The sequence below is a fragment of the Vombatus ursinus genome, unplaced genomic scaffold (assembly GCF_900497805.2).
Source record: "Vombatus ursinus unplaced genomic scaffold, bare-nosed wombat genome assembly UNPS02014778.1, whole genome shotgun sequence".
Lineage (NCBI taxonomy): Eukaryota > Metazoa > Chordata > Mammalia > Diprotodontia > Vombatidae > Vombatus > Vombatus ursinus.
The window spans coordinates 5,104,147-5,173,678 of NW_020954556.1; the positions used below are offsets into that span (position 1 = coordinate 5,104,147).

Here is a 69,532-nt window from a genome sequence, read left to right on the forward strand (position 1 = left end):
CTCATTTGGAGTTTTCTTGGGAAAGATACTGGAGTAATTTGCCATTTCCTTCTCCAGCTCATTTTAGACAGAAGACTGAGGCAAACAGGCTTAAGTGACTTGCACAGGGTCACAAAGCTATAACTATGTGAGGCCAGATTTGAACTCAGGTTCTCCTGACTCCAGGGCCAGCGCTCTATCCACTGTATCCATCTAGCTGCCCTAATAACATAAAGATATATAATTTTTGACTATGAATCATTAATGCCAAATGAGTGGTATAGACAGTGAATGCTACTTTTCTTGAGAGAAGACAGAGATTGCTTTGGGCTAGAGTGGTCAAGGAAGATTTCTCAGAAGATGAAGGACTTGAAAATAGCCCTGAGAGATGGTTAGGATTCAGATTCAGAGTGGGTAAGGGCATTTTAAAACTGAACAGTGGCATAGACGATAGAAAGTACAAGACTTTGGGCAAGTTATTGAACCTTCCTAAGCCTCAGTTTCCCCATCTCTAAAATGAGGTATTTGAACTAGATGAAATCCCTTTCAATTTGAAATCTGTGTGGTACTATGTTTGAGGGAAGTGAGTAAACCATTTTGGCTAGAGTGGCAAGTTTGTGTACAGTGGTAGAGGGATGGCAGATGGGAAAGGCAAACTGAACACGGATTACAGAGAGCCTTGAATGCTAGGGAACTTAATGAGTATGCAACATCTGACGTTAATATGTTGTTTTGTCATTTATATAAATTATCAAATTTCACGAATCACAATCACATCATCACAGATGATCAAAGTTGGAAGAGGCCTCAGAGGTCATGTGGCTCAACCCATCCATGAACTCAAATTCCCTTCTGCAACATAGGATCATGGGATTATAGGTTTAGAGATGGAAGGGATCTCAGAGGTCATTCATTCATTTTACAGATGCGGAAACTGAGGGAGGCCAGAGAGACTAAGTAACTTCCAAGATCACAGTGATAGGAAGTAGTAGCAGCAGAATTTGAACCCAGGTCCTCTGATTCCAAATCCAGCTATCTTCTACTTCATCTATGGTCATCCAAGCTTTGCTTGAACTGCTTCATTGAGGGAGAACTCAGTACTTCCTAAGATAGCCAATTATACTTGTAAAGATCTCTAATTGTGAGGAAGTTTTTCCTTACATTGAGTGAATTTATCTATTTGTGGCTTTAACTCATTGTTCTCTAAGTTATGTCCTCTAGGCAAAGCAGAAGCAACTTAATCCCTCTTCCATGAGACTCCCTCTAAATTGACTTTTTTTTTTTTATTAAACATCCCAGTTTTTCATTGATCCTTATATGACATGATCCTGGGGACCTTCACTATCCTGGTTTCTCTACTCTGGACATTTTCTAGCTTACCCATGTCCTCCCTAGAATATGGTGCCCTGCTCTGAACATGGTGGTCCAGAAGCAGTCTGGCCAAGTAAATGGATTATCCCATCACTTCTCTAGTTTTGGACACCATGCCTCTCTTACTCCAGTGTAAAATCCCATTACCTACCTTAACTGCCATATCACACTATTGATTCGTATTAGGTTCACTGAAATGCCCAGATCTTTTTCAGATCCATTGCTGTCTGGACACCTCTCCCATATGGTGTGTTTGTAAAGTTGAATTTCTGAACCCAAGTGTCAGATAAGATTTACTTATCTCTAGTAAATTTCCATCTCATTTGATTTGGTCTAGGGTTCTAGCCTGTCAAAGGTTTTTTTTTGGATGCCGACTCATCCAATGAGTTTACTACTCAACTTTGTGTAATCCACAAAGTGGAGAAATAAGGTATCTTAATCCTTTATTCAAGTCATTGATGTTTCTGACACCACCTAGCAGTAGAGGGTGTGCTGGAATAATCTACCAGGGTCCCTGTGTGCTTCTCAGGCCCTCAGAGCATCTGGTTGACACTCAGTTCCTTGGCTTTTCTCTTTTGTGAGTGGCATCAGCGTTTTCAGGTTCAATTCAGTTATAAAACATTTATTAAGCATCTCTAGTATGTGCTAAATATGGTACTGGGTGATAAGGATGCAAAGACAAAAAGCAAAAAAACCCAAAAAGTCTCTGCCTTCAAGAGGCTTACATTCTACTGAAAAAATAAATACATATACGCATAAGTAAATACAAAATCTTTATAAGATATATACAATATAACAGGGGAAGGTACTAATAACTGAGAGAATCAGGAAAGGTTTTTTTAGGAGGCAAGATTGAAGATGAGTCTTGAAGGGAGTTCTAGAAGGCCCATACAAAGAGGCAGAGCATCAAAGGCATGGGGAACAGCTTTTGCAAAGGAAGGAGATGGTAGATGGAATGTCTTATAGATGCAGCATCAAGTATATCTTTTTGGCTAAAATAGAACATCCATGAGGATAATATGTAATTGGCCTGGAAAGATAGGTTAAAGCTAAATTGTAATGGGCTTTAAATGCCAAATAAAGGGCTTTGTATTTTGTGTAAAACAATTACTACTACTAATAATGAGATAATGAGGAGTCACTGAAGCTTATTGAGGGCAGCTAGGTGGCACAGTGGATAGAGTGCTGTCCCTGGAATCAGGAGGACCTGAGTTCAAATGTGGACTCAGACACTTACTAGCTGTGTGACCCTGTGCAAGTCACTTAACCCTGTTTGCCTCAGTTTCCTCATCTGTAAAATGAGCTGGAGAAGGAAATAGCAAATCATTTTAGTATCTTTGCTAAGAAAACCCCAAATGGGGATCACAGAGAGTCAGACATGATGGAAACTATTCAACAACACAAAAACAAAGAAACTTATTAAGGAATGGAGTGACATCATTAGGTAGGGGTTGTATCTGGATCCCCTAATCAAATATCACAACTCTTATGATCCTCATCCCATTGACTCTTCCCAGTCATTATGCCCCTGACTATATACTTCACTGAGTCACCTTTCTCAAGGTCACAAATATATGAAGGGTTTAATCAAATTAGGTAAAAGTGAAAATGTCACTTACAGGTAAAATAGACTGTAGACCCAGCCCCTCCCTAAGACAGAAACCCTTTTGAGGCTGAAGGCAAACCTTCCATCTCCCATTGGTGCAAGAAGAGATAACTCAGTTACTGACAAATAATACTTACTGGACTCTAGACTTCTCAGTTATCGCACTAAGGGCTACAGCAACTGTGATCCTGACCTGTGACCTCCTCAGCTCATCAGTAAACTCCACAAGTCCCTTGCCCAAGGAGGAATGTAGGCATACTTATTGCACTGATAAAAATGTTTGATCCTCATAAGAGTTCTACAAGGTAGATAGTATGGGTATCATTATTTCTATTTTATAGATGAAGAAAATGAAACTCAGAAGGATTAAGTGATTTTCCCTAGATAACACTGTTAATAAATGTCAGAGTTGAAACTTAACCCATATCTTTTGACTTTGAGGTCCAGTGTATTTTTTCCACTACAGTATTTTTTCCTACAGCCTAAGTAATGGTTCATTGATATCTTCCTAACATGACATCATACTTTGGCAGTTACCTGACTATCAAATGTTCCCTTTAAAGTCTTTAGAGTATAGGTCCGTCACCTATGGCTAAAGGTGGGTAGTGTAGTTCGTTTTTGGTCTGATGGAATTGTGGTTTGTCATTGTATTGATCTAACTTGGTGGCATTTTGCAAAAGGAAATCATGTTGTGAGTTCTTGAGCATTAAACAGTGGCTGAACATTTCAGAAATATCAAAGAGGGGATTTCTGCATTGAGTGGGAAAGTGAATTAGATGATTAGGCTCTAACAGAGCCTAAAGTCCCTTCTAACACTAAGATTCTATAAGATATTTTCCATTCAATTGAAAAAAATTGCCCTGGTAAAACTTTAGTCCTAGCTTAGTAGCCATACAGGGGCAGAAGATGTGACCAAGAAACTTTAACTATGAAAAAAATGTCCATCATTTAAAAAAACACTGTAGGAAGATGTATTTTGAGAGAAATCTGTATGCAGCTTCCTATGAACTAACAGATTCTGGCAAGCAGACACTGAAAAAACAAACTCATCAACATACTTAACCTCCCGTCAATCAGCACCAAGATGGCGGCCATTCTCAAGATGGGATCATAAAGATCCTGCTGCTGCAGGTGTGCCCTCCCAACCTCTGAAGTCTTCAGGCAAGAGCAGGTTGTTTCAGAAGCCACTTTGGAAAATTTTACATTGATCAGTCTTTTAACCCCAAAAGCTTTATGTAATTCCTCACTTAAGTTAGCCACCGTTTCCTAAGACTATATGAGGTCTACTGTTTACTCGTGGGGCCATTTTGCTTTGAAAGCCTGTGAAATACCCCATTTCTCTTTGTTTGGGCCAATGCAGGTTGTACCACTTGTGAGTCTGAAGAACGCCTGTTTCATAAGCTGTTTTCTCGTTACAACCAGTTTATCAGACCCGTAGAAAATGTGTCTGATCCTGTCACAGTGTATTTTGAAGTGGCAATTACCCAGCTGGCCAATGTGGTAAGTGACATTCAATGAAAGAAACATTTGTTTAGAGCTTAGATCTGTTCTAGCCCCTTATCACTAAAGAGCTTAAAGTACTGGCCAGATGTTATCACAATTTATTTAAGAGGTATGACTATCAACCCTCACTCCCCTTTCTTCAGTACTTTAACGCTTTACTATAGCACCTTCCTCACAACCTTACTTGAGGTAGGAACTACAGATCTCATTTTATAGATGAAGAAATGGAACTTCAGAGAGATGAAGTGACTTAACAATCATACAGTTTGTAAATGGTGGAATTGGGATTCAAACCCAAGACCAGCGCTCACTGCACTATATCAAACTATAAAGTAATGAGACTCATTTTCTACTAGATGTACATATGAATTGCTGTCCTTCAAAGTCATCACCTTGGGACTCTGTACAACTGTTCTAATAAGGCAGCATTGTGCGGTAGAGAGAGTACTGGATTTGGAATCAGATTTAAATCTGGATTTAAATCTGGCCTTAAATACTTACTAGCTGTGTGACCATGGGCAAGTCTTTTCTCATCTATAAAATGAGCTGGAGAAGGCAATGGCAAAACACTCTTGTATCTTTACCAAGAAAACCCTAAAGGGGGTCATGAAGAGTTAGACATGACTGAACAATAACAACAAACCTGGGTTTGAATCCCACTTCTGCCACTTGTGACATAGTGTGGACCACTGTCTGTACCTCTCAAGACCTGAGGTCCCTATCTGTAAGATAAGGGAGATGAACTAGATCAGTGTTGTCATATTCAAACACAAACAGTGCCACTAGACTGTATATAAGGATCTCTAAGTCATGTTGACTTAGAAAACCACATATTAACATCATCTGTGTTCTATTGTATTTTTGTTTATTTTGTTAATTATTTCTCAATTGCATTTTAATCCAGTTCACAACACTCAGGAATGTTGTGGGCCATGCATTTGATACCTGTGGACTATATGACTTCTGAAGTCCCTTCTGGCTCTAAATATATATAATCCCATGTTGCCACACTTCAAAATATGTCTGATATTACTTCTCCTTTTGGTATTGGCTTTAGAACCATTTTCTATGCCACTCAAGAATATAGGCTCAGTCTCATTTTTTATGTATAGCCAAACCTAATTTTTTATCTAAAATGGTGTTATGCCATGTGATCACCCACTTTATTCACCAGACCTAACTATGAATAGGTGTTGGCTATTTAAAAAGAGCAAGTACAATCTTTTTTTTTTTTTTTGGTTAGGCAGTAGGGTTAAGTGACTTGCCCAGGGTCACACAGTTAGTATGTGTCAAGTGTCTGAGACGAGATTTGAACTCAGGTCCTCCTGACTCCAGGGCCAGTGCTCTATCCGCTGCACCATCTAGCTGCCCCAAGAACAAGTACACTCTTAAAGAATGAGTCTGTCAAATGTAAATGTAGTTAAAAAACAACAACAACAGCAACCAAATCTGCAAGGCTCTTTCCACCGTCTTGCAGCACTACCAATATGGTGCACATGAATGTCCTGACAGAGGCTTTAAAAAGCATCAGCTTCTCAGAGAAGCAAGCAAATGACAGGTTCTCATTAAGCCATGTTCTAAAGTAATTGTCTGGTTCTTAACCGTGATGATGAAGCACAATTACAGTGTCAAATTTGAAATCATTGGTCATCATAGAGCAGGAAAAATTTCCATGAACCCATGGGCAGATTAAAGAAGTGTGGTGTAATCAGCCCCAGAATTGATAGAAATTGATGGAAAGATCTGCAAAAGTGGCAGAATCATCTACTAGCATCCTATCAATTTGGGTTCATTGTGCTTGTAACCTCAGCTGGCATCATGGACCATAAGGAAGCAAGCCAAAAACACACAGGTAGAAAAATCCTAGGATACTCTTTTTTTTTTTTTTAAGGGGGTAATACATATACAACTAAAATGCTCCAATGGAAAAAATTAAAATTAAAAATCCTGTAAGATCTGAGAAGAAGTTCAAAAAAGATGTTCCAAGTCTGTTTTGAGCAATAAGAGAATCACTAGAATAAGCATGCAGGTTCTCCAAAGTGACTACTTTGAACAAGGCAATAGTTGTTTAGATGTAAGTTCTGTCAGGGTCACACAGCTAGTAAATGTCTGAGACCAGATTCGAACTTAGGAAGATGAGTCTTCCTGACTCCTGGTCTAGCACTCTATTCACTGTACCACCTAGCTGCCCCCCAGTTATTATTATTATTATTATTATTATTATTAGTAGTAGTAGTAGTAGTAGTAGTAGTAGTAGTAGTAGTAGTTGTCATCATCGTAGTCATAGTTGTAATATTTTGACTATGGAATTTTCAGCTTTTGCCACTAAAGTTAGTTGTTTTTTCTAGATAATTACAAAAATCTGGACCCTTTCAGGAGCAACTTGTTCCATTTTTTTTTTGTTAGCGTAGGGGAGGATGCTTACTCTTTCTATTCTGAGTCTAGTCCGCCCATGGAAAGAAGAATCTTTTCTACCTTAACTGTTTGAATCAAATACTCCACAAACATTTATGATATGTCGAATGTGTGTAACCCATTGTACTAGGTGCTACAGGGCGTACCAAGTAACATGTGACAAGGTCCCTCTCTTCAAGAAACTTACTTGGAATTGAGACATAGAACATGAAGAAGCAATTACTAATATAAGGCAGTCTATGACAAATAGTAATAATAACGGATTTTAAAATAGTACTTTACATTTTCCAAAGTGCTCTGGGCACATTATTTCATTTGATCCTCACCACAACTTTGTGAGGGAGGCAGGGCAGGTATTATCATCATCATTTGACAGATGATGAAACTGAGATACAGAAAGGTTGACGACAGCTTTAAGTTAAATGTCTTGCCCCGAGATCGCATGATTACTAAATGGGAAAACTGGAATTAGAACCCATTTTCATCCTAGTGCAACACACTCTCTATAACTCTAATAAGTAGGTAAGGTAGGTAGGTGAAGCATTTGTTAAATGCTTACTCTGTGCCAGTTACTTTGCAATATAGAGACAATAAATATTAGAGACATTCATCGAAGGGAGAGAGCCCTGTGGGCTGGGCTGGGCTGGGTTGGTCAAAGAAAGTGCCCCAGAAGATCTAGGATTTGAGCCCAGTCTACCATAATACTCCTTTCAAAGCCAGTGAGGCTAGGACCACACTTAGAGGGATGTTAGCGGGAAGGGGTCTGAGATGGTCTGACCATGTATGCGTCTTTTCTCTGTATACCAAAGCCCAATAGGAATGGCTTTTGTACCATTTTTTTAATTCGTTACTCTTCCCTACATTTTCTGTGGATAATCCAGGTTGACTGTGTATGGGTCCTAATTCTTATGCTAACATGCATCTGTGTTCGATGGCATTTCTGATAACATGGAGGTTATTGTTATTTTTCTCCTAGGATGAAGTTAATCAGATCATGGAAACCAACCTGTGGCTGCGCCATGTAGGTATCTGGGTTGCTCGTCCATCTGTTTCTCCTTGGATTAGTAATGTCTGCTCTCTGAAATCCGCTGACGCTCTCTGTTCCTGTCTTTCTACACCAACAAAATACTCTGCCCCCCAAAACTTCACCTTAAAAAAAATCCTGAATGTCGCATATGGTGATACTCGGCTTAATATGAATCAGCCCCACGCTTGCTGAAGTGGAGTATTAAAGGTCTCTGTGAGCTCTAGTTCTAGGACCCCATCCTGCATGAGTCCTTTCTTGATCCCTCCAGTTGTTAGCACTCTTTCCGACCCCTCTCCCTTCTCCAAATCACTTTGTGTATGTTTTATATTTGAGCTGCTAGGTAGTGCAGCGGGTAGAGGACTAGAGTCTAGAGTCAGGAAGACTTGAAATCAAATTTGACCTCAGACACTTGCTAGCTGTGGGACCCTGGGCAAGTCACTTAACCCTGTTTGCCTTAGTTTCCTCATTTGTAAAATGAGCTGGAGAAGGAAATGACAAACCACTCTAGTATCTCTGCCAAGAAAACCCCAAATGGGGTCAGGAAGAGCCAGAAGTGACTGAGATGACTGAACAACAACAAATGTTTTGTATTTATTTATCTATGTATCTGTTATTACTCTCCTACTCCTCAAGAGAATGTAAATGCTTTGAGGGCAGAAACTTTTTTTGTTTTTATAATCCTTCCTGCATGATCCAAGACACCAACAAGCATATGTGGTTGACCTTTTTCATTGGCCTAAATACAGGTCACTCCCAAATGTAGACTCTACCTAGATTTCTTGGAAAGGGATACATGTATATGTGTATATATATATATATATATATATTATATATATATACACACACACACACACACACTCATACACATACACATATATATGCATACATGTATTTGTATGTGTGTATGTATATACATATATATCATTTTACAAATGAGGAAACTGAGGCAGACAGGTTTTAAGTGACTTGCCCAGGGTCACACATCTACTAAGTGTTTGAGGATGGATTTGAACTCATGGAGATGAGTCTTCCTCACTCCAGGCTTGACATTCTATCCATTTTGCCACCTAGTTGCCCAAAGGTTGAATGATCACCTGTCAGGGATGTCAAGGGGATTCCTGTTCATCATATCCCCAGGTAATTGAGGTCATGGCAGTGTAATAGTGATGAACTTTCCTTCCAAGAACTCACTTGATTAGCATCCAGACCCAAATAAATACTATTTGTATTAATACTTCCAGAACACAGAGGAAGTAAAAGTGCATTTAACACTGGCAGAAAGTTCTTGAACCCCTGCTATGAAAATGACCGTTTTCTCTTTTAGATCTGGAATGATTACAAGTTGCGCTGGAATCCAGCGGAATATGATGGAATTGAATTGCTTCGGGTCCCTGCCGATAAAATTTGGAAGCCTGATATTGTTCTCTATAACAAGTAAGACATGGTTCTCTTTGCCTTTCAAAAGGCTGCTATGTACGTTAGCTTCAATCTAGTCCGAAGGCCTCGTTGTTAATGTTGCCTGATTTCATTTTCAGTGCTGTTGGGGATTTTCAAGTTGAAGGCAAGACAAAAGCCCTTCTTAAATATGATGGCATGATAAGCTGGACCCCACCAGCTATTTTCAAGAGCTCTTGTCCTATGGACATCACCTTTTTCCCTTTTGATCATCAGAATTGTTCCTTGAAGTTTGGCTCCTGGACGTATGACAAAGCGAAAATTGACCTTTTAATCATTGGCTCAAAAGTGGACATGAATGACTTTTGGGAAAATAGCGAATGGGAGATAGTTGATGCTTCCGGCTATAAGCATGACATAAAATACAATTGTTGTGAAGAGATCTACACAGATATAACCTATTCCTTTTACATTAGGAGACTACCAATGTTTTACACAATTAACTTGATAATCCCTTGTCTCTTCATTTCATTTCTGACAGTTTTAGTCTTTTACCTGCCATCTGACTGTGGAGAAAAGGTGACACTTTGCATTTCAGTTCTGCTCTCTCTGACTGTGTTTTTGCTTGTAATCACAGAAACTATCCCTTCTACCTCCCTTGTAATTCCTCTGGTGGGTGAATACCTGTTGTTCACAATGATTTTTGTGACACTGTCCATTGTTGTGACAGTGTTTGTGCTAAACATTCACTATCGGACTCCCACAACACACACCATGCCCCAGTGGGTCAAAACAGTTTTCCTCCAGATGTTGCCCAAAATCCTAATGATGAGGAGGCCTCTGGAAAAGCAAAGGGAGAAACGTTCCGATAAAAACTCTAAAGGGTTTGTCAGGAAGCCTGCTAAGATCAGATTTCCTGAATGTGAAGATCCTAAGTTATTCGAAGAACAAGAATGTTGCCATTGTAACAAGTCGAATGAGTTATCTACCAGCAAGAAGAAATTAAGTTATCAGTCTTTAAAATGGATGACAGAACATTTGGAGTATACATCTGAAGTCAAAGATGTGATTGACAGTGTCCAATTTATAGCAGAAAACATGAGGAACCAAAATGAAACAAAGGAGGTAAATGTATGACTTTCTTTTTTAAAAAATTCAGTTTTATTTTATTTTATTTTCAGGTCTGCATCCTTCACCCCCACCCCTACCCCTTTTTGAGGAAGCAAGAAAATCAACCTGTCATAAACATATAGAGTCAAGCAAAACAAATTCCTGAATCAGCCATTTGTTTCCCCCTGCCCCTCACCCCCAATGCCTCAATCTTCACTCTCAGTCTATCATCATTTCTCTGGAGTTGGGTAGTAAATGCAAGACTTTCTTAACTGATAGAGCTCCTCACTTAAAGCATCACTGTTAGGACAGCAAGAAAGTCAGTGCAGCTGAGCTATGGGAGCAAGAAGGCAGCAGTTAGGGTCATAACCTCAAGGAATGTACTAATTTCTCCTACACTGAGGCTTCCTGCAACCAGCATATATAAAACAGGGCTTCCACTGCTGGCATTTTGAAATTAGCCTTCATCACACCATGTGCAGAACAGTATAGTGCTTGGAGGAGGGAAAGAGAAGGGAGCTCATCACCGTGAAGCAGTGAGACTCTCAGGAGGTAGGTGACCCTGGGTGTCATTCCCTTTTATGTCTGTGGGATTGCTAAAAGTATTGTTCCATGGGAAGTTGTGCATGCCTGACAGTATAGTCAAATCACCCAAGGGCTAGGGCACAGAGAAATTCAGAAGCATTGGCTGTGATGAATCTGCTGACATAGATTTCCAAAGTCTAACAACATCAAAATCTAGCTATGGAGCTGTCATCTGTCCCTTAGATCATGTTGGTGTCAGAGATCAGGGACTCTGATATCACTCTTTTTTTTTTTTTTTTAAATTAGTCAGAAGAAACATTTAAGTATGGACAGGAATGGAGCCTGTCCTTCTGGAGCCCCTACACATACAAGGCCACTGAGGAAAGGCAGTAAAACAGATCCCTTTCTCTAAGTTGTCTTTAGTGAAGAAAACTCATTTTTCTTTGTTTGGATTTCAGGTGGAAGATGACTGGAAATATGTGGCCATGGTAGTAGACCGAGTGTTTCTTTGGGTGTTTATAATCGTCTGTGTATGTGGAACAGCGGGGTTATTTCTCCAACCACTTACTGGGAACACAGTAAAATCCTGACTTTATCTGCTTCCCTTTTTCTTTTGCCTTCTGAAATTTAGATTCTAGATTTGGTCAATATTACTCCACACAAGGAAAAGGAGGTGAGGCCAGCCCTCGAGCCCTGAAATTGCCCATATCATCTTCCCTTCTATATCCTCCTTTCCCTGCCTGCATTTACTAGGGAAGACTATTAGCTTGAGGGAGGGGACTGTCCTAGCTGCAAGTTCCTTTTGTGACATAGTAAATAAAACTCCTTCGTTGCAGTGGTGCCAAAAGGCCGGACTCTGACCTGCTGTGGTCTGTGCTATTTTGGATTTTTGCGGCTTCTCGTTGTTCTGTTTCAGGGACTGGATTTGACCCGTGGAATGTCTGCACCATGTCACATCAAGCTGTGTTCTTTCGGGGTTCTATCATAGGCTATTGCTGTCTGTCAATGTTGTAACACCATCTGGTGTTGAAATAACCCTTTTGCCCTTCCAGAAGATAATAAGACTTGTGAAATATTGTCAACTGTGTTGTTTTGTGCATGCCTGTACAATATGATTCAAATAACTTAATAGTATACAGTAAAATTAACAGGCAAAACCTAGGCATGGTAGATTTCTTCTTTGAGTTTATTATTCATTCATTCAACAAATATATAATTGACCACCTGATCTAGGTGAAGCACTTGTTAGGCCGTAAGAGGGATAGCAAGAGAAGTAATCAACTTACTATATGCTAGGCACTTTGCTAGGTGCTCGGGATACAAAGACAAAAACAAAATAGTCCTTGCCCTCAAGGAGCTTACATTCTATTAAGGGAGACATATATATATATATCAATAAGCATAGATAGATAGATACACATATATGCATACATATGTGTGTATGTATGTGTGTGTGTATATAAATATATATATATATATATATATATATATTTACATTCATACAGGGTAATTAGCAGGGAGCACTAACAACTTGAGGAATGGTTCCTATATGGCATCCTACCATTAGAAAGCCTTTTTATATACGTTATTTCATTTCACAATAACTTTGTGAGGCAGGTGATACAGGTATCTCCTTTTTGCAGATGGGAAGAATGAAGATGGTAGTAGTAGTTAAAGCTGCTTGCTCAAGGCAGAGACAAAACTCTCAAGTCCTGTGTTATATCCATGATTGGCATATGGTACATGCTTAATAAATACTTATTGATTGACAATTCCAATGATGCCACCCAATCCAGGCAGGTTTTGTCTCTACAGACAGGAGATGTTGTTTGGTCAACGTCACTGTACAGAAAATTCTACAGAGCCAATATGACATTATGATTCTGGGGTTGGGGGGGGGTAGGGAAGCCCCAGCAGGATAACTCCAGGTGGGATACTGCGCTTGTAGAGTGACTAGAACATTCTCCTGACCTTGGAAGTGCAGGGATTCTATTGTGCTGGATATCCCTGAAGTAACATTTGAATAAGTCAAGAGAAAGGAGTTTTGTAGCATTTCCACCTAGAAGTTTCTAATTACTTGCTGTATTTGGTCTTTAGAATAAAAGTACTTATGTAAGAAGTTATGACTTGATGCCTCTTTGGGAAAGCGGCTTCCTGAGGCCAATGCTGGGTGTCCTCACTCTGATGAACAAGTCCTGGAGCTTACAACGTGAACCACTGCTTACCAGGTGTTTCCTCTTCCCATCGTGGTGCTAACTGTGAGACATACATTTTATGACATAAGAGTTGGGGAGCAGGACTTTGTATTTTATAATGATCTTTGATAAAAATGCTTACGGTAAAATGGAATGAAAGAGACTGAGCAGTGGTATATATTATATACCACTGATTGATATATACATATATATGTATATCCATATCTATATCTCAGATTATAGATACCTGAGGCTATCTATACGTGTATGTATGCAATTCAGTCCATTCTAGTGCCAGGAGGGACCTGAGAGACCAACTGAGCCAACCCTTTCATTTTACAGATAAAGGAGAAATGAAGGCACAGAACGGCTATGTCTAGGCAGGAAGGAGGTGCAATGGAAAGAGCACGGGGCTGGGACTCTGGAAGTCCTGAATTCGAATCCAGCCTCAGAAGCTTAACTGTATCACTCTGGGCAAGTCACTTAACCCACTGCCTGCCTCGGTTTCCTTATATGTAAAATGGAGATAATAACAGTACTTATCTCGCAGAATTGTTTTTAAGGCTCAAGTGAGATCATATTTACCTTTCTTCCTTCCTTCTTTCCCTCCTTCCTTCCTTCCTTCCTTCTTTCCCTGCTTCCTTCCTTCCCCATATTCCTAGTAAAAGCTGGCTGTACTTGTTGCCTCTAATTCCACTCACCTCACTTCTCAGCCCTCTGTGTTTTGGCGTGGGGGAACTGATTTCCATTCCTGGTGATATACTCTGCCTCCCTGAGTCTCAGTTTCTTCCTTTATCAGTATAAAGGAGTTGGAATAGATTGCCTCTAAGGTCCCTTGTAACTCTGACATTTGAGGGTGCTATGCTTCTCACCTTCTGGCCGTGTGAATGCAACTCCCCCAGAAGAGAGAGGAGGGGGAGCATGAAGTCATTTACTTGGCTTCTTGTGAGGATCCCTTTCTTGGAGATGAGGAGCTCAGGGAGGTGAAGGGAGGAAAACCTTATGGAACTCCCACTAACCAGTTCACACACAAAAAAAGATGGATAGCCAGCGCCAGCAACCTCCCTTGGTGTTTTGGGGTGGCTTGTGGTGTCTCTACCTGAGGCTTCTCCCCCACCCCCACTCCATGGCAGTGACTCAGCCTGAACCTCTAGACCCCAGAAGATGGGGGAAATATTGACCCTATGCAGCTGTATGAAGGAAAGAGAGTGCCGCTGTGCAAATGGGGGAAAGGGGAGAGGGAAGAGGAGATTAGGCAGCATAGATGACACTGGCTAAAAGGAGTCTTCTCTCTGGGCCCATGGAAAAGGAGACTAGAAACCTAGCTGGAGTCACTAACTTCCTTGTGGCCCTTACTCTGGGTGGCCCCTACATCACCTCACCTCCCCGAGGGTAAGGACTCCCCCAGGAGGACAGGTGCATGCCCCAGCACTGGAAGGAACAAGGACCAAACTGTGAAGAGGAAAGTCAGAAATAAGAAAAAAGACTGAAAGGAGAAGCTAGGTGGCGCAGTACATAGAGCACCAGCCCTGGAGTCAAGTGGACCTGAGTTCAAATCCAGCCTCAGACACTTGACACTTACTAACTGGGCAAGTCACTTAACCTCAATTATCTTGCAAAAAAAAAAAAAGACTGAAAGACAAAAAGTCCAAAAGAGAAAGGCTATGCATATGCTTAACTACTAAGAAGATAAGCCATTAGTGAAATTCATAAAGCCAGAAGGAAAAATGAATATAACTTTTTAAAAAGGGTCTTCTCGGAGACTGAAGTTATGTGAAGTCACAAACCACCCTCGGCAGACCTGATTTACAGGTGGTACTGAGATAATGATTCTCATGCTCAGAGTTTGTCTTTAATTAGCAGTGTTCATGGGAGAACTATAACTTATACATCCAGCCACAGAGAGGGTGACTGAAATTTGGAACCTTTAAGCTGCTTTGCTTAAAGATGAAGAAAAGGATTAGATTTGTTACATGGAATAGAATTATTACAGAGTGGAATAAAATACAAAATACAGAATTGAATATATAATGCCAAACATCTACTTCTTTCAATGCCAGCTGAATCTCTGACCCAAGTCCTGAGACAAAGGGCCATGACTTAAGCAGTTACAGGACGAGATCAATTACTTGTGAACAGCATCAGAAAGAAAATTATGTAGGATTGATTTTAATCTTCCCAGGAAGGAAAGAAAAATTGTGAGCCAGGTATTGAACTTATTGAGGAAGGAAAGTGAATGACCTGGAGTGGGGGTGTTGTAGACAACTGCAGTAACAGGATTTTAATTGGGTGGTAGATGCAAATATCATGAACCTCAGAGGAAGAAAAATAATGAGTAATGAAAGAAGGGGGAAAACCTGTAAGTATCAATAGGGAGCAAGGACTACTCCTTCCTTGAGCAGCGAGCTGAGGAGAATGAGTAAAGGTACAGCCAGTATTAGAAAGGGTGGCCAGGGAGGTTGTGTCATCAGTAGATTTGAGATGAAGTGAAGCTTGTTGCTTATGGAACAGGCATTCCAGAGGGCACAGTGGAAGGGCTGGGTAAAACTTGGGGGTAGGAAAGTTAAGGGGGATGGGAATGAGAAATCAGGTGGTGGGGTGGGTGATGGGGTTTGGATGATGATCTATAGGAACTGAGGGTCACTGGGAAGTGAAGGATATGACCAGGGCACCACTCCTCTTCCCTCAGAGGAGGGGTGCAGCAGGAGATGGGAGACTGAAGTGGAAGGTTGCCCTTCTTTGCACATGGCTCAGTAGAAGATACCATATCTATCTAGGAGGAGACATAGTTTGAGGAAAGGAGTAAAGCCAAACACTTTTTTTTTGGAGGTGGGGCTAGGCAATGGGGTTAAGTGACTTGCCCAGGGTCACTCAGCTTGTAAGTGTCATGTGTCTGAGGTCACATTTGAACTCAGGTCCTCCTGACTCCAGGGCTGGTGCTCTATCAACTGCACCACCTAGCTGCCTCTAAACACTTTTTAAATGATGCAGAAGAAAAGTAGCATTCAGGCAGGAAACAGCTTTCATGAGTGAGACCTCTATCAGTGCAGAAGAGAACTTACTAAAGAGAGATTCTTAAAGAACCAGTCCTGGCAGTTGAGAGTCAAAATACTCCAGGAATAAGCATTTATTAAACATCTACTGTGTGCCAGGAACACTGGTGATACAAATACAATGAAAGAAACAATCCTTACTCTCAAGGAACTTAGATTTCTAGCAAAGATATAACAAATCTATGCTTCTAAAATGAGAAAAGTATGGCATTCGAGGCAGAAGAGATATTAACAATCACTTAGTACAACTCCTGCATTTTACAGAAGGGAGACTGAGGCCCAGTGAGGTTAAGTGACTTGCTGTGAAGACCCCAGGAGCCTCTCCACCCTGCTAAATGAAGAAGCTGCCAAGCTGAAGAAGCTCAAAACCCTTGGGTTACTCTGTCACAGTAAGATCTGTAGGAAAGGGCAAAGCTCCGTTTCCCTAAGGGTGGAGAGTATGTGTGGGGTGGGGGTGGGGAGGCAGAGTTTGAATATCAACTAGTCATCAAATGCCCATCAGGCCTCCCTCTCCCCACCCACCCACATAAAAATCAGCACTGGTCTCCAGGTCTAGGCTCCTCACTCCCATCTCCCACTTCCCAGTTTTAGTCGTGTCTGACTCTTTGTGACCCTTTTTGGGGTTTTCTTGGCAAAGACACTGGAGTAGTTTGCCATTTCCTTCTCCAGCTCATTTTACAGATGAGGAAACTGAGACAAACAGAGTTAAGTGACTTGCCCAAGGTCACACAGCTAGTAAGTGTCTGAGGTCAGATTTAAACTCAGGAAGATGACTCTGAGATCCTGGCACCCTATCCACTGGGCCACCTAAGAATCCTATAAAAATCCAACAGACTTTGCTGGTTTTGGGGGAAAGGGTACCCCATTCCCTTTTGGACCCCAATGGGGTGCCTGATTCTACCTGGGTTTCAGAAGGTCTGACCTGGTTCCAGCATCCTTCCTGGTTGCTCTTCATAGTGTAAGTATGTCCACTCAATAAAGCTGGCTTGTTTTACTGCCTCAGTGTGTACTTCATATTTCTTTCCCCTATACTAGACTATTGTTACGTGGAATTTTCCTAAGTCTGCATTAATGCACTTATGCAAGACCACACAAATAATTAGTGGACAAACCAAGATTAGAACCTAGGTTTCTACACTCTTACCCATATAAAAGAACTATCAAATTGATTCTATGAGGGATCCCAACACATTATTTAATGTAAATACAATTCTCTTGTAGACAATGTGCAGTTCAACTAAAATTATTAACAGACAACAAGAAAGCATTTAGTTAACAATAGTTTTATGAGGTTTTTCTAAAATAAGAATTTACAAGAGATTTGGGGGTGGGATGATTTGTATGACTCTAGTCTTATCAAGTCTATTCAGGAAAGTTTGAGTACCCTCTTTCTCACGATAAATTTCACTATAACAAAAGATATTAAAAATAATTTGATTCATTATTCTTTTCAAAAGTAGCCATTGGGAAAACTACCTATTTAAAGGCCTTAGTGAGGAATTTAGTTGTGAGGGTTTAGAGAAGGGAAACCACTGGTATCAATTTCTCCTGTTCATTTTTTTCTTTCCCGATTCTTCCTTAACAGCCTTCTTTCTTGCCCTGGACATTAATGGCAGCCTAGAATTAAAAAAAAAAAAACCTTAATGGGACAGCTTATATAAATGGAAGAGGGTCTAAGGATGCTGTACTCCTTTGTTCTGGTGTTTGGCTGACTGGATAACTTCTTCCTGCCTCCTCTATGTGGGAGCCCAGAAGAAGAAAATAGTTAATGCCTTAGAACCCCAGAAGTGAAGAATGGATGTTAATTAGGTAGCCCAGAGAGGAAAGGTCTATGTCTTCTTTTTTTTTTTGTACTGTGTGTGTGTGTGTGTGTGTGTGTGTGTGTGTGTGTGTAAAATCAAGATTAAATGACTTGCCCAGGGTCACACAGCTAGTAAGTGTCTCAGGTTGGATTTGAACTCATTTCTTCCTGACTCCGGGGTAGGTTCTTTATCCACTGCACCTATTAGCTGCCTCTCATCTATATTTTCCTTGAACAAATCAAGTAAAAGAACTCCTTTTGACAAAATAACAAAATTCAGAAAAAATTTATGGCAGCCCATTTTATTTTAATGCATAATAATAAATACACCTTAATTTTGTTTTTATGAACAAATCAAGTTCACATGTTTTTTAAATATGTTAAATTTACAGTACATGCATAGTCAAATACACATGTAGTCAAGCATAGAAGCTAACATGCATGCATGGGAACTAACACATATACAGGTAGATGAAAGCCAACACACTTACTTAAATATATACATGGGAGCTAACACAAGTCATTGGGTACAGCATATGACTTTTGCCTCTTGTGTTCAGTGGCAACAGGCCTAGTAGCTCTGTCTTGTGGACACCAAAATCAAGTTTTCTAAAGTCTCAGCTCTATTAATACAGCTGAAAAAATTACTTCGGCAGTCCCTTTATGGTTTCACATAGGGCAGCTGTCCCCTTGGCACCCCTATTATACCACCTATGTATGAGTCCTTTCACTCAAGTCTTCTTGAGGGTTTGTAGATGACCGTAGGCTTTCAAAGGAGAATACAAATTTTGGCAGGTCCTACCAAGCTGGAAAGGCTTCCAAGGTAGACCCAGAGGAAGGTAGGTTTGTCTTGCCAAGGACCAGCCTAGCTCAATTCAGAGAGGCTTATCACCCCACTAGCTGTGGATGATCTTTTTTTTTTTTTTAGTCCCAGCAACTCACAAAGACTTTTTACTAGATCATGTAGGGATTGTTGTTTTGCTCAATATTGAAGATTTTATAAAAAATTATGAATTTTTATGAATTTAAAGATAATTATGAATTATGAAGAAAAATTAAAATAACTGAAGAAAACTCTTCAAGCAAGAATTCCTATACACTATCTCCCTAGATTCCTTAGGTACCCAGGATAAAGTTTGTGTGTGTGTGAGTTTTATGTATAACAATATATAATAATAAAAGAAGAGTTTTTATGTATAACAGTTTTGAGTCTCTACTAGTATTTGAAAGATTTCTGTTACTTTCATAAGACTTGTTTTCATAGACCTAAATCTCCATATTGAGCCTATCTTTTTTTTGTGATTAAGTCAACATCATCTTCACCATCCTTTTGTCCGATCAGGGCTTTCAAGCCAACACCATAGGTAATGGGTAACCAAGCCTCTTTGAGAGCATCAATATTAACTTGAATAAAACTGTGTTTACAGGTAAATTAAAAGAGAAAAATTGTCCAGAACCACAGACTCACAGATCATATTAACATCTATTGCACAACTAATAAGTGAAGTTAATTCTTTTTTAGGGATACTGTAATGTAGATGCATTTGAGTAAACAACATCACCTTCCCTTTGGATGCTGTGTGCATGCTCTGACAGTTTCAGTTCCCCTCAAAGCATTTTTTTTAAAACTTCTGCGGGAATTCTTTTTGAGAGATTTTCATGGTACAGTGGAAAGAGCACTGGATTTAAAGAACCTCTGTGTTGTGGAGGAAATGGAAAAATTCATGTGCTATGAGTTTGGGAGAAACATCTTCTCCCCAGTAAAAGTAACTAGAGGTTAAAGAAAGGGAGTCACAGGGTAGTATAAATAGACACACCCTCATTCTGTATGTTTTTCAACAACAGAATAAGTTGGGATGAGAGATGATATCTTGAAGGGGGTCTCCACTATGTTGGAGAACTAAACATGCTGATGAGATTTAACAAAAGACCTCCAGCCCCCACTGAGGTGATCAGATAGGATTAATTATAAAGAAACATCCCCACCAGAATATACTTGATCTTTGGCAGCTCCCAAGACAAGGTTAACAAGTCACAAACTCAAGGTTAATACATTCTCTTCCCCCAACCCCAATCACCTACATCTTGTCCCTACTACTCAACCTCCCAAACAAGGAAAGAGACTGAGTAGCCTCACCTGGCAGGCTTCTTTTGTGGTCTGTAATGTTGCCCTAAGGCTGTCAAACTCAAAGGACCCAAGGTGGATCTTAGGACCTCTGGGTTGAGGAATTCCCCAACAGTCAGACCTTGGGCCTTAGTTTCCTCATCTGTAAAATGTGGGAATTGAACTAGATGGTCTCTATGGACCTTTCCAGGTCTAGATCTGTGATTCTTTAGCAAATTCAGTTTTATGGCATCTTCTCAGTGGTGGCAGATCTTCGTTATTAGATGATGGGTGTGATTTTGGAAAACAACCAAAACTTGTTTAAGGCCAAATTTCATGACTGGGGATGGGAGCAGGGGTTGGAGGAGGGGAAGGCTCACCCTAGAAACTATCACACTGGGTGAAATACAGGGTGAATTTCTTCTAATTCCCAAAGATGAGTTCCAAGAACACTTTGAGGAATGATGGTATTGTTGGAATAGATTTACCAAGGGATTTTCTTTGAGGGGCACCACTCATCTGAATGTATATGTGCTAGTATATTTCTATTTAGAGTGGAGAGATCTGGGGTCAAGTTCTAGCTTCGACATTTAGAACTTTGTACAACTTCTAGAAAATGTCTTAACTTCTCTGAGTTGCATTTTTCTGATTTGAGGGCTGGAGGGTGGAGCACTAAACTCCTCTGAAAGTTTTCCTTTAGAGAGGACAGGTATGAGACTTCCAACCCACTCCCCTCTCCACCTGTAGCTCTGTCTGACTTCAGTGCTCCTCGCCGGGACTCCGTGGCATCCCTCTCCCTTTCCAGCTCCCCACCCTATATTGTCTTCCCCCATTAGACTGTAAGCTCCTTGAGAGCGGAGACTGACTTATTTTTCTTCTTTGTATCTCCAGTGCTTAGCACAGTGTCTGGCACATAGCAGGAACTTAATAAAAGTTTATTAAATTGAATTCCTCGCTGGTAAACTATGTTGGTGTAAGGAAAGAGCTTTGCAAACTAAAAATTTATCTATAGATATGAATATGTATATATAACATATTCTATATACATATACATATCTATATATATATAGATATATATAGATAGATAGATAGATAGATATAGAGAGAGAGAGAGAAAGAGACAGAGATTCTTTTTAATCTGACCCATGAAATATCATCGGTATGGGAATCTCAGGGTAAGGAACTTTTTTTTATCAAGGCAAATCATCTATCACCTTCTCTGTAATGTATAGCCTTAGAGGGTTGGGTGGGGAAAGGAGAGGATAGGTGACATATAACTGGTATGTGTAAGAGGAAGGATTTGAACCCAGATCTTCCTGGCTTCCAGACCGGCTTTCTATTTACTACTCCAACTTGCCTCTCAGAGTAGTTTAAAAATCGATCTTATTGTGGTGTAGTCACAATTCATCTTTTTTGCCCGCAAAAGGTGAGCATCTCTTTCCCTACCAGGTGCTGGTGAAGCGAGAAGCAAAGCCCAAACCCTCAATTCTTCGACAGTTTCCTGCTCAATACTGCTAGGAAAAGCCAATAGACACAGATGCCCATAGACCTTGAGGCCTCCCCATCCTCCCTGGTGCTTCGTCAGGTGCCTACTCTTTGGGCACCTGTATTCCCAACCTGTCTTCAACACCAAACTGTCTCTGGATGAGACAAATATCTTAGAAGTGGAAGCAGAGAGATGACCAGCAGTTTTTGTGTCTGGGGCAAGCAGAACCAAACCTACTCTGATAATGCCTTCGATTCAGTTGGTAGGAGGTGACAGACAAGAGAAGACTGCTGATGTAGAAGCTGCTGGTTGAGAAGGGGGGAGCAGACAAGGTAGGGCTGAGCTAGACAAGAGTTCACCTGGGCTGCAGTCACTGTGGGGAGGAGTTTGGTCATTTGGTAGCTGCTTATTTTAATTAATTCTTCCTGGTAGCTAGGTGTTCAGCTCAGTTGTTTCTATGCTACTGAAAAACTAAAAGCGCTATTAGTACTCCTTCTAAATCTTGCCACTCTTGACCAAAGCTCTGGCCATCCCGCCTTAGTTGTAGCTTTGACTAGGAGCTTGAGGAAGCTTCCTCATTTTTGTACATACTTCACTCCAACGGGGACCCAACATTATAAAATCATTTATTGGTCAACCCATATTCAGGAAGCTTCTCTCCTGGGCAGGAATGTATTCTGAACCAGGACCATTTTGAGGATCAGGGCCATTTTCATAAGCATACTCCTTCTGCTCCTGAATATATACTAATTAAATATTGATTCTAAGAGATAGCTTCATCCTTATGGCATTATTGAAACCATCACAGAAAATTATTTTTAGTGATAACTGTTTAGCCACATCTGCAAAGCAGGAGTGAATATCAGGACAGAACCTGTTATCGATACTAGCAGAAATAGCCAAAGAAAGATGCGGTCAAGGACTTGAGCCACAAACTTCCAGTCCTGGACAACCTGCAAGAGAAAAATGACTTTTTAATGGAATAAAGACAATGAGTAACTTACCTGCCTTCACTTGAAGGATACATGATTGTAAGTTTCAGATTTATAGTGCTTCTGTTTGCAATGAGCTCCAGAGTGACATGGCAGAGAGCATGTTGGACTTGGTGTTGGTCAATAAACATGTATTAAACACCTACTGTGTGCCAGCCACTGGGCTGAGTGCTGGAGATACAAAGAAAAGCAAAGACAGTCCCTAGTCCCAAGGAGGTAAAGATCTAATGGAGAAGACAACAAGCAAACAACTATGTACTAACAAGTCGTATGCAGGATAAATTGGAGATAATCAATAGAGGGAGGGCATTAGCATTAAGGGGAATTGGGAAGGGTTTCTTGTAGAAATTGGGATTTTATCTGGGATTTGAAGGAAGTGAGTGAGGAAGAACCCCCCTGAGTTTCAGGTAACTCTCTAAAACCTTAGGTTACAGATGGATTGTAGGTGAGTTATAGGTGGGTCTGTCTTGGTAGAGAGATTTTCATCATGGTGTGTAAGTTTACCATATTGTAAGGCAGCTAAGTGGTGCAGTGGATAGAGCACTGGGTCTGGAGTCAAGAAGACCTGAGTTTAAATTTGGCCTCAGACACTTACTAGCTGTGGGACCCTGGGCAAGTCACTTAACCCCTATTTGTCTTGGTTTCTCATCTATAAAATGAGGACACATTGGAAAAGGAAATGGCAAACTACTGCATGAAAACCCCATGGACAATGTCCTTGGGGCACATAGAGTTGGACACAACGGAATGACTGAACAACATACTGTATTGTACTGGCTTAATCCAATACTACATATTCAGAGTTTATGGTATTGGATTTGTCTTTGAAAATACTCTGCATACAATTGGGAAACAAACCTACTTTGCACTAAATTCTTCCTCTAATGCCTCATCATGGGGTAGAAATGACCCTGGGTTCTCTGAGACTAGGCAGTTTAGCAAAAGCTAAAGTCTACCTGCCGGCTAGTGCTGGAATCACAAACCACAATTAAATCAACTGCCCTTTTCCAAGATGGGGCATATCACTTTACTTCCCTACAGCTGTCTCACTATCCCTTTAACTTTCTAAAACAAATTATTCCTCTCTGGTCCCCTTCTCCCTTTTTGTGTAGTATTTCCCTATTAGAATGTAAGTTCCTTGAGGGCTTTTGGAATTGTATCCCCAGTGCTTGGCACAGGGTAAGTGCTTAATAAATACCCATTAATTATTTTACTCCCCCCCCAAAAAATACTCTGCATAAAACTGCTATGGCCTATGGAACTCAGTCCATTTAGGCCAGAACTTTTCTCCTCTCTTAGTGAGGAGCTCTTCCAAATATATTAACAAAATAACGTCAATGGAATGAAAAAAATTCAAGCTGGACTCTTTTTGAGTTTTTATTTTTAAATCCTGTTGATGAAATAATCCATCATGCTGTGAAAAATGAGAAACCACCAGGGCTTTGGATAACCAACTTAACATGTAAAATTAGATTACTTAAAAATAGAATAGAGGTTAATCAGAATGAATAGTACTTTGTACTTTGTACCTTGACCTTTTCACTTTTCTTCATAGTGTTTTTCTGAACTTTTAGTCTGAAAGTTCTTGCCTCAATCCTATATTTTTTTCAGGGTTTATTTAATTAAGAAAAAAATACCATTTCAGGCAGGTAGGAAACTAGAATAGTAATAATTAGTTGACACTGCTATGGTCCTTTGAGGTTTGCAAAGTGCTTTACATATATTACCTTATTTGAACCTCAGAACAATAATCCTGTGAAATGGTGAAGTGTATAGAACACCAGACCTGGAGACTGGAAGACTCCTCTTCCTGAGTTCAAATCGGGCCTCAGACACTTACTGGCTGCGTGACCCTGGGCAAGTCACTTAACCCTCTTTGCCTCAGTTTCCTCATCTGTAAAATGAGCTGGAGAAGGAAAGGGCAAACCACTTCAGCATCTTTGTCAAGAAAACCCAAAATGGGGTCACAAAGAATTAGACATGACTGAATAACAACAAATGACGTAATGGCTCAAAGGCTGACTTTGGAGCCGGGAAGATCTGTGTTTAAGTCCTGCTTTCAGCAATTAGCTGTATGACAATTGGCAAGGCACTTAATGTTTTTCACTCCCAGGTAGCTCTCTAAGACTCTAAGTTACAGAGGAGTTGCTTTGATGCATCTGTGGAAGGAGTTTCCATACTGAGAGTTTTGTACACTGGTAAAATCACAGGTACTGATTGAATAAAACCAGTATTAGTCATTTTATAAAAAATTTTGTTTTGATTAAATAGGGTAGAGTGCTATAATGGAGAGTGAATACAGAGTCAGGCAACCTGTTCTAACATTTCCTCCAGTACTTGTGTGACAGTGTCGTTCAGTCATTTTTCAGTCATATCTGACTCTCTGTGACCCCTTTTGGGCTTTTCTTGGCAAAGATTTTGGAATGGTTTGCTATTTCCTTCCCCAGCTCATTTTACAGAGGAGAAGACTGAGGCAAACAGAGTGAAGTGACTTGGCCACAATCACACAGCCAGTAAGGGTCTGAGGCCACATTTGAACTCAGATCCTCCTGACTCCAGGCCTGGTGCTCTGCCCACTGCTCCATCTAGCTGCCACTGCTTGTGTAACATGGGGCAAGTCACTCAATCTCTCTCTGTATCTCAGTGTCTACATGGGATCTTAGCTCTGGAGCTGGAAAGGGCCTTAGAAAACTCAAGTGAGGCCTAGATAAGATAAGGGATTTGCCCAGGGTCATAGTTAGAAAGTGTTTGAGTCAGGATTCAGGTCAGAATCTCACATCTCGGCTGTAAAACCCGTGCTCTATGAGAGAGAGAGAGACAGAGAGAGGAAACGATGGGCTAGATGAGCTTAGATGCCACAATAGATAGAGTGCCAGGCCTGGAGTCAAGAAGATCTGTATCTGAATCTGGCCTCAGGCACTTACTAGCTGTGTGACCCTGGGCAAGTCACTTTACTTCTGTCTACCTCAGTTTCTTCAACTATAAAATGGAGATGATAATAATAGCACCTCCTTCCTAAGGCTGTTGTGAGGCTCAAATTAGAAGATAATTATAAAGAGCTTGGCACAGTGCCTGGCAGATAGTTAGCACTATACAAATGCTAGCTATTATTATTACTAATTATTATTGTTGTTTATTATTATCAATATTATAATCCTGGCTGACTCTGCCACGTTTTCTGAGTTCACTCACCTCATTGATGAAATGCTCTTTTTTCACATGCCTGGAGATGTACCTAATGGACTCAGCAGCCTTTTCCAAAAAGGCAACCAGTACTTTTTCTCCATCTTTCATTTGCTTCTGCTTCTGCTTTGTTGGTATTTTTGCTTTAGCCTCTGGCTGGCTTTCCACCACATCTGGGAAGGGGTAGCGATCAATGGGGCCTTTCATGCAGAGAAGTTTTGGGAGCTTTTGGAGAAACAATCTTTTTACCCAAGGGGCCATGGGGTGGTAAGTGGAAGAAGATCGGTGGTGGACATTGATAACAAAGACCGTGACAATGATGGACAGGGTGACAAAAATCATGATGAACAGCAGATATTCCCCAATCAGAGGGATGACCTTGGAAGACGATGGGATGATTTCTTCAATCACTAGGAGAAAAACGGTCAGGGAAACTAGAACCGAAGTGGAGAGTGAGAGTTTTTCTCCTTCATCAGAAGGCACATAAAAGACAAGGACCGTCAGGAAAGACAATCCAAGACAGGGGATGATGAGGAAAAGGGTATAGAACAGAGGCAGGCGCCTCAGAACGAAAGAATATGTAACATACGGGTAAGAATACAAACCCTCCTTTCTGTTTCCTTTCATGCCTTTGGCATACAATATTTCCCATTCTCCGTTATCAAAGAAGTCATTTCTGTCAACGTTCTCATCAATTAAAACAAGGTCAACCATGGTGCCATCGTAAGTCCAGGAACCAAACTTCATCGAACAGTTTTGTCGGTCAAATGGGAAAAATGTCACATCCATTGTGCATGAGCTTTTGTAACTGGATGGAGGAGTCCAAACAATGGTTCCATTGTGTCTTACTATGACCTTGGTCATTAGAGAGCCTTCGAAGCGTCCATCAGCACTGAAAGAGAGAGAGCCACTTTCACTCTGAAGAGTTGTCATGTGTGGAATGATTGGTTGTTTCTTTCAACATCATCAGAAATGTGTAATTACTCTTTTCCCACTATGAGGATAACCGACAACCTGCCTCTACTACATACTGGGTGACCTTATGTAAGTCACTTTATTTCTTTGGGTTTCATCTCTCTCTCTTATAAAATAAAGGGGACAGAGTAGGCCAAAGGATCATAAAATCTCTTGTGTCCCCTCCATCTCTAAATCCTCCTATCTTCCTCATAGAAGACTTTTCTTCTTTTCAAGATGATGAAATTTTTATTTTACTGTTATACTAATAACCGATTATTAAATTAGGATTCAGGCTTTTCTCCTTTATTTCCTCATTTCAGGCCCAGGTCCTGTAAAAGTAATCCCTGAAGGTCTTGACTGATTGACAAGATTGTCCTAGCCCTCAAGGAACACGCTCTTCAATCTTGAGTGGAAGGCCTAACTTCTGTTTAGAGTGTAAACAGAAGCCAGTCTGGCTGAGTTCTTGAGGTTACCCCAAGGAGAAGAGCCCCTGTCTTTGTATCCTTCCATTAGAGTTTAGGGTGACTCAGCTCCTGAAGGAGAAAGCCAACCAGAGTGGCCTGGATGGAGATGGATTCGGGTTACTGAGTCTCATGATCAAGACATATTCTCAGCAGAAGGAGCTGAAGATTTTTAGCCCACTTCCTCGTTAAATATCCACCAATGAGGGTTGATTTTTTTTTTTTTAAGGCAATTGGGGTTAAGTGACTTGCCCAGGATCACACAGCTAGTAAGTGTCAAGTGTTTGGTCTGAGGTCATATTTGAACTCAGGTCCTCCTGACTTCAGGGCCGGTGCTCTATCCACTGTGCCACCTGGCTGCCCCTAGGGTTGATATTCACTTGTCAAGGGAATTCCCTTTCAAGGATTATTTAAAGCTTTCAGGCTCTCCATGTCTTTTATCTTTGATTACAGAGAGAAACCACTGATAATCAATTTATTAATTGCTGGCTAGCCTAATTAATAAATTGATTATTAATTACCCAGAGACTCTATCTCAGGGTTTTTCATTCATCACAATACAACTCAAGTATCATCTCCTACAGGAAGCCCTGATCCTTCCAAATGCTAGTGCCCTCCCTCTCAAACTGCCTTGTATTTAACTAATTTATATATATTTTTATTTATTCTGTATATACTTATGCAGGGTATGCTCTTAGTACAGTTTTATGCTATTAAATCTTATGAAAACTATGAAAAATGGATATGGGCATACTCATATTTGTCTTTCTCTTGAACAATATGCTTGCGTGTTTTACATTTCATGTTACTAGAAAAGCAAACTTTCCCCTTGAGTATTGGAGTTTATTTCCTTAGCCCCTTTCCCTCTAAAATACTTACTTTTCAAAAAGAACTATATCAGGAAGCCAAAGAGATTCGGATGGAACTTTAATGAAGCTGATTCCACCATATTCATCAGGGTTCCAGCGTAATTTGTGGTCTATCCATTCCTGTAGAGAGTCAGTGAAAAAAAAAATTAGAATTTTGCACTTAATGATTGTCTATCCCTCCTCTAGAGAGCCTCCTATATTGGGGACTTTCATGGTATGGAGGAGGGCAATTTCTGATGAGAAGCATGACTGAACTCCAGGGAAACTGAGAAGCCCCTATCCTTGTCCTGAACTTTCAATGCTTTTAGAATTGTCCTATTTAACTGTTAATGCATTTAATTGTCATATTTAACTAAATGGCAAAGGGATTAGGGTATCAGCATGGGACTCAAGTCTTGTCTCTGATACATACTGTGATTGTGGACCAGTTGTATATATCACATCATATATTAAGCACTTACTATGTGTGCCAAGAATTGTAAACTTCTCAGTGCCCTAGGCAACTTTTCTAAGAACATAAGTTACAAATAAATTCCTTAAGATCAGGGACTGTTTTTGCTTTTCTTGTTATCTATAGTGTTTAGCACAGTGCCTGGTACACAGTAAACACATGATAAATGCTTGTTGATATACTGACTAACTGATCTATATCATGGGAGAGATTTTCCACATCAGGATTTCCAAATGCAGATGAAAACATAGGTCCAAATAAAAAAAATAGTCATAGCTTCAAGCAATTTTAGATGGTCAGCTTTCTGTAGCTGAGTTTTTCATTGTTCAGTCATTTTCAGTTGTGTCTGTCTCTTTGTGACTCCATTCGGGGTTTTCTTGGCAGAGATACTGGAGTGGTTTGCCATTTCCTTCTCCAGCTTATTTTTACAGAGTAGGAACTGAGGCAAACAGGATTAAGCGACTTGCCCAGGGTCACACAGCTAATAAGTGACTGAGGCTAGATTTGATCTCAGGAAGATGAGTCTTCTTGACTCCAGGTCTGGCACTCTATTCATTGTGCCATCTAGCTGCCATTTTTCTTATTAAAAATAATTATAAAGATAGGGAGAACAAACCAAATTAATTCTAGTTAGTCCAATGATATACATTTGTCCAAGACATCTAACATCAAATCCAAAAAGTATTTAATAGTTATCAGCTATGCATATTTTCCATCGCACCTAGGCTGTGATAGATAAGTAAATGTATGCCAAGATTCTTCTCCTATGCTGTCATCTGAATATCTTCTTATAAGCTCCCATTTTGATTTGAAGGTAATACTTGAGATCCGTATGCTCATATACATTTCATTATAAGAAAATAAGTTCATTAATAGTGATCTCAGAGTTCAGTGAATTCAGGGACTATAAGAAAAACGTGACAAAATCCCCAGTCCCAATGGCTCGCTTGACTGGATTGTAAAGGATGAGTAGATGGTGGATGGATATCACAATTACAGTGCATATGGATTTTAATAATGCTTTAGATACAAAATCTCATGGAATCTGACCTGAAAATTAAATTCCTCTGAATTTGTGCCTATTGTCTGGACAGTGAGCAATTATATAGTCTCTTGCAGAATGACATTACACTGAATTAAAGAGAACTGCTCCATGTGATTCTTTCAGGATCACTGTGACATGTGCTTTTATAATTGAGTCAGGAGTAAACAAATGGATGATACAACCATATGCTAAAATAGTGAAATATTCATGAAACCTTAAGACTAATTGAGTAGGACAATGCAGTCAAGTCATCATCATGATTAATATATGCTATGCTCCAACATTTGCATGGCACTGTGCTCCATCTTGGAAAAAGAAAGTTAAGTAGATGCAGTCCCTTAAGGAGCTTGTAATTGCAGACATAAAATTTGCATGACCATGGCAAAAGGCCTCCCCACATACTGACAGTTCTTTAGCACCAGCTAAGATGGCAGATTTTTCTCTGCTTCTTTGAAGTGACAGGACATGCGGGATACTTCTTTGTGATCTTTTACTAAAAGTATTTTCTCCCTCTTTTCTGTAGGAGTGAAAATACTGCAGTACAAATATCTCATTGTTGCGAATGTTCTGTCTAGTGATGCAGATTGCAAGTTATCCATGCTTACCTATCCCATCACACTTGTCTACGTCCTTCCATAAACTTACCACAAGTAGTCCCCTTGATGTGCTGGGGCCTGCCTTGCATACACTTGACATCTCACTGTTCCATGCCAATGTAGCACAAAGACTATCCATAAATTATTCTTCACAGTCTCCATGTTACTAGCCCATCCTTTCTTGTGGCCATACAAATAAAAATTCTCTCCAAAAATCCAATCTGTCTGATCTAGATCTGGGCTAGTTCCCATGGGGGCAAAAATCTCAAATATTTCTCCCGTAGTATTTTAAAGTGGGCATCTAGGTGTTGCAGTGGATAGAGTGCTGGGCCTAGAGTCAGAAAGACTGGTCTTCCTGAGTTCAAATCTGACCTCAGACATTTACTAGCTGTTTGACCCATGGCAAATCATGTAAGCCTGTTTGCCTTAATTTTCTCATCTGTAAGATGAGCCGGAGAAGGAAATGGCAAACCATTCCAGTATCTTTGCCAAGAAAATCCCAAATCGGGTCACAAAGAGTTGGACACCACTGAACAACAATAACAAAACCTAAAGAGAAACAACTTCTGTTTGGAGATTGTATGTGAGTAGTTTTTAGGGACCTTTGAAATTCTTACTCTGCTAGTTACTGTGGACCCTTTTGACACTTAGTTGCTAAGTATCTAAATCTAATTCATAACCAGGAATATTGACCCAACAATTTAAAAAAAAACCTTTTGTGTTTTTGTTTGTTTTGTTTTTGTAATTGAGTCCTCAGGGAGAAAATATATATTAGAGAAATAAAACTCGGGGGAAAAATTTAAATATAACCTTTACTCACACCTCTTTAATCACTTATCACATAGCCCATTGATTTTCAGTATTTACTACAGTCAGAATAATATCTCCCTGTCTCTTGACTCTGGTTTAATCAGTAAAATATCTATCCCAGTCCAAAATGGGCAAGTAAACATGGAATATAATGTCAAGTTGTGTGCTATACAATTGGAAGACAGATGGTTGGAATGTAGACTAGTTGGAAAGATTAGAGTGTTTATTTAATTTCCACTTGAGTAGTTCCTTAAAGGAGGTAGCATTTCAGAAAACATTTGACAGAATGTACATTTATAGAATAGTTTGATTCAATTCAATAAATGTTTTTTGAGCATTAACTAGATGTATAACATGACCTAGCAATAATGTTAGTCACATTACTCAAAGAAAAATGAAACATCCCTGACCCCAAGGAGTTTATAATCTAGTGAAAGACACAAGACATGTTCGTAAGTAAGTGTGTAGAATGAGAGAAAGAAGTTCCTTTCAGTCCCATTTATGAAATCATAGAACAGGTTACAGAAAGATGGGTTAGTAATGTGTTAAACAAAATATAAAGATATGTCTATGCCTTGTCATCCCTTTACAAAATGGGAAGGTATTCTCCCTGATGGCATCAGAGGGATAGCTTGCCATATTTGGCCAAAGATTGACTCTTAATGGTTTGCCATTTCTGAAAGATAGTTGAGGGACATTCAAAGCTTTGTGGAGTATAACTCCTGTACTCTTATCAGAGAGCAATGGAAGGGGGAGAGGGGATCTACTTTTCTTCCCCCCTTGGGCATGGTATCAAGTAGCAAAGCTATGCATCCAGTAGGAGGCACCATAACCCAGAGAGGTGGAGGGGGCTGAGTCATTGAATGGGTGAAGTTAGCTCCAAGGGATGTGACCCTCAGTAGCAGACAAAAGAGTCAGCTAAGGATTCAAGAGAGAATTAGCTCCACCAGTCATGCTGAAGATAGCAGTAGAATCAGGTAGCAACCGAGCAGCCTATGCATCCTTTATGCTGCATCCAGGGGGAGGTAGAGCAAAGACACCAAAAGAAGGGAAGAGACATGGAGGTCCTGTAGTACCAGAGGCTTAAATTGTCTTGGCCACATGGATTGCTTCCTTTTGTGCTTCACAGCCAGCGTATTCTAAGTTTGTGCTCACTCTTCTCGCTGACAGTGTATGTTTTTGAGGGAAAGTGTGTCAAAAGTTTATGGAGGAGCACTATGTAGCTACCATTCTTTGTAAATGCCTTTGCTTTGAGCTAATTATGTCTACTGGCTGACTACTAAAGGTAAGTGCACCTACAGAGACCCTGTAAAGACAACTGAACACAACCACTTACTGCCTACTTATTGCTCCTTTAGGGGCATATCTGAATCAGAGGTCGGGACAAAATAGAAGAGAAGAAGAAAATAGTTGGGGGTGGTGCTTAATAATGATTTCCATGTATTTCTGAGAAGCGTTGTCATGCGGATGGAGGCTTCAACTTTGTCTGCTTGGCCTCGGAAGGCAGAATTAGTAGCAATGGGTAGAAGTTGCAGAATGACAGATTTAGACCTAATATAAGGAAATACTCCAAACCATTAGAATTATCCAAGAGTGGAAATGTCTGTCTTGGGAGGTAGTTGGCTCCATTTCATTAGATGTTTTCAAGCAGAGACCTGTTGAGGATATGGTAGATGGATTTCCTTAAACAAGTATGAGTGGAATGAGTGACCTCTGAGTTCCCTTTCAACCCAGATTCAGCGATTTAGGGGACCTTGATTCAAAAATACTTTAGCCCATGATTTTTAGCAGGAAGTAACATCCCTGGACCATGTCACGTAGTGGATTTTCTTGCTGTCAGACTCTGTGTCCCACTATCTAAGTGTTTAATTGAACCCTGGACCAATCTAGCCAATACAAGAGTGTATTACTAAATGCCCAATACACATTTAAATGTAATTTGCATTATTAATGTTTTCTCCATCACTTTCTTAAATCTAGAGAATCAACAAAGCAATAAATCAAGCCCTGATTTGAAATGTTTGTTGATTTCCGAGGTGTAAATACTCACAATGTAAACTTAACAATTAGCTCTTGGGAGCAAAAAGCCTAAGGAATCAAAACAAAGTGACCAACACTATAAAATGAGCACAGCTCTAGGCACCTTATGGGGCCGTTCTACTGGGGTCTACAGGTGGTCAGGATGTAGTAGACGGCACTAGCCACAGAAGAAGCAAAGAGCTATGTTTATTTACAGCCAGCAACATGAGTATTTCGTTTGTCTTATTTTAAATTGTGTTAATGACCAGTTCCTGTAAAATTGATCAGATCAGCCTTGCAGCTGATTTAATTCAGTAATTAGGGTGACTGAAAACTCTAGACTGACTCCTTTTTGATTCAGAGTGTTTTGTTTTTTTTTATTGCATAGATCCAACCACTGAGTCCCTTGTCTTTGTTGATGTGAACCCTGTGATGCTCAACTAAGCACCATGGAACACATGTAGATTTTCATGGGTTCATATTTTGCTGAAAAAATCTTAGAGATTGGTTTGTGTAGTATCAATGTATCTGGATTTCAGAAAATTGTCCCGGAGAAGCTGGTGCTGCTGTTTATGAGGAGGGAGTTTTATCATCTGCCGTCTTGAATTCAGAATCAGAATCTTTTAATTATTTGAGAGTTTGAGGTCATCTAGACCAATCTGTACATGAAAAGAATTCAGAAAGATTCCTTTTCTGAACATGTTTACCGTTTCCACCCCCACTTCAAAATGCCAGAACATTCACTTAGGAGGGGGCTTAAATCTTTGAGAAGAGACAATATAAAGACAAGAGGGTCAATGAAACTGCCAGGTCTCCACCCATTTAAACCCTTGAAGAAAAACATGGCAAGATGGGTTTGGGCCAGCACTGAGTAGTTGATAGAGTGCTTGATTTGGAGTCAGGAAGACCTGGGTTCATATCCTGCCTCAGACACTTACTAGCTGTGTAACCCTGGGCAAGTCACTTAACTTCTGTTTGCCTCAGTTCCTCTTCTGTAAAATGAGTGGGCTGGCTTGGATGGCCTCTAAGGTTACCTTCCAGCTCTAAAGTTATGATGCCATGATGACAACCCATTTGGTAATGCTGTGCAAAGGAGCAACAGTGGCAGCCGGGCTGTTCCTCCTACAACCCGCTCACAACGGTGGTAAAGAGGCTTCAAAGCCACAACCCCCCGGGGCCCTGGTCTCTCAAAAACCCCAGGAAATTGTTGGCTATATCCTTGTTCCCCTGACCCTTGATCTCCTGCAGGCCTGGAACCTCAGGAGGGCTCCCCTCCCTGTCCTTCTCTCCTCCCAGAGGCAGCTTTGAAATAACATCCCATGTTTGTGCAGCCTGCTCCAGTCAAGACTCTTAAAGCCCTTTCCAAATATGAGCTCAGAGCTGTTTAACACCGGCTACTCTAGAAACAGAATAAGGGAAGAGGTGTACAGACATTAGAACCAAATATTAAAGTTAATCCACAAGAAAAAAAGAAGCCTTGATTCCAAATATATATTATAGAATCTCCTCCTTCGTTTTCCTTCCTTGCACATTTGCATAAAATAACCTTTGCCTGGTTAGATTATGATGATCTGAAACAATATTCCACTTAAACCCTACTAAATTGGATTTTTCTCCCTGTAAATAAACTAACCTTTAAAATTATTCAGTTTAAAAGTTAAATCAAATGTGGGTGAGGATTAAATATGTAATTCAGAGTCACAAGACCAATACTTTAGAGACAGATGAGACTTTAGACATCAGCTGGTCCAACACTCATTTTTCAAATGAGGAAACTGAGAACCAAATATGGGCCTGGAGACTAGAAATTATTTACCTAAGGTCATACAGATAGTAAGTAATGGAGCTAGGATTCAGATCCATCTCCTGATGCCAGAACTAATGATTCTGTCTCCCTTCTCCCCTCTACAATGAACTCTCTCATTAATTCCCAAGCCTTGTTATCTAGTAGGGTAACCCAGGTTATCTGAGGGAAGGTGCATTGTGAAATTCTCAAAATGAAATTAATTTTACTATGCTTTAATTTTAAGGTATCTGCCAAACAGCCTTTGGGCCTCAACCCATGATTCCATCCTCAGATGGGATAGATCAGCTCTCAGTTTCAGTGTGGATAAGAATCACAAATGGTGAACGAGGCAAGGAGAAGGGACAGAGCCAAAGGGAGAAGTCAAGAGACGTGTCAAGGTGGTAGCGGCTGAAAACAGAAGGGAATCTAATCCAATACGCTGAAAAAAAGCAAACCTCTAAACTTTATGGTTTGTTCTAAAAGTCAGAGGGCTTGGGTTTAAATCCCACCTTGGACAATTCGTAGAGCCTCCCTGGGCCACAATTTCCTCATCTGTAACAAGACGGGGTTGGAGCAGGTGCCTTTTGAAAGGTCACTTCCAGTTCGAGAGCTACGATGATCCAGCGATCTTAGAGGCAGATGTCCGGACTGAATGGCTCTACCTTGTTTTGTTCCTCCTTAGTAATAACAGTTGATATTTATGTGGCACTTCACCTATCTTAAGGTAGGCACTTTGGATATCATTACCTCCATTTTACAGATGAAGGAACTGTCTCAGAGAGGTCTCCCTTATTAGTTGTGTGATTTTGTCCATGGTCACCTAGCCAGTAAACATCAGACGTGGCATAACTCCGAATCAAATATCTTTCCATTATGGCACATTTCCTCCATTATATATTTTTATATCATATCATATTATACTTCGTGTGTGTTCAGTTGTTTCAGTCTAACTCTTCATGACTCCATTTGGGGTTTTCTTGGCAAAGATACTAGAGTGGTTTGACATTTCCTTCTCCAGCTCTTTCTAAGATGAGAAAACTGGGGCCAACAGGGCTAAGTGACTTCTCCGGGGGTCAAACAGCTAGTAAGTGTCTGAGGCCAGATTTGAACTCAGGAAGATGTGTCTTTCTGATTCCAAGCCCAGAGCTCTATGCACTATGGTGCCATCTAGCTGCGCACACATTATACTATACTATCCTAAATTACATATTACAGTTATCTAATATCTAATATATATTTTATTTTCCTATTAGATTATAAGCTCCATGTGAGGGCAGGGACTACGCCTTGTAAACTTGTATCAGCCCCAGCTCTGGGAATATAATAAGTGTAGTAGGAACAGGGTTTCCTCTTTCCTGCAATAGTTTTCTCTAAAAGGCGACAAAGCTATCTTTGAGCTTTAATTGGTGCCTGTTTCCCTTGACACAGCTTCCAGGTCACCTAAGTACATAAAAAGTCCCACTCATGTGTAGTCAAGGCAACCCTGATTTGGAGGAAGACCACACGATGATTATCACCACGTCCTTCACCATAACCTATCCTGATGACCAAATGCATTTTCATATGTAGAAAAGTGGTGTGTGCTCGAGTGCACCCAGTGAAGCAAAATACCACCGTATCCTTATCGCCTAGACTTGTGCCTGAGCAAAGAAATCTCTCTATCACTGCTCAGTGATGCATGAGTGCCTAATTTCATCCCAACGTCAAACCTGAACGAAGAGAATACTGGTGTTAGAGCCACCTCCAACAATAAACCCTAATAAATGTTTGTTGAATTAAATATTCTTTGTACTCTTAGTTGATTTTCAAAAAAAATTAGCTATTGGAGAAAAAACCCTGACCTGAAATACCGAGCTTGACAAACAGCTAACCAACTTTATTTTCTTTAGATGGGACAAGGTGATAAGTGACCAAAGAAAGTCTCAGTTACAGTGGTACTGAGGTTTCACAGATTCCTCAGGGATAGCTTGAAAATTCCAACACAGAGACCTTAGGGCACATAGGCTTTGCCATAATGTACAAGGTCCTTGGCTGAGACCGAGAGGATGGATGATATGGCCATGTGCCTGTGATGACAAGTAGCCCAGCTTCCCAGCTTTAACGGGATTAGATCTGGGGAAAGAAAATGATTTCCAGATTCTTATGTTTTCCCTGGTTCTTTCTTATTATTCTGGTTTATTGGCCCTGAGACTTGTTACTTTCTGTTGCTGCAGAGCAGGATCCAAAGCCCCAGATACACCACGGCTGTCTGGACCTCAGTCACTGAGGGTTATGCTGATGGGGAGAAACGCTGACGAAGCAAGAACAAGGAATGGGATTCCCAGCATTGGCAGTCAGATGGAGTTTGTGGAAAAAGTAACAGCCAAGGAGATGAAAACAAGCAGACCCGCCAGATACCCGGTGATTCTAGTCCTGTGTCTGTCTGCTCCTTCAGCATCTTTGTTTTGCTCAACAACTTCAGAACTGGCTTTACTTTCTGGCCCAGTGTGGACCTCACTTATTAGTTGTGGGACCCTAGGCTAGGTTCCTTGGCTTCAGTTTCCTCTTCTGCCAAGAGAGAATTGTCAGGGTGCTGTGATCACTGAATGCAAGCATTCTGTGACTTCTGCCAGACATTCTGAAAGACTAAGGAAGGGCTACAAGGATGCAGCTGTCTGTGACCTTGTGACACAGCCTTAATTCCCAAGCCTACCACGTATTATGGGCCAAAGACCCCTAAGCAGTTTACCTTATCAATAGGTACATGAAGACACACACACACACCACAAAGCAACATAAACACAGGGAAGGTCACAGGTAATCAGACTCCATAGAGTTGTGTTTACGTGCCAAGGTAATGTTTCAACCGTCTTTCTTGCTTCCCTTCAATCAATCAATGAACATTTATTAAGCTCCTACTATGTGCCAGGCACTGTGCAAAGCCCTCGCATTAACACACTAAGTCTACTGCTATGTCATAAGGTCCACTATAGGAACACCAGCCTAAGGATCCTACTACCTCCCTGTGATTATTTGCTGCCAACAGGTGGCCTCAGAATAAGAACAAGTCTAATTATCTTCTTAGAATACATGTTAATAATCATGATCATCATCATCATCATCATCATCATCATAATAGCTAACATTTATATAGTGCTTACTATGTGCTAGGAATTGAAACTGAAACCTAGAGGAGTCAAGTGACTCAGTCAAAGTCACATAGTTAAGTGTCTTCACTGGGAACTAAAACAGAGAAGGGCTGAGCATTACAATTATTATCTCATTTGATCTTCACAATAATCCTGGGAGGTAGGTGCTATAATTGTCCTTATTTTACATATGAGGGAAGTGAGGTGAACAGGGGGTCAAGTGACTTGCCCAGGGTTACACAGCTAGTAAGTGTCCGAGTCAAGTCTTCCTGACTTCAAGCCCAGAGCTCTATCTACTACACTACCTAGCTGCCCCCTTGTAAAGACATTGACAATGAGGACATGAATAAAGGCCTACACACACACACACACACACACACACACACACACACACACACACGCACACAGACTGGAGCTATCTTTAAAACCACAAGCCACTTGGTCCTCTGATCAACAACTACTTCTTTTCTACCTCCTCCAGCCCTGCCTCTTTAAATAATAACAACAACAATAATAATAATACCCGCCCCAATTAACTCAATTGCTATAAGACACACGAGATGTTCCATGTAGAAGTGATATATTCTACAACCATAGGCTATTATCATTCATCATCATCACTGTGGTTACAGCTTGTGGTGGTAATGTTTGGGAAGCTGTAGGCATCTGAGGAGTTACTGGCATAGTGCTTAGAGCACATTCATTTACCTTGGTGGACCCTTCTCCATTCTGCATTTTTAGCTCCTGCCTGCTGATAAATCTATGAAAACTTTCACAGGGACAGAAGAGTCATACACTTAGTACCATCTGCAATTACTGTTACCTACTGAACTGTAAATTTGGTGTCTCAGAAGATGAATTTTTTATTCTGGCTGACCCTTGTCTCCTTGAAATAAAAACTCTCTAAGGCAGCTTTCCTAGAGGTTGTTCATAAGATAGTTTCTTGAGTGGTAGCTTGGAGTAGTGGAAAGGGCATCAGACTCAAAGTAAAAACAATAACTTAGTTTGAGTCTCAAACTGTTTTGAGTGATGATACCACTTATTACAGATAGGGCACTGGGCCTGGAGTCAGAAAGACTCACCTTCCTGAATTCAAATCTGACCTCAGACACTTATTAGCTGTTACCTTGGGCAAGTCACTTAACCTTGTTTCCCTCATTTGTAAAATGAGTTGGAGAAGGAAATGGAAACCACTCCAGAATGTTGGCCAAGAAAACCCCAAAGAGGTTCAAGAAGAGTTGGGCATGGCTGAAATGACTGAACAACAACAAAATCTGTATGACATTGTTTGAATTATGTGGGAAAACTATTTTATTGTTTGAACCTAGCTCTGCATGGCTAAACAATCAGACCTGTTCCTTAGAGACTAGATTTATTTAATGCTTAGGTCAGAACCTACGTTGTGCTGACCAGAAACCTAGTCAGACCAGAAGATTAAGATAAGGAGTTTCCTCCCTCTATACATCTCAAGCAAGCCACATGTCTTATCTGGAAACAGCCTCTGTGCTGCTGGCCCATCAGCTACTGTTTCCTTGTGCCTTTATTTGAATCCTATATAATGGGTAACTTACAGATTCTCAAAGGGAATTTTTTTTCAGCTCTCCCATTTAATGGACGACTTAATAAACCTCTTTTTAAATTACTTCACAAAGAGTTAGGCATGACTGAAAAGGACTAAACAACAAAAAATAATTCAGGTCTGGGTTTTGTTTTTATTTAACCCCTTTGGGCCTCAGTTTCCTCATCTGTAAATCAATCAATAATCCTTTATTAAGTGGCTACTATGTGCCAGGCACTGTGATAAGCACGGGTAAAATAAAATGAACTGCTGAGTAAAATGAAGGGCACTCGGATTAGATGGCCTTCAGGGTGATTTCCAGCTCTAAATCTATGAGAAGGGCTAGTCTACATACGTATTCCATTTATAAAAGGAAGAGCTTGACCTCAATTTGATATAATCTATAGTTCTTTGATATGTTCTATAGTTCCTGGCAAAGGGGCCAGATCTATGTCACTGAAGGAAAAGTGGGCTCGATTTCTCCTTTGCTTCTAATAGTTTGCTTGTACTAAGGTCCTTTTAACCTTGGAGTGGAGGGTGTAGAAGTTGGGGGCCCAGGGCATTAAGTAGTTTCTCATGCTGGCTCAGTGAGTCACTATTAATAATATATTTATGGTTCATGGGTTTTGATTACTCTGTAGAGTGCAAAGGAAAGAGGAAAAATTATATGCAAAGTAAAATCAATACAAATAAAAATAGCTCCTCATAGAAATCTGCTTTGAATAATTGCTAGGCCTTCTTTGGTGGGATGAGGGAAGAATGTCTAAATATATATCAGGACAATAGCAAGGAAGGAGAATAAGATATGGGAGGCCTTGATGAGAAGAGCAAACCTTTGGGATTGTAGAACAATTCATTTTAAAAAATGGAAAAAAGGTACACTGAAGAAAACAACCCCCTCAAAAGTGCAATGGGTCAAATGGAAAAGGAGGTACAAAAGCTAACTGAAGAAAACAATCCATTAAAAATTAGAATTGGGCATTTGGAAGCCAATGACTCTATGAGACATCAAGAATCAGTAAAACAAAATCAAAAGAATGAAAAAATGGAGAGTGGATTGGAATGAAGGAAGTCATGAGTTTCAGGAGGAAAATCAGCTTTGGTGTTGCATTTAATTTTTAATAGCAATGTAGTCACACAATCAGAGGCGGCTAGGTGGAACAGCAGATACAGCACTGAGTTTGGGATCAGGAAGACTCATCTTCCTGAATTCAAATCTGGCCTCAGATACTTAGTAGCTGTGTGGCTCTGGGCAGGTCTTTTAACCCTGTTTGTCTCAGTTTCCCCATCTGTCAAATGAGCAGGAGAAGGAAATGGCAAACCACCCCAGTATCTCTACCAAGAAAACCCCAAATGGGGTCACTAAGTGTTGGACAACAAAAGTCACAGAACCACACAATCTCACCCGGAGTTTGTATTCTGGGTCTTGGGTCCCTGGGGGAAATTCCTATTCATAGAATGTTAGCACTGGGAAGAGACCTTAGAAATAATTGATTGCAAATCCCTCATTTAGGACATGAAGGAATGGAGGCTCAGAGACTCCAAGTGACTCACTTCCCTATTTGAGGTAAACATTCTGATGTGATTCGTTAATTCCTCAGGAAACTGAAACCCAGAGGAAGCAAGTGACTCAGCCAAAGTCACATAATAAGTGTCTTCACTGGGAATTGACACAGAGAAGGGCTGAGCATTACAATTATTATCTCATTTGATCCTCACAATAACCATGGAGGTAGGTGTTATTATTATCCCTATTTTTCATATGAGGAAACTGAGGCAAACAGTGGTTAAGTGACTTGCCAAGGGTCACACAGTTAGTAAGTATCTGAGGCTTGATTTGAACTCAGATCTTCCTGACTCCAGGCTCAGCGCTCTACCCACTGCACCCCCATCTCTCTTACATTAGTCAGATCTATATAATAACTCCCACGTCCAGTATTCTGTGAATTCTTCTCCACTGCTGCTGCCATGGGAAAATAACATTTAGAATGAGCTTTCCCCATAGAAATATCATCAGTGGTGACCGGGCACGGGTGAAATAACATTCATTATTAGGCCTCTTCTTAGGCAAAGGAGGAAGATGAAGGTAGGACACGATTATTATCTCTAGATATTTAAATGGTTGTAAGAAGGATTAGAATTGTACTGCTTGGCCCTGGAGGAATAATGGAAGTATATACCTCCTACAGCTTAGTCGTCATTATACTTACTTTATATATATTTTACTTTTATTACATTTATTTATTCAGGTACCTGTAAATAGTGTCTGGAACATAATTGGTACTTAATAAATGCTTGTTGATTGACTGAGTAGAAATGCTATGGCCTACTTATATGCCCACCATCTGTTTTCTCAGTGCCCTTTGGGTGACCTGCCATTTTAATTCTTCAGAGAATGTGGTATTTCATGATTTATAGTCAATATTATCATTGGATGAATACCAATACTAAAAAGATGAGTCTCTGTTTCTGGGATCATTAAAAGCGTAGGGCAGTTTCTCAAACAATCCAGCCTGCCAGCTTTCTCCTATTTAATTCTGACCCCAGTTCACTTTCCACTTCTAGTGTCCATACAAGATTCGTGTATATGGTAGACTAGCTCTTTGAATTGTACATCAATTGTATAGCTGAGACAGTAAGCATCTTTCGCTGAATTATTTTTTCCACTGAATCTTAAATATACTACCTTGGGACCTAACATATGATAGTTGAAGACTGGGATAAGATCTGTGAAGGATAGGATTGGGCCATTTAAATCAGTGGTATCAAACTCAAAGAGAAATGCGAGGCCACTGATCTGTACATAAGAATCCCTGCTGGCTGTGTATTGACTTACATTTTAAAATGTAATGTTACCTGCGTTTTATTGTAGTTTTATCTATTTTGTTAAGTGCTTCCCAATTACATTATAATCTGGTTCTGTGCTTTTAGGAATTTTGCAGATGAGGGACCTCTGATTTAAATCATATTCACACAGGCACACGTTACCAACCCTTTGTGGGACAACTTTGGTTGTAAGTAAAATAATATACAATCAATCCTTGACTATTAAGTCTTTGTACTTCTTGCCAGGGATGTATGCAAGAACTTTTTACTAATCATAGAATCTCTGAGTAGGAAAGGACCTCAGGGTTCATATAATGTAACCTGTAACTATACAGGAATTTCTTCCATAGTATACCTGATAAACTCTCTTCCAGCCTTTGCTTGAAGACTTCCAATGAGAGGGATTTATTGAATATGCCACTGACTATTTATGCCCATTATATGTTTTTCCAGTGCCCACTGGACTACTTGCAACTGAAAACAGTCCATTCCACTTAGGAAAGCTTTAACTCTTGGGAAGTTTCTCTTGACTCGATTCTAAATTTCTGTCTTTGTAACTCCCATACATGGATCCAGGAAAAGGTTTTGTCTCTCTTCTATAGGACCGTTTTTCAAAAACATGAAGACAGTTATTATGTTCCCTCTAAGTTTTCTTTCTTCCAGGCTAAAGATCCCTAGTTCTTTCAACCTATCCTCAAAATAAACATGGATTGGAGGCTCTTTGATATCATGGTTGTCATCTTCTGGGCATTCCTCAGCTTATCAGTATTCATCTTAAAATGTGCCACTCAGAACTGAACACAATGCTCCACAATGCTCTGCCCAAGGCAGAGGACAGTAGGATGATGACCTCTCTATACCTTTCTTTTTTTCTTTCTTTTTTTTTAAAGGCAATTGGAGTTAAGTGACTTGCCCAGGGTCACACAGCATCTGGTCTGAGATCACATTTGAACTCAGGTCCTCCTGACTCCAGGGCCAGTACTCTATCCACTGCGCCACCTAGCTGCCCCACTCTGTACCTTTCTTAATGCAGCCTGAAACTGTGTTAAATTTCTTGGCTGCCATATCACTGATTAGCTTACATCAAACTTTCCATTGACTAAAACCTGCAGGTCTTTTTCAGAACTTACATCTAGCCATGCCTCCCCCATCATGTACTTGCAAAAATGATTTTTTGGGTCCAAGAATAAGATTTTACATTTATTCCTACTTTCTTTAATCTTAGATTTTGTTCAAATGTTCTAGCCAGCCATGATCTTTTTTTAATGCTGATTTTTTTTAGCTATTCCTCTAAGCTTTGTCATCTGAAAATCTGACAAGCATTCCATCCATAATTTTATCCAAGTCATTGGTAAAAATGTTAAACAGCATGGTGTGCCCAGCACCATGATGTCAAGCACAGATTCCTCTACTGGAGATTTCATTCCAAGCTGTCACAGTTCTTTTAATAATTTCTCTTTGGGTCCAGCCATTCAACCAATTCCAAAGACCTCTAAGCATACTATTATTTAGTCTACATCTCTCTGTCTTGTTCATAAGAAAAGCGTAAGAGTCTCTGTCAAATTCTTTGTAAAACCCAATTAAAATATATCTACAATGTTCTCCTAATCTGCCAGTTTAGTAGCCCTGTCAAAGTAAAAAATAAGGTTAGCTGGGAATAACCTGTTCTTAGTGAAGTCATACCGGCTCTTCGTAATCACAGTTTCCTTTTTCAGAGATTCACTAACTTTCCCTTTAATAATATGTTCTAGAATTTTCCCACAAGTCAAAGTCAAGCTCGCTTGGCCCAGAATTTCAGACTCTGTTCTCTTCCATTTTTGGAGATTGAGGACAATATTTTCCTTTCTCCCCTCTGTGGTTATATCTCCAGTTCTCCACAATCTTTCAAAAATCATTGATAGAAATTATATAGGCAGATTTTTTTCTAAATATCACAGAGTATATTTCATCTGGGTCAGTAATCCTAGAAAGACAACGTGAAAAAAATGGAAAGAGAGAACAACAGTCTCTCCAGCTATATCGTTGACTAACAGAAGTATCATTCGGTAGCAGGTCAACCACCTGATTGATTATAGGATTCAGAGCTAGAAGGGATCTTGGAGATCAACTAGTCAACCTGCTTATTTTTCATATGAGAACAATACTGTTCAGAGAGTTAAAGAGGTTTGTCCAATATCACACAGCTAGTGAGTGGCAGATCTAAGATCCAAACCCACATCTTTTGACTATAAATCTTGCATGCTACAGTATACATGCCACTCTGTAGCCTGTCAGTGGAAATAATTGAGCATTATAAGGCCAGAATAACTCATTTATTTCATTAGATTTAAATGATAGACATTACACATGTGGAATAAAATTAATTTAATGCCTAAGTATTTTTTCCCTAAAAATACGTTTGTAGGTACTCTAATTAAAGAAAGAGAGATAGAGGAGAAAGGGAAACTGGTGGCAGGAGTTGGGGAGGGTGAGAATCAGCAGATAGGTTTTTTAAATTTTGAAATAATTTATGTTAATTTCAAATATTTGAATTTATTTTTAATTTTAAAAACATTTTATGGCTTGTTAGTTATTCAGAGAAGTGCCATAGGAGGATAGAGAGACTGCAGGGTGTAGTGGATAGAAAGCCAACCTGGAAGCCAGGAAGGCTTAAGTCCAACTCTGCTTCTGACACATATTTGTGTGATCCTGGGCAAGCCACTTAACTTCACAATGATCTGGGCAACTGTCTAAGACTATATATAGCTTATTTTTTTCTCTTTAAAATTTTTTTTTATTTTCAGTTCCAAATTCTCTCCTTCCTTTCACCCTCTTCCCCACTCATTGAGAAAGCAAGAATATGATTCCCATTATACATATGAAGTCTAAGATGATTTATAACTTGTAGAGAAGCTGCCACCTTGCATTGGAAGAGGAAGTTTCCATACTCTTCAGTTCCCTAAGTTAGCAAAATCACAGATCTAGACCCTATCCCTAGCTATGCATTCATTATTGGGTAAACCATGAAATTGAATTGAACTTCAAACATATGAGCGTAGTCCTTTGCTTTTCAGGGAGCCTCCACTATATTTAGATCCTGACTATTCTCCACCCTAGCTGTGAGATGCTATGTCATCTCTTCTCTGGTTGAAGTCCTACACATCATTTAAAACCCAATTCCAATGCTACCTCCTACAGGAAGTTTTCCTGATCTCCTTCTCTCTCCTGTAATACCCTTTGTTTTGCACCAGCATAATGCATTTATCATGTAATATTTATATCATTGTTGTCTGTGTTGTGTTTATATCCACAAATTCCATGAGGGTAGGACTGTGTCCTATCTCAATGTTGAATAACTCCCCTCTCCCCACAGCACCTAGCACCTATACACTGTGGGCACTTAATAAATGCTTATTGAATTGTATTGAAATGAATTAGGAGAGTGTTTAGATTTGAGGAGTGAGGCAAGTACTTAAACCAGATGGCTTCAAGTCTCCTTAGGAGCATTTCTTTCTTTATCTTAAAAAATATCTGTATTTATAAATTCTTCCATGAAATGGACTTTCTATATTTGTTACCTTTTCATTTTTAGGTTACCTGTTTAAGCCATACATTTGTTGTCATCAGCTGATTCTTTTCATCCTAGGGAAATGACAAGAGAAAGAACATGTCAATTGAAACAAAGAACATTCCATGAGGTTATTATTTGTCTAAAGATCACCTTCTATTTATTTTTATTTTATTTTATTTTTTTGCTAGGCAATGGGGTTAAGTGACTTGCCCAGGGTCACACAGGTAGTAAGTGTCAAGTCTGAGGCTAGATTTGAACTCAGGTCCTCCTTACTCCAGTGCCAGTGCTCCACCCATTGAACCACCTAACTGCTCCTCACCTTCTATTTAAATGACATCTTTAGAAGTGTTTAGAGAACTCCACAGAAATAATCATTTCATTCATTCTTAGTAATTTGCCAATTGATAAGGTGCTTGAGTTTGAGATGGTGCAGAAAGGTCATTACTCACTGAAATGGACCAGTGATTACTAGACCAAACAACTCTTACAAAGTAAAGTTGCCTCTGTCTTTACTGGTACCAATTAGGAGATAGCTACTTGGTTGACTCAAGAATCAGGATGGATGGAGTAAAGGGAAAGCATGTTTTTGCAGGCATTAGGAAGAACAGGTACAGCTAAATGGAGCATTCCAGAGGAGACAACCAGGATTTTGAAGGGCTTGGACACCACACTATGCACGGATTAGCTGAAGAAATCAGGGCTGTTTAGTCTAGAGAGTAAAAGAATTAAGGGGAAGACGTAATAACTATCCTTAAGTAATTGAAGAATTTTCATGTGTTAGACTTGTTTTGCTTTGCTCCAGAAGGCAGAACTGGGAGCAATGTATGGAAGATTTGGGCAAACAGGTGAATTTAGGCTCAATATAAGGGGCAGCTAGGTGGAGTAGTGAATAGAGTGCCTAGCCAGGAAGACCTGAGTTCAGATCTGACCTCAGAAACTTACTAGCTCTGTGACCCTGGGCAAGTCACTTAACCCTGTTTGCCTCAGTTTCCTCATCTGTAAAATGAGCTGGAGAACGAAATAGCCAACCACTCCAGTACCTTTGCCAAGAAAATCCCAAATGGGGTCAGGAAGAGCTGGACAAGACTAAAACAACTGAACAACCACAAAAGGAAAAATTTTGACAATGAGATCTGTCCAAAAGTGGAATGGATCTTAGTTCTTCCTCGACAGAGGTCTTCAAGCCAAAGATGAATGAGCTCTTGTCAGGGAAGTCATGGAGCAGATTTTTGCTCACATAAAGATTGTACTTGATGATATTTAAGGTTCCTTCCAATTCTGAGATTCAGCAATTCAGGACTTTGAAGTAAAGAAATACGGTGGCCTTAGGCTAGTAGGCAGTCAGTCAGGAGATACTCATGCAAGATGGTACAAGGATGAATCTGAGATTTGGGGAAACTAAGTAAGGAGACTTTAAGCATTTGTGAAATTAAGGATCATCAGTTTTCCTAGAGTTATCATTACAACAGAGGTGAGGAATTAGTGTGTGGACAGATTACCAAATCTCTACAGGCATTTGTTACAGAAATCCACAATAAGCATACATCCCAGAGTTAACATCAAGTTCAAGGAAAGGAAGTGTGCTTTTAACAAGATTTTTACAAAAGGAATATCCTTTGTTAGACCTTGTATCCCAATTTGGAGTTCAGAAAATATGGTCCTCGTAGTTATAGAGAAAAGTAAAGATAGGGGCAGTTAGGTGGCACGGGTGGATAGAGCTCTGGCCCTAGAGTCAGGAGGACCTGAGTTCAAATCCAGCCTCAGACACTTGACACTTACTAGCTGTATGACCCTGGGCAAATCACTTAACCCCGACTGCCTCACCAAAAAAAAAAAAAGGTTTAGGTTAATGTGTTCATCTAGTGAGATGAGTGTCTTAATTAAGAGTCTCTTGAAGATGAGCTAATAGGGCTTGGGGGTTCATTAGTAACTCTTACTTTCTAGAACAATAACCCTAGCCAAGTTGGGGCCCTCGTAACAGCTAGTACTCTCAGTATCATCTGCCCTAAAACAGGAAAAATAAAAATATCTCTTTCTCTGTTTTACCCTTCATTTTGGGCTCATCCTTAGCAAAACCAGGGAAAAAAAGAAGCTGTGTTGTGATGGGGTTTGAACTGAACACAGCAGAATTAATGACACACTGGGAAGAATAGCAATCACCAGGTCAATTCCAGTGTTCAGTTACTCTCTTCTATTCCCTGCCTCCTTCTTCAATTCCTTCAGGGAATTTGGTGCAAGTTAGTCCTAAGTCGTATACTTAGAGCTGGAAGGGATCTTACAGATCACGTTGTAGATGAGTGAAGATCACATTTTATAGCCGAGTGGGCCCAGAGAACTTAGGTGACTTGGCCACAGCCACACAAGCAATAAGGGACAGAGCCGGTTTGAACCTGGGTCCTCAGAGTCTAAGTAGAGAGTTTTTTTCATTGGGAAATTTCCAATGTCATCTCCCATGCTCAAACAACAGCTTTCAGCCGTGGTCACCCGTCTCAATCTTACTTCCACAAGGCTTCTCACTTTTTCCCGTCAAGAATTCCAGGGAGCCTTTCTCTCACAGCTTATTTTTAGCTCTTAGTCAAACATCCAGGTTAATTAATCTATTTTGGGGCTTCCCAATGAGGGTTACTTACCACATCCACTAGCTGAGATATTTTTAATCCGAAATACACTTTTATGGTGTCATTGGCATTCAGTACGGGGCGGACCCATTTCTGGTACCCTTGGAATAAGTTCCTCAGGAGGGCACCTTCAGTTTCTGCTGTGGAACCGAGCCCTAGAGAGGCTATAAGAACAAAGAAAAATTCAGAATTAATAAAGCATGATACTGAGTTTAGCTTTCAAAGCTTTTATAAGGGAAAGGAGTATGGTGGGCAAGAATTAAACGAATGGTATATTAGTAATTGCATAGTGAATCAAACTTCCTCCGATGCTACTTAGCTGTGGGGAGGTGACTAGCCTCTCAAAAGTTGAGCTCAAGCTTTAGTAACAGCTACTCAGCTAGAAAGGCCCTTTCCTGTGTCTGTCATCTGAAGACCAGCCCCCAGATGCTCATAAGCAGAGGAATAACTTCCAGGTGATGAATGCTTCTGGCCAAAGTCACTTATAATTACAATCTATTAAGGCAGGGCTCTGTTCTCAATATTTTTTTTTGTATGTTATAGACCACTTTGGCAGTCTAATGAAGTCCATAGGCCTCTTTGGAGTAACGTTTTTATTTTTTTCTTTTTAAAAATGTTTTAAATTAATTAATTTTGATTTATCAACAATCACTTCCATAAGCTTTCGAGTTTTAAACTTTTCTCCCCTCCCCTCCCCACTTCCCTCCTCAAGATGGTGCATAATCTGATATAGACTATACATATACATTCCTATTAAACATATTTTCACATTAGTGCTATTGTAACAATTAGAACCAATAGGAGGAACCACTAGAAAAAGGAAACAAAACACAACAGAAGAAAAAAATAGCAAATAGTATGCTTCGATCTGCATTCAAACTCCATAGTTCTTTCTTTGGATGTGGATAGCATTTTCTGTAAGGAGGCCTTTGGAGATGTCTTAGATCCTTGTATTGCTGAGAAGGGTTAAGTCTATCAATATTAGTCATTGCACAACGTTGCTGTTACTGGGTACAACGTTCTCCTGGTTCTGCTCACTTCACTCAGCATCAGACCATGCAAGTCTTTCCAGGTTTTTCTGAAGTCTGCCTGTTCATCATTTCTTATAGCACAAAAATATTCCATTACATTCATATACCACAACTTGTTCAGCCATTCCCCAGCTGATGGGAATTCTCTCAATTTCCAATTCTTTGCCACCACAAAAAGAGCTGCTATAAATATTTTTGTACATGTGGGTCCTTCAGAATAATGCTTTTAAATAATTGAAGAAAATGCTGAATTTCAGTTAGAAATTAATGAAAATAAAGATGCAATCCCTCTAACCCTCCTCCTCCCCTGTCTAAGTCCACAGACACCTTGAAATCTATCTGTAGACTGTGGACCAAAAGCTAAGAATACCTGTTCTAAGGTATAGTGGCCATACAAATCACCCATTTTTGAATTTTAGAAATACGAAAGTCAGTTAATAAACATTTATTAAGCATCTACTGTGTGCTAGGCACTGTGCTAATCTCTGGGGATAAAAGAGAGGCAAAAGATAGTCCTTGCTCTCAAGGAGTTCACAGTCTAATAGCTAAAAGGTCATACCACCTTAACCACTGAGTAATATCAAATAATAATCATAGCCAACTTTTACATTGTACTTTAAAGTTTGTAAGTATGTTTTTGTTGTTGTTGAGTTATTTCAGTCGTGTCTGACTCTTCATGATCCTTTTCGGGGTTTTCTTGGCAAAGATACTAGAGTTTTGCCATTTCCTTCTCCAACTTATTGTACAGATGAGGAAACTGAGGCAAACATTGTTAAGTGACTTGCCCAGGGTCACACAGCTAGTAAGTATCTGAGGTGGATTTGAAATCAGGAAGATGAGACTTCCCGACTCCAAGCCTGATACTCTATCTACTGGGTCACCTAGTAGCCCCAGTGGTAAGACCTGCTTTTTAGATAAGACCTGCATTCTCACTGAATGCAGAATAGATTGGAGTGAAGGCTATGTTTAAACTCACTCTATCCAATGAGCCACCTAGCTGCTACATATATGTATGTGTATATGTGTTATATATGTGTGTGTTACATAATTTCATGTGATCCTTACAACCTTGTGAGATAGGTGCTATTATTATCTCCTTTTATAGCTGAGGAAACAGACTCAGAGACTTAGTGGATAGAACACTATATCTGGAGTCAGGAAGATCTGAGTTCAAATCTAACTTCAGATACTTACTAACTGCGATATGTGATACCATGTGACCATGGGCAAGTTATTTAACCTCTGTTTGCCTCAGTTTCCTCATCTGTAAATTGGTGCTAATAATAGTACCTACCTCCCATACTTCTTGTGAGGGTCAAATGAGATAGTATTTTTAAAGTACTCTGCAAACTTTAAAGTGATATGTACATATCATTGTCATTCTTGTTCAGAGAGATTAAGTGATTTGTTCTGAGTTACACAGCTAAAATGTGTCTGAGGCAGGATTTAAACTCTGGCCTTCCTGACTCCAAGTAAAGTAGTCTATCCATAATGCCTTCTAGCTGCCTCCTCGAAGACAGTAAGAATATCTAAGGACCTCCCCACACTGGAGGCTTTTAGAACTCTGAGGAATTAATGATATAAAGGGGCTATTAGGACTTTTTTTTTATATATATAAAGAAATCTAATGTTTTTGTTTTGTTTATTTATTTATGTCTAGAATTTCCACATATACAAAACATAAATTGCTGAATGTTCTCTGTGACTTTTCAAGATTTGGGCTCCCTGTTTAAGTGTGGTAACCTAATTGTATAAGTATGAATGTATGTGTGTATGCAGATGTCTCTGCGCATGTGTAGGCCAGGTCTGATGAAGCTTCTTAATAAACAGATTCCTGATTAATAAAATCTATATCTATATCTATCTATATATAAACATATATATATAAACTCTCCATAAACATCCTTGAAATACTTGCAAACACCAAATAGTGTAAAAAGAAAACCAATTAAAGAGCAAAAAAAGAAAGAAAATCTTGTTTGCTATAAATAAATGAAAACAAAGTGAAGTTCTTAGAACAAAGCTGTTAACTACCTGCTTTGAGAATTTCCTTTCCTTTCACTGGTGTGAGTAGTTTCCTAATTAACAGCATTGTTACCTGTCAAGTGAGTCCTCATGGAAGTTTCTGGTCTTCCCTGAGTGCTGGAACAGCACCCTGAAGGCAAGTGGACCACGAAGTCTAAATAATTCCAATAAAGTTCCCTTTGCATAAGACTCATGGAAATATATATTCTCTGAAAACCTTCCAGTAGGGAGATTTCATAGAAACAATAAATAACTCCCTGGAGTTTTTTCTGAATAATTTATTCAGAAGATGGGCTGCAGCAATTTCTAAATTATTTATTCACTAATCAGTCATTGATCTAGTCCCTTTTGGGCCAGAAGAGACCACTTTCCTCTTCCTAAAAAGGTTTTACCTCTTTTATCCAGATATGTACCAGGTCACTATCAATTAAATGAAAGGACCAGCATCTACTGTATTCTATTATTTCTTTCCTTTCTTGATAGCTGATTTTCTTTCTCTATTTTTTTTAAGTTACAATACTTTGCTTCCATCTAAGCCAGAAAAAAATCACTCATTTCTTTTTTCCTTGATCCTTTTGTGCACTTGGAATTAGTGATTTTGGGTCATCTGGGCCACCACCAAGGCTTAGCTCACTTCTCACCCTTTCCATTTCTTTGGCTTCTTCTTGCATTTATCTCTGTCTTTTGCTTTGACTCTTTGAGAGAGACTTAAGAGCAGAGATTTTTAACAGGGGGTCTATAAACTTTAAAAACAACTTTAATAACCACATTTCTATATATTTGGTTTCCTTTGTGATCCTGTGTGTTTTATTTTATACATTTAAAAACAAGATTCAGAGAGGGGGTCCATAGGCTTCATCAGATTGCCAAAGGGGTCCATGACACACCCACCCCCAATGTTAAGAACTTCTTCTTTGTAGGGTAGAACTTCCCCAGAATTGATGACCTGTTGGATGGTGTCCATTATTCTGGCTTCAGCCATCTATTCCACATACAAAGCAAACTCCTTGATTTGGTCTGTATCTCTCTTGAAATCCATGTCAGTGTGTTTAATAGCAGTCAACTGTTCTTTAGAACCTATGTGTATCTCTTCCAAGGTGACCTTTTTAAAGAGCAGCCTTCAATAGGACAACCAGTCCTTGTTCTGGTGAAGCATATTGGACTCTTTATCCACAGTTCCTTCTATTGTGATACACAGTCCATTTCTCTTTGTCACTCAGAATAAAATAGACTTCCCTTAAGACTTGGAACTGTCCCAGACATAGCCTGGGTAGATTGCAAGGCCAGCACCTAGTACAGGTTGGCAGTGCCAAACTCCTCTCAAGGGCTCCAGGAGGCCTGTCCCAGTACCAGGGAGCAGGAAGGAGGTGGTCTTGTCCTAGCTATGGAGGGCAAGCAGGGGGGAGAGGTCCATAGAGCTACCACTCCCAGATACCCAGTGCCACCAGCATTGCAAGGGCTCACCTCTTTTCATTTCATTTGCTCCAAAGTCTTCAGCCGCATTCTATTACCTATCAAGTGCAATTTACATTTCTTTTCCTAGCATTCAAGGCCTTTCTTACCCTTTGAGTTTCATCTCATACTACTCCTCTCCCGTTTACTCCATGTTCCAGACAAACTGGATAATTCTCTGTCCTTGAATATTTAATTCATAACAATGCAACAAACATTTTTAAATTATCTGTGGATACAGAGACAAAAAAGAAATAATCCCTGGCCTCAAGGGTTTTACATTCTACTTTAGGGCTTGGGGGGGGAATAATATATAAAATGTATATATACATAAGCAGATCAATACAGGATGATTGGAGGAGGGGGTGAATATTAACAGTTGGAGGGTCAAGAAAAATCTTGTAAGGAGGAGGTCCCTAAGCTGTGCCTTGAAGGAAGCTAAGTACTGGGAGAGGTGGAAGTGAGGAGAGAAACAGTCTACATAAAGGAGTAAAGATGAGAAATGGAGAGTTTTTATAGGCAACAGCTGGTGGCACAATTTGATTTGAAAGGAAAGTATGTGAAGGGGGATAATAGGAAATATCTGGAAAGGTAAGTGGGAGCCAGATTGTGAAGGGTTTTAAATGCCAACATGTAGTTTATTCTAGTAACAATAGGAAACCCCTGAAGATATTTGTATAGAGGAATAACATGTTCAGGCCTGATCCTTGAGAATATTTTGGTAGCTATGTGGAGGCTGGAATGGAGAGAAAAGAGGCTAGAAGTAGGGAGATGGCTTAGGATGCTTATTGTGAAAGTTCAAATGAGAGGGCCTGAGCAAAGAGAAAGACTGTGTGAATAGAGAAAGAGACAGATGTAAGAGATGATGACTTAGTGTATTAAATATTATATTATTGTTATAAATGTAATTATTATTCAAAATAACAGCTAGATCTAGATTGCTCTTTAAGATGATGTTATGGAGGTAGAATTTATGAGACTTAACCACTGATTCCATAAGATAGAAGGAAGAGTCAAGGATGATTCAAAGTTACAAAACTGGTGGTGCCACCAACAGAAACAAAGAAGTTTGAAGAAGAGTGGGTTTATGTTCCATTTATTATCTATTATTATTTCCATTAAGTTCTATTTTGGACATGTTAAGTCCGAGATGTCTAGGAGACAGCCAATTAGAGATATCCAAAAGGTGATATAGGTTCCAGAGAGAGATTAGGGCCGGATATATAGGTGGGCCTGGTGTTAAGAAGACCTGAGTTCAAATCTGGCCTCAGACACTTACTAGCTGTGTGACCTTGGGCAATCTCAGTCTGCTCTCAGTTTCCTAATCTATAAAATGGGAATAACAATAGCACCTACCTCCCAGGGTTGTGGTGAGGATTCGAGATAACAATTATAAAGCACTTGGCATAGTGCCTGGCACATAGTAAGTGCTCTATAAATGTTAGCTATTATTTTTTTTTTATTATTTGCCTAGAAATGATAACTAAGCCTGTAGGAGTTGATGAGCTCACCAAGAGAGATTGTAGAGACAAAGGGAAGCAGGCCTAGGAGAGCCTTGAGGGACACCCACACCTAATGGGGGGAGAAGAAGGATGATCTGACAAAGAATTCTGAGGAGGAGCAATCAGATGAGTAGAACAGGAACTAGGGTAGAACAGAGTCACAGAGGCCCAGAAAAGTACAAAGAATAAAGATGGCATTCAACAGTATCAAACAATGCTTAGAGATCCAGGAGGATGAGGGCTGAGGAAAAGACCATTGGATTTGGCCCCTGAGATGTCTGTTAACCTTGAAGAGATGGATTTTATTTGAGTGATGGGACCAGGAGCCAGACTGTAAGAGCTGAGAAAAGAGTGGGAGGGAAGGAAGTAGAAGCAATGGCGTAAGTGGTTTTTTTCCCAGAAGTTTGACTACAAAAAAGGAAGAGATATAGGACGACAGTATCACGGGGATGGCAGCTTTTTAGCAAAGGTTTCTTAAGGCCTAGGGAGACACGGTCATGTGTGTAGAGAGCCAGGAAGAAGCCAGTGGATAAGGAGAAATAAAAGATTAGAGAGAGAAGAGAATAATTAAAGGGCTGAGCTCTTGGAAGAGGTATATGGGATGGTATTAAGAACACAACTGTCAAGAAGAAGGATCAGAGATCTGGAAGGAAGCTTAGAGGCTATCTGTTCCAACCTTTTCACTTTATAGGTTAGGAAACTGACACTTTAAATGACCTTAAAGGACCTTAAATGAAGTATCCATGCTGATAGAGATAGGGAGCTTGAGGTAGGATTTGAATTTAGCTCTGCTGACTCCCCAGACAGTGTTTTTTTTCCACTGCCTCTTTGGCCACCATTTTGTAAGCGACTGGAGAAAAGAAAGAGATAGTGGGGGAAGGTGTAGAGGGGTTTTGAGGTGTGGAGAAGAGGAAGCCCATGCCAAATGGCCTATTTTCCTGGTAAAGCCAGAGGTAAGGACTTATGCTAAGAGGGAGAGAGAGAAGATTTGAAACAGTTGCTGTGGGGAATATGATAGTTATTGTGGGAAGAATGAAAGAATTGTGTATCAGTGAGGGCCCAGTTGAGATGAAAGAATATAAATTTGTTGTGGACCCAGAACATACAGTTAAGTACATTTCCCCATTGGGATTCTGCAGCACCAAGTAGCGTTGGAGAGGGCAAATAGTTGTGTCAACTCAAAATTTGGGTTTGGAAAGGCACGAGCAATAATGAGGACAGGGTATACTTGAATTGGTCAACTACAGTGTCTGAACTGTGAAGGGAAGAATGAGACCCGAGCTGGGTGATGGACTGAAATGACAAAGAGGAATGGAGGGTCTGGGGATTGCTGTTGCTCCTCCTTCATTCCCGAAGATGACCAATGACATCACGAGGGTGATGTCTCGACTTGAGCGTAAATTAGATTTAAGTGAGGCAGAGCCATACAAAGTCATCAGCCTCACTCTGTCCTCCAGAATCAACAGAGTCCAGTGGCAAGACAAAAGCCAAGACTACTGGCAAAGGTCGAGGTTACAGTGGGTGATGTTGGCCTTTCTAAATGAAGGTCATTCTCAGGTCTCAATTTGTCTGAGGCAATGCTCATTTAGTGACTAAGGGCTGAGTAAGAATTGAGACAAGATGGCCTGCTCTACCTAGAGATTGCAATGAAAGTGAAGGATAGATTTGGGAGGAATGAGGCAGAGGGAGAGAAGGAAAGACAAGATGTTATAATGAAGAGGAAAATTTCAGAGATCAGAATCATGGAGGATAGTTCAGTTAAGAAGGTTCAATGATTTACCCAAATTCACACGGAGAGTAAGCGTCAAAGGTGGAATTTGAATCCATGTCTTTGGACTCAAAAGCTAATCCCCTAGTGAAAACCATATAAAGGCTACTAGACTATCAGCTCCATTAAAACTGCAGAAGGGCAGGAATTAAGTCTTAACTAAACTTCATGTAACACTAGACCAGTGCAGGGCTCAGGGAGCTACGAGGTACCTGGCTTCTCCCACTAAGGAACCCCCACCTCAAGCTCTAGCTCAGGCAGACTGGGTTCGGTCCTGGGGAAGCTTGACCTCTGAAAGGGAGGGATGAGGCTGTTTTCCCTCACCCTCTGTCTCTTTCCCTCCCTACTTTGGAGCCAAAGGAAAATCAATTAAAGCTTAGGTTTGCCTCATATCTGTGGTCCCCCAAAAGGAAATAACAAAAGAAATATTTAAAACATAAAAGACTAAAAAGGACACATTAACAAAGACTTATAACATCATACGATAACTCCACAAGTCTCATTATATTCTCTCAAAATATCACTATTTAAAATATCAAAATATGAAACATTTTATGGGACTGCTGAATAGTCATTTCCTCTTCGCCTCAGCTCTATGTGGTTGGAACATCTCCCTCAAGATCTATGTCTTCTGGCAGGCCAGGCCATAGCTTGGGCTCATACTTGTAGTAGCTGTTGTCAGGGGATAGTGTCAAAAACCTCCCTCTACCAGCCAGGATTCAGGAGGTGAAGGACTCAGGAGTGCCTGACTTCTCATATTTATGGTGTTGCCTTCAAGATTAGAACTGTCCATCTCAGGATCACTGTTTGGTCACCTGTGCTCAGGGAAGGAAATGTAAAACAGAAGAGGCAAACAGGAGTCCAAAGTCCTTCAGGCTCAAGCTTAGCTAGGTAGCCTGTGTGTTCATTGCCATATTTGAGTATCTACCATAGCTGTGAGGGATGGGAAAGGAGAATAAAATCCTCTCCCTACTATGGGGAGTCCAAAGGAGTTTTCAGAGTTCCCATACACTCAGAAAAGAGGAAGAAGAAATCAAGAGTAAAATTGGTCTTTCTCTTTGAGGTCCACAGAGTGAGTGGTTCAGTGACTAGTCCTCTCTGACTTACTCCCAAGTCCTATGTTCATTCTGCTATGCAATGCTGCCTTAATCAGAAGGCTAGGTATTTCAAGACCAGAGAATAATAATAGCTAATATTCATATAGAGCTTACTATGTGCAGGTACTATGCTAAATGCTTTACAATGACTATCTCATTTGATCCTCATGGCAACCCTGGGAGTTAGATGATATTATCATCCCTATTTTAGAGATAAAGAAACTGAGGCAAACTGAGGTGAAGTGACTTGTCCAGGTTCACATAGCTAGTAAATGTCTAAGGCCAGATTTGAGCTCCAGCCTTGGCACTCTATTCACTGTACCGCATAGTTGCCCCTAATTGATAATTGCCTTTTGTTCTACAGAGACCAACTGTAAGTTTGCTGGTGGGAGTATCTTTTCTACCACTAGGAAAGATGTCCTGTATAAGTGCATATGCCCTTTTCAATTAACAAAGGGTTTAATCGGGTCAACAAAAGCGAACCTAATTTGGAAAATTATCTACAGTTGACAGTGTCAGTGAGCTGTATCATGCTGATTGCTGTATTTGAATATGAAGTGTGTAAACTTGAAGTCAACCAATATTTGTATGGAAGTTAAAAGTACCATAATTTGTATTATGTTTCTTAATGTCCTTCATTTTGGTAAGAATGCTACAATAAGGCTTTTTTTTTTAAAAAAATTCTATCACTTTTTGAAAAATGGAAATAACTAAAGAATGATTATGGTTATCACTTAAAATTTTAATGCTTAAATTTAATTACAAGGTTTTATTTTTCTAAAAGTTTTTTGGGGTTGACTAGTAATTTTTTTGTTTAAAAAGGAGGTGTTGCTATATAGTTCGGAAACCACTGTCTTGGGGGTTGTTTGATTTGAGAGACTCATGAAAAAAGACATCAACTGGTAGCCAACCTTCTGGGAATGAACCTCTCTGAACTTAGATAGAGTAGTCCTCAGATGATAGACAGGCGATCTGTGTCTGGGAATGTACTCGGAGACTTTCCAGCTTAGTGCAATCTACCAGAGCTTGTGCCCTACCGGTATAGTCTTGAGAACCCAGGGTCTGCTCTACACCATGAAGAGGCATTGGAGATTCCCAGTGCCAGGTACACTGTAGATGCTTAATAAAACGCTTGATTGATTGGAGGAAACTCTGGTAGAAGTTGTCGAACGATTTTCCTTCATTTTTGGTTCAGAGGACATGATCACCATGAACATGGGAATCCCTTTGCCTAAATTTCTCCCTATCCTCTCCCTGACATGATTCCCATGCCAGAGTCATAACTAGGAATTCTTGTGCCCGGGGCAAAATCAGCTGAATGTAGTGGGAAGTCGAGCAGGGCAGAAGTGACAAGTCAGGTGCAGTAACTGGGAAACAGGACTGACCATCCCTTAGAGGGTGTGGATGTTGCCCCTGCAAGGCCTGAAGAAAAGACGGGCCCTGCGAGAGGGCACCGTGGTGATGATACCCTATGGATAGCAGCCAAAGAACAATTATGGTACTCAGAGACATTGGACAGTGAGGGCCCCAAGAGTCCAATTAGAGGTACAGATATCACCACCCAGAAAACAGTCCTAAGTCTGCCTTTGCTCTGGGCAGTCCGACACAGCTTCAGAAGACAGAATGTTTAGCTGTGAACTAAAACAATGCACCGTCTCTTGAAGAACTGGGGATATCTTGTCTCCGTTCTGTACCCTACACTCTTCCTTCTCCTCACCTGCCCCATATCCAAGCCTCATTTTGATCTATTGGCTGATTCCTTTAGGGCCCAGTCTAGTAAACCCCCAGGCAGGCAGCTCTGCTTCCCCAGAAAACAGAGCTCTCTCCTCCCTCTAGGGAGGTCACAGTCTGAGAAAGCCCTCGGACAGAGGCACCTGCTCCCTTCAGCAGGACACACCAGGGCTCAGAAGGGTTGGCTGAGCTGCTAAGGTGTTCTCTCAGCAGAATCAGAATCAGAGAATTATTTAGTACACAGCCTCAAGAGGTCATGTGATGTGGGCCAGAGTGGGTCCTGAGGGGCGTGCCCATGCTGGGTAACAGCAACCTCTACGGTTGCTATTCAGTAGGGATGCTACCAGCGTGGCTGCTGTTTTCTCCTAGCAGCCAGCTGCTTTTGAATGGCATGATGGTCGTGACTGGTTTTCCTTTTAGTTTTGATTTTGGTAACTTCTGCTACTTTAAGCAACATAGTGTGGTAGTGGATAGAGCTCAGGCCTTGGAGTCAGGAAGACTTGGATTCAAAATCTGCCTCAGAAACTTACTAGCTATGGCACTGGGCAAATCATTATACCTTACTGTGACTCAGTTTCCTTATCTAGTAAAGTGAAGGGTCTGTTCTTGATAAATTCCAAGATCTTTTCTGGCTTTAAATCTATGCTTTCTCTACTGGATCACCACCTCTACCTTCTCCTGACCTTCTCACTTACCCTTCTTTCATCTCAGACTCCACCCTGGGATCCCCTCCCCACTATAGGTCAGTTTTCACCTTATTTTTCTGGGGTCTAGTTCTCCACACCACTTTCTGTTCACTCGCCCTTCCTTTCACCCTTTCTAGTACCTCTTTATGTATTATCTTCCCCTATTAAGACATAAGCTCTTTGAGCAGCTTGATTGATTTACATGCTTATATTTGTGTCCCCAGAGTTTAAGACAGAGACTGACCATAGTAAGTGCTTAATAAATGCTTTGTCTATCTTTAGCTATCTCCCCTCCTCTGTTTTTCAGTTTCTTTACTTGTAAAATGGGAGAGGGTTGGGTGGGCTAGATTATTTCTAGGTTCCTGCATAGGGGTATGTGTGTGTTACCATGCCCATAATTCTATATAGTTCTGAAACTTTTATTACTACATGTACATAATGATGTCAGACATTACCTCAGACGTCATCTCGTCTGGGAGGTCTTTGTTGGTCCCCCTATCTAGAGGAAATCATTCCTTCTCCACCCTCTCCTGCATCTCTGATCTTACTCTGGATTTTTCTCATTCTCCTTCATATAATAGATAATGTTTACATGTCTTAGCCCCCCTATTAAATTGTAAGCACCTGAGGGTAGGAACTGTGCCATTTTTCATCTTTGTATACCCAACATGACCCCCCTCAAACATCAATGGTTTGCTGAGTTGAATGAATACAGGGACTAACCCCAGAAGGCAGTCCCTTCTCCCATCATAATGGGAGTATATATATGTATATATATATGTATAGTGCCTTAGGGTTTACAAAATTCATGCTGGAAAGGGATAATTAAGATATTTCCCTAGCTGGTTGAGGTCACTAATTACGACTCCCCATCCCTTAGATTGACCAAGTGCCTATGAACCATTTGTAATGCTCTTATGTAACACATATTGTACAGAGGCATCAACGTACAAAGAAGGTTTGTATTTTCTGCTATTGTTAGCCATGAAACAATTTTTCTCTTAAAGAAAAGACAGGAAAGAATCTGATTGTTTTACAAAAGAGATAAACACTTAGGAGCTTAGGTGAAAATTTATCAGAAATGCAAATAGCAAATTTACTGTAAAATCCACTGACTTTTTTGATTTTGAAGGGTCATTATATAGCAAAGTGAATACAGAAATTTGCCAAATTTGATGATGTATGAAACAACAGAAAAAGTAAATTAATTTTAAAACTCACAATGTTAGAATGTTAATAACAGCCTCTCCTCTTTCTCTCTTCTCCTTTTCCTTCTTTCTTGCTTTTCTGTTACTGTATGTTCCTCACCCTTTGCCCCAGTGCTCCTCTGCTTTCAATAACTATGTGTTCACATATATGTAATTACAATAATAGGAGAGGGGATTTAAATCCAAGTCTTCCTTACTCCAGGTCCATCACTTCAAATTTATCTATAGACACATGCATGTATGCATACACGTATAACACGGCACCCAAACCTACTTCAGATGTTTACACAGGTCTAAAAATAGATCCAAGAAGCCTGCTTCTATGTCCTTACATAGATGGAAACAGTTATAGTCAGTAGATGCCAACTTTTAAACATCATCAACTCTTTTATCAACTTTTAAAAACTTTTTTTTAGAAAATGTATTTATTTTTAACATTCTTTAAAATTTTTTAAAAAATTACCTTTTAGCAACTTTTTGCCCATACAATCTATCCCATTAAATTACCAGCCCCAATTTAAAGAACTATCATGATCCCAGATTTCCCAGGGCACCACTGAAGTTCTCAGAATTCTGAAATGGCTGATGACATCTTAGAAACATTTAGGTTCCATGACACTGGCAATAGGATCCACACTTAACATCTGTCATTCAAACTTCCTGGTAAATACATTCCAGGTCCCTACCAGTATATACACCAGGCTGCTGCCTGCTTCCTTCTTAAACCACTCTACCATCCCACCCTTGGTTTTTAAGTGAACATGTTGACTTTACCTGAGAGGCTCACAGCCAGGACGAGAAGTACTGTAAAAAAATCTGGTAACACCATGATGTCTGTCAGTTTTTGGAGCGCAGTCTTTTTTCCTTTTCTCAAACCATAAATTCCTTTTCTAGAAAGAATTTTAAATAGAAAGTAGAATCATTCCCAGTCAAAAGAGGAACACTTGTACCTGAACAGATGGGTAAGAGGAATTCAAACCATATCTCCCATCAGTCTGATGCATGTTGAAGTACATTTCATTGATTTCCAGGCAGCTGTCACGTCCTCTCAGTATCCCTGGGTCCTAACTCCTGACTTATTTATTTATTCCCTCCCAAGGCTTTGCTGGGAGCAGAGACAGTGTGAAGTTAGGAAGTCAGTGGTATCGTGAGAGCTGTGAGGGGAGTTAACAAAGCATCCCGGACTGTAGCATTTCTTGTTTTGGTTGCAGATGTCTGAGAAGAAGAGAAACAGCATTGTACACATCCTTCCAGGAGGCCTGGAAGAAATGTCCTAGGTTGTAGTGTTCTTACGTTAGCTTTTCTATTTGAGCTTGCATTTTAACAATAACTACTAGGGGTATGAGAATATGCCTAATACTGTTTCACAGTTGTGTGGCTCTCAAGGATTTTTACTTACAGCCCTGTCCTGAGGTTCTGCGCGGTCCCTGCCTCATCCACTGCATTCCTCTTTTCCTAAAAGGAAAGTGGGTGGTATTTCCATGGTTTTGAGAAGGGGACAGTGATGATGAGGCCTATCTGCTTCATGTATTTCCAATTCTCACCTACTGCAGTGCAGGAAAAACAGCAAATACTCAGGGAGTGGGTGCGGAATGCACAGATGGGTCTCTAAGGTGTACTGACTGGTCCAGGCCTAAAGTTGGGGCTTGGGGAGAGGACCTGCCTAAGACTGGAGGAAATCTTCCACTCCAATTCTTTACCTTAATCTCTCCTCTCACCTTCCAACAATGACTTCTCTAAACGCGGTAAGGGCAGCAGAGGTGGTGCAGTGAATAGAATGTCAAGCCTGGAGTCGGGAAGACTCATCTTCCTGGGTTCAAATCTGGCCTCAGACACTTACTTGCTGTGTGACCTTGGGCAAGTCACTTAACCCTGTTTGCCTCAGTTTCCTCATCTGTAAAAAAAATGAGCTGGAGAAGGAAATGGCAAACCACTCCAGTATCTTTGCCAAGAAAACCCCAAATTCAGTCATGAAGAGTTGGACACGACTAAAAAATGACTGAACAAGCATGGTAAAGGGAGGAACCTTTACCATGCATTTAATGGATTCCAAACACTTCAGAGATTACTTGGGCAGTAGCTACACATGGAAAAAAGGGGCCTTAAACAGCGTGAACTGAAGGATTCCACAGTGAATGTGGAGAAAAGGTAATGACTGACTGGAAAGTAACAACACAGGAAGGGGTAGAAGGTGACGGTTGATCACGCAGAGCCAAAGTGATTTAAAGAAGACATTGGATGGGGCAGCTGGGTGGCCCAGTGGACAGAGCACCGGCCCAGAAGTCAGGAGGACCTGAGTTCAAATCTGGCCTCAGACCAAACACTCGACACTTACTAGCTGTGTGACCCTGGGCAAGTCACTTAACCCCAATCGCCTTTAAAAAAAAAAGAAGAAGAAGAAGAAGACATTGGTTACTGATCTGGGGAGCAGAGACAGGGTAAGCGCCAGGATTGAACTGAATCTGAGGAGGTAGCAAAAAGACATGGTCTGAGAATAATAATAGTTTAACATTTGTTTTCTGCTTTAAGGTTTGCGCAATACTGTACACACGTTATCCCATTTTATCCTCACGACAGCTCTGGGAGTAAGGTGTTTTTATTATCCCCATTTTACAAGTGAGGAAACTGAGTCTGAGGGACTTGCCCAGGGTCACTCAGCTGATAAATTTCTTTTTTTTTTTTAGCAGTTTTTTTTAACAGATAAAAACAACAGAAATGAAAATGAAAATTCAGTGGTAACACTCAAGATGTCGATAATATTCCTTAGAAAACACCACCAATGTGAGGAACTAAAATTTGTCCTTAATATTCAATTCTTAATACTTATTGATATTGCTTGCTACTACATTCTGTTGTATAGAAAATTGTTTAGATAGACAATAAGACTGCTTTTCTGAAGTCTGAAACACAGGAATTCAACTACCAGTTCTAAAAATATAAAACTTTAAGAACTGCTTTGCTTTTGTGTACTCTTTTAAAACTTTCTTTTAAAATATATATTTGATGATTGAAAAAATACATATAGATATAGAAAGTTAGCCACTAAAATGGAAAAGAAAAATAAAGGACCCACACAAACAAAATAAGATGGAAAAAATCAACTTGCTTCCCCAAGAACATTTATAAAGCACAATGCTTTTTTTTATTTAAAAATTATTTATTTATTTTTAGTTTTCAACATTCACTTCCATAAGATTTTGAGTTCCAAATTTTCTCCCCATCTATCCCCTCCTGCTGATAAATTTCTGAGACAGCAGTTGAACTCAGGTCTTCTGGACTCCAGTGCTCTATATGTTACACTGTACCACCTGGCTGCCTGAAGAGTTCCCTTTTTGGTAGGGTGAAGAGTTTCATGCTAGAATAACAAGAAGTGCCTCACAGAGTTTACACAATTTTCAGCATTCAGTTTCTGGGTGCATGTTCATATTTCTACTTTTTTATTTGGGACCAGACCTATCTTCAAGCATCTTCTAAATTGGCTGCTACTTTAGATTATTTATCTCTGTAATGCCCAGTGGTCACCCTCAACTCACAGGAGCTCCCCCTATCCAAATGGCTGCTTCAGAATCCAAATGCTACTCAGGCATCCCTAAAACCAAAACTCATGAGCCCCCATCAATGCTTTTACCTTTAATAGTCAGAGCGAATATATCTGAAGAACTCCCAACTTCTGCACCAAACATATCATGATGTCATCAACTCTTTTATCAACTTAAAAAATTTTTTTTAGAAAATGTTTTTATTTTTAACATTCTTTAACTTATTTTTAAAAAATTGATTGCTTGAGTTCAGCAAGAAAGCAGTAATAAAACATTTCAGAGGAACAAACCATTTCTCCATAAACCAGAGGCAACGCACTCTCCCAGGATGTACAGGGTCAGTGGGGAGAGTGGACAGACATAGGGAACGTATGCATAGAGGCATAGACATAGGGAGCACCTTGAGCCAGGACAAATGTGTGGAGGGGTGCTGGTCATCAGTAAAAAATGCAGAAAGAGCACATACCCGGGAGACAATTCACTCCTCCACAGGCTGCCGAGGGCAGCTAGCGATGTTATTATACCGCTTCCTCTGGGTCTTCGAGATTCATAGTCTCAGCTTGATGGGGCTCAGCCAAGGGTGGGGAACCTGCGGCCTGGAGGCCATATGTGACTCTCTAGGTCAAGGGCTGTACTTAACATATTTCCCAGTTTTTAATCCAACATAGGGAGGGAAAGCAAGCCTCTGAAGGCTACGCTGTAATCCATATAATGGTTATTTGCCGAACAATTTCCAAACATTTCTGGGGTTCTTGCTCTTCCAGTTTTCAAATTCTCAAGTCTCTTCCATTCTTGCATGTAGGTGAATGCGTAAATAAACAAAGGAGCAAACTAGGCCTGGGACGAGTCATTGTGTCTGCTACCAACCCAACCTCCATTCTTGGCCTGTATGGTATGTACAGATAAAGCAGGCTCAAAGCTGCTCAGATATTCTACACCTGACACCGTTATCAGGTGAAAATGCCTCTTTATAGAATTGTTCCATCATCCAAAAAGAGGTGAACAACCACCAGACACTTCTATTGATTTAGTCAATTAAAGGTATAAACTGGATATAAATTAAATGAAAGCAGATGAAAACACCTGGGAAGTAGCTAATGATTGGTTGTAGAGATTCAGTCACAGCTTGTGGGACTTGGGATAAAACAGCAGGCCATTTGGGAAGATAGAATTTCAATAGCAAGCTCACCTCATGGGGAGGGAAATGCTCAGGGTGGGGACAAGGGGGGAGGAAATCTTTATTTCCCCCTCTCCTCCTTGACCAGAGGAAAACCTTGTAACCTTCAAAAGGGAGGAATATTTAGACTTCTCATGGTGGCAATGTCCCCAGAATAGTGATGACTGATAGCAACATTTGCACTGACATTTGAGGACAAACTAAATATGCCAAATATAGGCAGCCTCAGGACTCTACAAGGGCACCGGTGTGCCAAGAGCTTTGGCCACCTCAGGTGAACTTCATGAGGACACCACAAGGGGAGAAAAGTATTTCCATGCAACCAGGAGCTGGGAGTCACTCCTTTGCCAAATGAGCTTAGCTCAGATCCACTTTCCCCTAGACTATATACTCGTGAGAGAGGGTGCCCTAGACTTCTGGGGGAATGGTTTTGCGCCAACTATTCTTTCTATACTACCTTAGTTAATAGCTATTCCTAAAGGTTAATTAACTGGCTGACTAATTGATAATGAGGAGCACCGCAGTGGGGGCTTGTGAGTGATAACGTTACAAAACCTTCCCTGACCCCTCAGAGTTAGCCCCTAGTATCCTGAGAGGAGACCTAAGAGTTGGCCCAAACTATTCATTCTGGTAAGAGTAGGAAAACTAATCTCAGAGATGCTGCAATAGGATGCTAGGGATTCAAAGAACAGGGAAGAAATGCATTCTGGGCCGGGCGGGGTGGGGTGGGGAACCACCTGGGGAAAGATGGAATGTTGTATATGGGGAACAGCCAACAAATCAGCTCCACTGAAATGGAGACAACCTAAGGAAGGGCAATATGAAGTTAAGACTGTAGTAGAAAGGTAAGTGGGAGACATATTGTGAAGGACTTTAAATGCCAGACTGAAGAGTTTGTATTTTATCCTCGAGGCAACATAGAGACCGACTGAAGATTTTTGAATAGGGGAGTGACACAGTCAGTTGTGTTTTAGGAAAATCCATATGGCAACTATGGGAAGTATTGAAGACAGGAATGATTAGAAGCAGGGACGCTCATTAAGAGGTTCATTAACATTATGTAACAACGCAAGAGCTAGGTGACCTTTGCATTAAAAAAAAAAAAAAACCCACAAAAAACACAGAATTCAGAATTGGAAGGGACCTTAGGGAAAAATCCTGGGACCCAGGATGATCGTGGACCTGATAATGCACATATTTCTGGCACATATCTTATTGCTGTGTTTAATGAATCATTTTGCTGAAGTTCCCATGGTTAGACTCCCTTATGCCATTCCAGAAACCTGAGGACAGAATGGCTAGACCTGCAACCATGGTTTTAAAGCAAGCCCAGCAATTAGCTCTCCAGAAAACATAAACAAATGTGTTTTATCATGTTCTCTCAGGTTTAGCAACCACCTCCCTGATATGATAACTTTCCCTAACAAAACGTGTAATTATTGGTTAATTATATATAATCCTTGGTTTGAGAACAGAAACACTCACATAGTCTCTATATTATCATTTATAGCAATGTACAACATACCCATTATGAATTGTTTAATAGCAAGCCAGCGTCCAGGAGACTAGGCTGCCACTTTTGGCCTATATCTTCTCCAATACTTCAAAGTTTTAAAATTTAATCTCTGTGGGTATTCTCTTCACCATCACAGGATCACAGTTTCCCCACACCTTCTGTAGATGGTGTCCGAGAGGATTTCTCACCCTCTGGCCAGCCCTGTGACTTGAACACTTAGCTAGGTTGGCCCTTGGAAAACAAAAATGTATATGGTCATCAATGGTCTATATTAATTTCTGTTGTCCAAGGACATGTCACAGGGTTGGCCATAGGGAGAGGAATCCTGCCAAAGCAGCTCTCGGATACCATCTACAAAAGTTGTGGGAAAGTTGTGATCTGTCTACATGTTAAGTTTTTCCAGGTTGGTAGGATCTGCTAGATGTGTGCCACTTGAAAACTCATACACTTCACCTGTTTCCCACAATAAGAGGGCTCTATCTACTGTATTAAATAACAAGCATTTATTAAGCATTTCCTGTCTGCCAGGAGCTGTGCTAAAGTCCTGGGGATACAAAGAAAGGCAAAAACACAGTCCTGCACTCAAGGAACTCCCACTCTAATGGGAAGACAGCATGCAAAAAAAATGTACTAATAAGTTATATATAGTGTTAATGGAAAGTAATTTCAGAGGGAAGGCACTGGGGAGAGATGGGACGGGAAAGTGCCTCTTGAGAAGGTAGAATTTAAGCTAAGTATAGAAGGAAGCCAGGAGGCAGAGGTGAGGAGGGAGAATATTCCAGGCATGGGAAACAGCCAGAGAAAATGGCCAGAATTGGGAGAAGATGTCTTTGGTTAAATATTTGTATTTATCTAGCACCCACAGAGCCAGCTTTCTTTCTCTTTGACAGCTAATAAAATCAGGGAAACCTAAAGCTGAAAGGGAGCTTAGAGGTTATCTAATCTAACCCTGATTTGAAACATAAATTTCTCTTTTTTAAAACTTAGAGGTTCACCATCTTAGGAATCAGTCATTCTCCATTTCAAGAGACCCATGATGGAAAATGTTATCCACATCCAAAGAAAGAAACGTGGAGTCTGAATGCAGATCAAAGCATACTATTTTCACTTTTCGGGGGTTGTTTTTTGTTTTTTGTTTCTTGTGGTTTTTCCCTTTCATTTTGATTCCTCTTTCACAATGTGACAAATGTGGAAATATATTTAACATGATTGTACATGTATAACCTTGCTTGCTGTCTTGGGGAGAGGGGAGAGAAGGGAAGGATGGAGAAAAATTTGGAACTCAAAATTTTATACAAATGAATGTTGAAAACTATGTTTACATGTAATTGGAAAAAATATAAAATACTGCCAAGTGCAAAAAAAAAAAAGAATAAGTCATTCTCCCAGTCTCAGAAGTATATCACTGTCAATGTTAACTAAATGGATGAAGATGAAGATTTTGAAGGTGCAGCAATGTTAGAGCATAAACACATTATGTATGGAAAATATTATAAAATTCATAGAATGTTAGAGGTGAAGGGGCCTTGGAACCCATTTAGTTCAAAATCCTCATTTCTCAAAGGAGGAAAGAGCACTGAATTTAGAGACAAGAAGACCTGGGTTCAAAATACTGGGTTCCTATCTGTTATTTCTTATCTGTGTGGCCTTGGGAAAATCATTAAGCCTCTCTGGGCCTCAGTTTCCTTTTCTGTAAAATGAAAGCTTGACTGGATATTCTCTAAGGTCTATCACTTCCAGTTCTAGAGCCTATTCTAAGGGACTTGTCTGGGGTCTCATTACTACATAGTGAAAGAGCTGAGACTAGAACCAGGCTCTCTTGATTCCAAGTTCAGCAACATTTTTATGAGAGGGCACCCCTCACCAGCAAGGAGGAGCACTTTGAATTTGCTAGAATGACCAGAGATTTTAAAATAAATGTTTATTGCTATCTTATTTTTACTTCACCTATATTTCTGCCTGAATCCATATTCCTTTCAGCTTTTAGACACCAATCCCTTAAAATAAAGAATTTTGAGGCTCGCTAGGTTATCTAACAAACATAGAAATGTGGAAGAAAGAACCTGGGGCAGAGATTGCCAGCTTCAATACTTGAGAATCTTGCCCCAAGTTGATTTACATGTCATCCAGGTGCATAATGGGGGCCGAAAAGAAACTTAGCATCCTAGCTGTACCCCATCTCCTTTGCCATTTTGCTAAGTGGAGACCCCAGGCCCATTTGAAAGGATTCAAACTAATGACCAGGGGCATAGTAGCAGATGACAAGATTAAGTGAGATAATATATGTAAAGCACTTCGCAAACCTTAAAGCTAAACATCATCACCATCATCATCATCATCATCATCATCATCATCATCATCATCATCATCATCATCATCAT

The 69,532-nt window shown here is 40.2% G+C and overlaps 2 protein-coding genes across 3 annotated transcripts in view; one reads left to right on the plus strand and one right to left on the minus strand.

Annotated features, from left to right (window-relative positions):
• CHRNA6 (cholinergic receptor nicotinic alpha 6 subunit) overlaps positions 1 to 11,521 on the plus strand; it is a 14,909-nt gene extending 3,388 nt beyond the window's left edge. Inside the window, exons 2-6 of one of the 2 annotated variants that reach the window (XM_027865465.1) lie at positions 4,317 to 4,456; positions 7,851 to 7,895; positions 9,226 to 9,335; positions 9,437 to 10,421; positions 11,390 to 11,521. In XM_027865465.1, the coding sequence (XP_027721266.1) occupies positions 4,317 to 4,456; positions 7,851 to 7,895; positions 9,226 to 9,335; positions 9,437 to 10,421; positions 11,390 to 11,521 (1,412 nt within the window). The remainder of the gene's footprint in view (positions 1 to 4,316; positions 4,457 to 7,850; positions 7,896 to 9,225; positions 9,336 to 9,436; positions 10,422 to 11,389) is intronic. The other variant, XM_027865467.1, reaches the window with a different exon arrangement.
• Positions 11,522 to 22,388: 10,867 nt separating this feature from the next.
• Positions 22,389 to 60,178, minus strand: CHRNB3 (cholinergic receptor nicotinic beta 3 subunit). The gene is made up of 7 exons (XM_027865258.1): positions 60,167 to 60,178; positions 58,680 to 58,734; positions 48,432 to 48,583; positions 45,828 to 45,872; positions 28,043 to 28,152; positions 25,755 to 26,637; positions 22,389 to 22,523 (listed from the first exon to the last, which is right to left on the minus strand). The coding sequence occupies exons 1-7, from the start codon at positions 60,176 to 60,178 to the stop codon at positions 22,389 to 22,391; spliced, it is 1,392 nt and encodes a 463-aa protein (XP_027721059.1).
• Positions 60,179 to 69,532: the final 9,354 nt, after the last annotated feature.

What these genes read in the sequence shown, in the direction of transcription:
- CHRNB3 (XM_027865258.1), bottom strand. An exon ending in TCCACACCCTCTAAGGGATG is followed by an intron (nt 48,584 to 58,679) that starts GTCAGTCCTGTT and finishes TTGTTCTTATAG; the next exon opens with CCTCTCTAGGGCTCGGTTCC. An exon ending in AAGAGCATTTCATCAATGAG is followed by an intron (nt 22,524 to 25,754) that starts GTGAGTGAACTC and finishes TTTCTCTTGCAG; the next exon opens with GTTGTCCAGGACTGGAAGTT.